Source organism: Balaenoptera acutorostrata, chromosome 2, assembly GCF_949987535.1.
Source record: "Balaenoptera acutorostrata chromosome 2, mBalAcu1.1, whole genome shotgun sequence".
NCBI lineage: Eukaryota > Metazoa > Chordata > Mammalia > Artiodactyla > Balaenopteridae > Balaenoptera > Balaenoptera acutorostrata.
This window is the reverse complement of record NC_080065.1, coordinates 35,711,412-35,772,359: the sequence shown is the minus strand read 5'-3', so window position 1 is coordinate 35,772,359 and position 60,948 is coordinate 35,711,412. Positions and strand designations below refer to the sequence as shown.

At 39.1% G+C, this 60,948-nt stretch overlaps 1 protein-coding gene across 1 annotated transcript; it reads left to right on the top strand.

Moving 5' to 3' along the window:
* Positions 1-225: 225 nt before the first annotated feature.
* Positions 226-55,218, top strand: C9 (complement C9). Its single transcript, XM_028169033.2, is given in 12 exon segments — positions 226-357; positions 13,972-14,077; positions 14,467-14,611; positions 14,871-15,018; positions 22,325-22,463; positions 33,297-33,566; positions 37,725-37,965; positions 40,705-40,830; positions 42,969-43,147; positions 51,229-51,331; positions 51,334-51,457; positions 54,886-55,218. Coding segments are annotated over 11 exon segments (1,632 nt in total). The 5' UTR covers positions 226-280; the 3' UTR covers positions 51,432-51,457; positions 54,886-55,218.
* Positions 55,219-60,948: the final 5,730 nt, after the last annotated feature.

Sequence of the window (60,948 nt, the reverse complement as noted above, 5' to 3'; positions counted from 1 at the left end):
TTGTGTTTTTTTTTTTCAACACAGCACTGCTGCTAATCTCAGCCGTTTAGCATTCACAGGCCCCTTGCCTGCATATACAATTGTTAAGTATATTCTTGGCCAAAACAGTAAGCCCAAATTATGAAATGACTCTCCTCTGATTGGACTTTGGCACCCAGGAAGCCCAATCTGATAAAAGTCCTAAGCAAAAACAAACAATAATTGTTCCCCAGTCCTTTGCAAATAAATGTCTTCTAGGAACCATCTGGCCATTCCACTCGGAGCTGCCTAGCTAGAGCAGATGTCTACCAGCCGGAGGTTCGCCTTTGCAATCTGCATTTTAGAAATAAGTCTCCTGAGAGCAGGGCCCACTTCCAGGTGAGTCGCTTTTCCCTTCGTCTCTGGAATTTCCCTGTAGGCTTCGATATTTCAGAGTCTGCTTTAGTAGCAGAGCAGCAAAGCAGGTAAAACATTTTCACGCACATCGAGACATAGAGCCCCAGAATTTAAACTTTGAAAAAGGGTGAGAAAAAGCCTGAGGGTGTCTTTCAGAGTCTTCTGAGGATACCTGCTGCTGTTTCCAGGGATTTCTTTTAAACAAGGTATTCAAGTGTGAAGGCTGAGATAGTCTTCAAATACTGGACTTAGGAAACAAAGTTGGTTTTTACTAGAGTATAATAAACCTGGGTATATCAGTATCTAAGGTCTGAGAAGTTTAAATTTAAGGCAATAAATCTTTCCCTCACTCTGCCTCAGTGTCTAACACTCTTAACTATTGGCTACATCCTCCTTTTGCCCCACATCAGGCAAAGGTTAAGCATTTTGCTTCTCCTCCGTGACATCCCAAGTTGTATCCAGAGGCACACATTTTGTCCTTAGGTTTAGGGCGGTATTTTCTTCCGTTCGAGAAGAATCACCATGGTGCAGACCTGTCGGCCAGGCTTCCAGGAAAGACGCTTTCTCTTCTTATGCTTTGATCCTAATCGGGAACATGAAGCCCACACCAAGCCCATCCAGGAAATAAACCAACCAGACAAGATGTGCTCACTGACTGTCTACACTGTACCCAGAGTGGCTGGAGAACACACAGTCCTGTGTCATCTGATACAGCATGATCTCATCTGGTGATGGCATTAAAATATTCCGGGCTTTGACAATATAGCTGGGGGAAATTATCTACCCAAACACTGTCCCTCTGCCTGATGTGACTGTGACCTGTATCCAGTTTCCCTTTGGTTATTTGACTCTCGGTTTCACCAAATTCTGTTTTGGACGATAACGTCCATCTCAAGCACATTTTTGCCAGCCTCCCGGCTGCAGTGGAGGCTGCCATTCCGCCTGGACCCCACCAGGCACGTGGTTTGCTCACAGGGTTGCATCTTCTAGGAGGGGGCACACAGAGGCGCTCTACGGACCAGCCCGGGCTTGGGTGAAGTGCTCCGCCGGGCTTTCCTTCATCCCATCACTTCCTCTTCCCACGTTATTTAAGAAGCATTGTTCTATTCAGAAAATATTTGCATTTACTGGGCATCGGGTACAAAGGGGATTTGGGAAGGCAGTTACTGAAAGTCGCTTCAGCCCTCTTGTACTTACCCTGACCCTTTCTTAAGTTAAAAAAGTAATTTAAACAACCCACATTCCTGGATTGTGACTCCTGCTGACCAAAAAATGAGAGGCCATGAGGAAGGCTTCCGCTGCTTTGAAGTTTGGACCCCCTGGGTCCTGGCCACACTCATCTGTTTCAGGGAGGACCAGAGAGCCCCCTTGGCTGCCCCCCAGCTCTGAGCAGCTGCACCTCTGGCTGGGATTTGGTTGCAATCACTCTCACTGCCATGCCCTCAGGAGTTTGGTAGGGTTGCCCCGCTCCAAACACTCTGTGCTCTGCCCTTTGATACAGGGTTGAGGTCAAACAGAGTGTTTCGACCAGCCATGAAGCGAGACACACAGTTCAGCCAAAGAACTGAGGTTTGCAAATGATTTTAAGATACAGATTTGATCAGAATGAAGCATTCCTCTGGAACCAGCCTTCCCAAGCTCAGGTTGAGGTGCCAATACTTACTTACCAACCGTATAAATCTGGGCAACCTCTACGAACTGTTACTCAACATCTCTGTACCTTGGTTCCTTCATCTGTAAGATGGTGATTGTATTCATTTCCTAGTACCACAAACTGGGTATCTTCAAAGAACGGAAATTTATTGTCTCACAGTTCTGGAGGCTACAAGTCTGAAATCAAGGAGTCAGCAGGGCTATGCGCGCTCTGAAATTCTGGGGGGGATCCTTCCTAGTTTCCGGTGGTGGCCAGCAATCTTTCACATTCCTAGGCTTGCAGCTACATCATTCTGATCTCTGCCTCTGTTATCACATGGCCATCCTCACATCCTCTTCTGTCTGTGCCTGTCTGGCTCCAGATTTCCCCTTTTCAGAAGGACACCAGTCATACTGGATTAGGGTCCATCGTAATGAGCTCATTTTAACTTGATGACCTCTGTAAAGACCCTCTTTCCAAATAAAGTCACATACTGAGGTACAGGGTATAGAACTTCAACATATCTTTTTGAGAGAACACAATTCAGCCCATAACAGTGACAACGATAGTCCCTACCTAATAAGGTTCTACGTGAACATTAAATCTTTATACATGTTATATACTTACAACATCTGTGCCTGGCATGCTGTAAGAACTCAATAAATGTGAAGTATTCCTTAAAATAATAACCTTGCTATTCCTTTTACTTTGATATGCTTTCTGGTTTAGGAGAGGAGGGGATGGAATTACAGCTAGCCTTTAGGGGAGAGCACATGGCCGCAGACATTGTATCTTAAACCATTGCTACAGTGAGCTATTGCAACTGCTGAACAATTGGGGATTTCCAACAATCACTTGTTTGCAAACACAAGCATGCCCATGAGACTAGGTCATGCGGGGACATCATCTCTTATGTCTCTCAAGGTAGAATAGAAATGTGAAAAAACAAAAACAAAAACAAACCCTGTACAAGTAGAACAACAGCTCATAATATAGGTTCCAGAGCCAGGCAGCTGGGTTTGAGTTTGAGGTCCACAATTTACTAGCTGTGTGACCCTAAGCAAATTCCTTAACTTCTCTAAACCTGTTCCTAGCACCTGCACAATAGGAATAAAAATGTGACCTGCTGTGAAATCCCCGAGATAATAAATGCAATGTGCTTAGCACAGTGACAGGCAAGCTGTGAGTGTGCTGTGAGTATAGCTATCGTTAGTTTCTTCCTTTTCATTTGTAAATAACAAAATATTTACCTGGTTCAAGGGTCAAAAAATATAACAAGTATACATTGAGAAGTCTTGATTTCCCTACTCCTAGCTTTTCATGAGTTTTGTGTTATATGTAAAGTACTTAGATCACTCCCCGTCTCCCACCTCACCCTTTCCCCACAGGGAATCATTTTTATTAATTTCCTGTGTCTTTCCAGTATGTCTTTATGTGGATTAAAGCATGGAGCTAACTATAATCTTACTCTTCCCCTTTCTTTCATAAAAGGTATCATATCATATGTACTATCTTGTACTTTGCTTTTCCTCTTTTTACTTTGCAATATATCCTTGAGACCTTTCTGTATCAGTAGAAAAGGAACTTCCTCCTTCTCCTCACAAATGATTAATTTTCCATTGTCTGGATATACAGTTCAGATAACCTCTTTTATTAACGAACATTTGGGTTGTTTCCAGTTTTGTATTATAAGCCATGTTGCAATGAATATCCTTATTCACATATCATTTTGCAAATGGATAATTTTACCTGAGGATTAATTCCGAGAAGTGATATAACTGGATCAAAAGGTATCGGTTTCAAGCTTTTGCGGAAATTGCCCCACAGTCCCGTGGGTGGGTATTATTTTACACTTTCGCCAGCAGAGTGTAAAAGTGCTTGTTTCTCCAAAGCTTTGCCAGTGGGAGCTCTAGGCCAACAGCTTGATATTTGCCAATCTCATAGGTGAAAAATGGTATCTTTGAATAGTTTTAGTTTGCCTTTCTCTTAATTAGGTTACACATCTTGTCATATGTTTAAAGGCTATATGTATTTGGGGGGGGGTGAACTATCCATATTCTTTGCCCATTTTCCTATTGAGTCTCTTGTCTTTCACTTAGAGATTTCTATGATGACTTAGTATATTAGTCCTTTTTCTCTGGTATGAATTACAAATGTCTTTCCCAGTTTGTCATTCATCTTTTGGCTACATATGTGGGTGTTTATAGTTGTCATATTTATTTTATTCTTCATCTTTCTAATAGTTAAGGAATTCTAGACTGGGAGTTAGAAATCCAGAGAGTAGCTGAGTAGGTCACCTCTGGAGAGAGAATGCCTGGGTTTGAATCCCAGCTCTGCCACCAAGTAGCTGCTGTGTAACCCGAGAAAAATTACTCACCATTTCTGTGGCTTAGTTTCTCATCTTTCAAGAATGATAATACTAGTAGAAGACATCTCATAGCGCTGATGTAAAAAGTTAAATGAGATAATGAATATAAAAGTTTAGAAGAGATCCTGACATAAACTAAGCACTCAGAAATGCTAGAAATTATCATTCAATTTATTTTAATCAAACTTAACAATCAGGAAAAATACCCAAACACTCATTAAAGTTGGGAAAAACTATTAAATTGAAAATGTCCAGGGAATTCCCTGGCAGTCCAATGGTTAGGACTCCATGCTTTCACTGCAGAGGGCATGGGGTTTGATCCCTGGTTGGGAAACTATAAGATCCCACAAGCCACACGGTGTGGCCAAAAAAAAAACAAAAAAAAACAAAACCAGAATTGAAAATATCCAAAATGTCAGCTTTTTTTCTCCTTCTTTGGTTGTATCCATCTGTGTTTTTAACTTATATTTAACTTATATTTAATATAAGTTAACAGATATTTGTTTATGAATTATTATTGGCCAAGTATGGTCTTTTTTTATTCACCCATTTAATACAGGAAATATTTCTTGTTTGCAACGTGGGCTGGACATTGCTTCGGGAGCTGTTACAGAGCATGTTATTACCAAAGGTCTCTGCCCTCAGTGAGCTTGCAGACTAGTGGGGAACTTCAACAAGTAAATGGCAATTGCAATTCAACCAAGTTCTCTGAGTGAGGCCTGTGATGCTAAGGGCACCACGCTCCCCTGAGCCTGGCCACTCACTTGTGCACTGGCTTCATCGACTCCAGCCTCATCAAGGACTTTGCTCTTTTAATTCTGCCCCCTCCCCCACATCATCAGTATCTCCCTTTGTACCAAATCATTCCCATCAGCTTGCAAACATGTTGTAACATTTCCTTTAAATGTTGGCTCAGTCCTCAGACTTACTCAACACACCCACTCACTTCCAGCCTCATGGGGTGAAATATCGCTTATATTCGGACATCTCTCAAATTTATATCTATGACGCTGATCTCTTTCCTGAGCCCAGTGTCCAATTACTTAGTCAACATCTTTTCTTGAAAATGCAACAAGCATCCCGAACTTAACATGTCCAGAACATACCTATTGATTTCTCTGCCCATCCTCATGCAACCTGCACTACTACCCATCAAGTTACTCACGTAAAAACCTGGGAACGATACTTGATTCCTCTATTCGTGTCATTGCCACATGCAATGTAATTGCAGGTCCTGTTGGCCTTACCTCGAAAATATGTCCCAAATCTACCCACTTCTCCCTGTCTCCATTGTGACCATTTTAGCCCAAATCACTATCCTTTCTGCCCTGCATCCACTCTTGTCCATTCCCCAATAGTCAATTCTCCACCCAAAAACCAGGGAAAGCTTTGGAAAATGTAAATCTGAGCGTTACTGTTGCTCTCATGTTCCTCTAAGGAGTCCCGTCAAGCTCCGAATCAAATCCAACTTCCTCACCGCAGCCCACAAGGCATGAGCTGCTCCTGCCTGTTCCTCCAGATGCACCTCACTCTCCTTTGTGGTCACTCTGCTCTGTTTGCTGTGCCTCCAACACGCCACCTCAGGGCCTTTGCACGTACTGTTCCCTAGCTTACAACACTCTTCTCCCAGACCCTCGCATGGCTTCTCTCTGATTTCATTCCGGTACCTAATCAAACAGCACCTCCCTGTTCTGGTCATTTTCTACTGTGTAACAAATCATTACAAAACAGTAGCTTAAAATAAGACCAATTATTTCTTTGGTTCTTGAAGCCGGGGGTTGGCTGGGCTCAGTTGGGCGGTTGTCATGGGTCTCTCACATGGATGCAGGCAGACGGTGGCTGTGGCTGAGGTCATCATGACAACTTCTTCACTCATGTCTGTCACCTGGGCTGGGAAGACCCAAACAGCTGGGGAACTAGAGCAATTGAGTCTCCCTAGGAATCTCTCTCGTGTGTGTGTGTGTGTGTGTGTGTGTGGTGTGTGTGGGGTGTGTGTGTGTGTGTGTGTGTGTGTGTGGTGTGTGTGTGTGTGTGGTGTGTGGTGTGTGTGGTGTGTGGTGTGTGTGTGTGTGTGGTGTGTGTGTGTGGTGTGTGTGTGTGTGGTGTGTGTGGTGTGTGTGGTGTGTGTGTGTGGTGTGTGTGGTGTGTGTGTGGTGTGTGTGTGTGTGGTGTGTGTGTGGTGTGTGTGTGTGTGGTGTGGGTGTGTGTGTGTGTGGTGTGGGTGTGTGTGGTGTGTGGTGTGTGTGTGTGCATGTGTGCGTGTGCGTGTGGTGTGTGTGTGCATGTGTGCGTGTGCGTGTGGTGTGTGTGTGTGCACGTGTGCGTGCATGTGTGGTGTGTGTGCGCGTGTGCGCGCGTGCGCGTGTGTGTGGTGTGTGGTGTGTGTGTGGTGTGTGTGGTGTGTGTGTGTGTGGTGTGTGTGTGTGGTGTGTGTGTGTGTGTGGTGTGTGTGTGTGTGGTGTGTGTGGTGTGTGTGTGTGTGGTGTGTGTGTGTGTGCACGTGCGTGTGTGGTGTGTGTGTGTGTGTGGTGTGTGCGTGCGTGTGTGTGCGTGTGCGGTGTGTGTGTGTGTGTGTGTGTGTGTGTGTGTGCACGCTCTCCACACGGTGGACTCAGGGTAGCTAGCTTCATACGTAGTGCTGAAAGCTCCCAGAGCAAGTGTCTTTAGATAAACCAGCATGGGCTTCTCTAACCCAGCCTTAAAAGGCATGCAGGCTCTCTCCCACTGCATTCTACTCCTCAGAAGCATTAACAAAGACCCTACCAGCTTCAAAAGGGGGACGCATAGACCCCATCTTTGATGAGCCTAATTTCAAAGAATTTGTGAACACGTTTGCAAAGCACCACGCCTGCTCTGAGAGGGTCCTCTCACCACGCTATGTAAGAAACCCCCAGCCCTGTGGGGCTCCAGCACAGCCCTATGGCACTTTTTGTCCTCCTACCCTGGTTTATTTTCCTTCACAGCTCACATGGCTTAACTGCTACTGCATGTTGTATTCTCTAGTATACTCTTTTACTGTATCTCACCCACTGGAACGCAGGCTCCGTGACGGTCAGGATGTTGTCTTGTGGCCGCAGTTACCAGAACAATTTGTGACATAGAGCAGACCCTCCATAAGTGTTACTGAATGTTGGCTCATTGGAAGCACATGAGAGAAGCTCTTGACTAAGACTTGGGAAACCAGGAAAGTCCTGAAATTTTAGAGTGTTGGCCACTGCTGTTATATTATCTCTTCACCTTGATGAATTGCAGGAACTAAACAAACTGGCAGATCCATGGGTTAAGGATGCAGTCCTAATTAGCTTACATTTCTCCACTCAAAGGAGTCACATTGTCTTATTTATTGACAAAAAGATTCCTTCCTACAGCAGGTGTTTTCCTGCCTGGGCCCACCACAAAGTGTCCTGGGGTGTGAACTGCTCCTGAGGTTTTCTTTTTCTAAAGTTGGAAACCTCTCTTCATGGCAGGGAGATGGGACCAGGTGTACATCAATGGCTCTTCATTCAGCGCATTTCTGGCCTGGAGTTAGACCTCCTGCCATGTTGATGTACATCACTTTGATCTAGGAAATGACTTTCAAGCTGAGATTGAAACACTTGGAAATAGGCTTTACTTGATAAACACATTTCATCTACGAATCCAGAAAGTGCTTTACAAATACTTCTCCGCTCAGCCTAATAGCTCAGCAGGGTGAAAGGCAGGTGGTAAGCATTGTACATGCACAGTCTTTGAGCTACAAAAGATTGTCTGTCTAGTGAGTCAAAGGGCCTGGGGAGGGGGTACTGGGCTCAGAAGGAGCCATCCAAGATCACTCATCCTCTTTCTTAATATTTATGGAATGCATTCATTTCAATAACATATTCCCCTTGCATAATCTATTATTTCCTCTTAATAATTCCCTCAAGTCCTGCCTTTATTTTGTCTCTAAATATCCAGGTACCTGGTGCAGTGAAGGCAAAACATCCAGGTGTTCCTACAATTTTCAATTTATTTTTGCTTAATTTGACAACATTTAGGTGTAAGCTTCAAAAATATATCCAGGCAAGAGCCAGGTTGTCCAATTGCTGTGCTTTACCTGGAGCTGCTATATTTTAAAAATGTATTCTTAAATAAAAATAGAAATACATTCTTTAAAAATATATTCTGCTACATTTTAAATATATTCTTATTAACTTAATGTGTCTCCAAATGTCTACAAATCATCAGACTATTACATCCAGCAATTATTGAATAAGCCATGACCCTTTAGATTATTTCAAAGAGGATTTGAGTTGGTTGCGGGGGGAAAGGCAGCACAGGAGAGAGAGCAAAATTGCAGTGAACTAGGAGTGGAGAGACATAGATTCTAAATCCAGTTTTGCTACTAACTGTCTAACTTTGAATAATTAGCATAATTCTCTGTTTTTAGTTTCCTACCTATAAAGTATAACACCTACAAAATTTACCCTCAGTGGTAGAATAAAGGTTTAATGAGAAAACAAGCTTTGCAAATTATCTAGTAAAACTAGTAGAAAACATAGGTATTGCTTAATAGAAAAACTTTGATGAGTGTTATGGGCTGAATTGTGTCCCTCCAAAATTTAAATGTTGAAATTCCAACCCCCAGACTTCAGAATGTGACTGTATTGGGGGTCAATAGGGCAGGCCCTAATCCAATACAACTGGTGTCTTTGAAAGAAGAGTACCTTTGAACATAGACATGTACTGAGGAAAGACCAAATGAAGACACAGGAAGAAGATTGTCATCTGCAAGTCAAGAAGAGAGGCCTCAGAAGGGACCAACCCCACAGACACCTTGATCTCAGACTTCTAGCCTTCAGAATTGTGAGAAAATAAATTTCTGTTGTTTAAGCCTGTGATACCTTGTTATGGCAGTCCTAGCAAATGAAAAAATACATTGAGCCTGATATCTAGTGGGGTGTAAGTCCCGCTCTGAGGGCAAGGGTGGGATCTGTGCAGACCTTCCCACAGGGCCAGGTTGGATCATTCAGGAAATGAATCTAAATCACAGTCTAGGAGGGCAATAAAAGATCAAAGGCGAAGTTCTGGTGCTCTATTCTACGTCCAAGGTGTGAGTCAAATATGTAAAAAAAAAAAGGAGTCCTGAAGTTAGAAGGAAGGGAATTCGTGTGCACATTGTTAATATGGGGCTATTATTAATGTGACGGATGTTAGAGAAGCATCTACAGGCAATGCCAGTATCATTGGAGCAGGGTCTTGGTCACTGATGTGTGAGACAGATGAACAGCCTTTCTGATCGGCCCCCTTCACTGGCTGGGCTCTAGGCTTGCCCACCAAAGGACTGCAACTCACTCTGCAGTATTTGCAGTGAGTTTTCCCTTCCATACATGATCCCCCCGTCTGTACTGTACTCTCTGAACTAGTTAGTCATTGAAGCTGGTCTCAATGGCAGGTGAGAAAGATTAAGGTGTCATACCACAGGTCTATTTAGGGTGTGGTTTCTAGAACCAATCTCTTTGGGGGAGATGCTGAAACAAAATGCTAACATGATCTTCTAAGTAAGTGATAAATACAAAAAGGATAGACAGGAACAGATAATCCAGTTGACGGCAGCAGGCCTAACTAATACTGGAAAAACTAGATCCACAGATTGCAAAGATCCATAGGGACACTAATAGGCAAAGCCTAGAGTAATTCCTAAAACCAATGATAAAGCAGCTCAGTGACTCAGGTCAGTGGCGACCTCAAGCTTGGGTTATGTGATGAAATGGGCACCCCCATACTTGAATTCCACCCCTTCAGATGTCATGGATACCCACCAGATGGTGCCAAGAAGTTTCCCTCAACATTGTGTGAACACGAGAATCGCTTTTTAAAAACGTTGATGCCTGAAGCCCATCCTCAGAAAGCTTGATTTAACTAGTGTGGAATGGGGAATCACAATTTTACAGTTCCTATTTTTACTCTTTGAGGATTATGATATGCAATCAGTAGTGAGACCTGCTGCTATAGGTCATAAAAGTGCATCTGCCATTGCCTCTTTTTTTTTTTTTTTTTTAATTTATTTATTATTTATTTATGGCTGTGTTGGGTCTTCGTTTCTGTGCGAGGGCTTTCTCCAGTTGCGGCAAGTGGGGGCCACTCTTCATCGCGGTGCACGGGCCTCTCACCATCGCGGCCTCTCTTGTTGCGGAGCACAGGCTCCAGACGCGCAGGCTCAGTAGTTGTGGCTCACGGGCCCAGCCGCTCCGCGGCATGTGGGATCCTCCCAGACCAGGGCTCGAACCCGTGTCCCCTGCATTAGCAGGCAGATTCTCAACCACTGCGCCACCAGGGAAGCCCTCTAATACGTTTTTAATAGAAATGGTATCTCCAGTCATTAGGGTTGCCTAATGACAAGCAAGTCTTGCAAAAATATGATATGAGTGGTCCACCAGGAGATGATAACCTAGAGAAATACAGACCTAGGTCTGTCCTAGACCACACGATCAAGAACTTTCTTCCTCTTCATACACTTAGTTTTTCATTTATTCATTCATAAAGCATTTACTGAGCACCTACTATGTTCCAGACACTTGATATGTAAGCTGAGCAAGATTGAAAATTTCCTTAACTCACTGATATTTTTATCTAGAACATAAGCTCTGTTAGTTTGGGGATCACGGTTTCTGTCTTATTTTGTTTTGTTGTTTTGCATACCATTGTATCCTCAAAGCCTAGCAAATAATAGACAATAAATATTTGATGAGTGAATAAATGAGTGAATACATAAATTAAATTAAACATGTCATTGCAAAGGCACTTATGATATAGGGAGGAACAAGACGTTATAAGAATATATACATAGAAAAGTAAATTACATGAGGGGTTAGGGAAGGTTTTCTGGAAAAAAAATATATGTTGAAGATGAGATCAGTGTGGTGAATAGGAAACAGTAGGTTTAAAGGTCTGAGGCTGTGAGAAAATGTAGCTTATCTTGGGCATTTCAAGTTCAGCGTGGCTGGGGGAAAAGTGAAGGTGAAGAATTAGGAAGAAGATGGGCCATGTAGAGCGCTCTAGACCATGTGTGTTAGTTTCCTGTAACAACTATAATGAATTACCACATGTTAGTGGCTTAAACAACACAGATTTATTATCTTACAGTTGTAAAGGTCAGGCATCTGAAATGGGTCTCATTGGTCTAAAATCAAGGCTCCGACAGGGCTACAGTCCTTTCTGGAGGCTCTAGGGGAGAATCTATTTCCCTGCCTCTTCCAGCTTCTAGAGGCTGCTTGCATTCCTTGGTGAAACTCCTTCTATCTTCATAGCCAGCGACAGTGGATGGAGCCCCTTTCCATGCTTTGAATTTCTCCTGCCACTTCTGTCTGCACATCTCTCTGAACCACTCTTCTGCTTTTAAGAGCTCGCATAATTGGAATGGGCTTATCCAGGTAAAATACAGAATAATTTCCTCTTAATCACATGCTCAGAGTCTCTTTTGCCATGTAAAGTAACATATCCACAGATTCTGGGGATTAACACACAGATGTTTTGGAGGGTCATTACTCTGCTTACCATATCATGTTAGAAAATTTGGGCTTTATCCTCAGAACAGAGAGAAGCTACTAAAGAGTTTCAGTAGGGGAATGAATGATAAGCTTTGCATTTTTAAAAGATCGCTCTGGGTGATTTAGGGAAACAGGATTAGAAAAAAATGACTGTCATCTAGGAGAGATGAAATGTTAGTGTAGACCAGAGACATGTCTGGAAGAGATGAAGGGTGGAAGGATTTGAGAGTCATTTATGACTGTAAAGAATAGGTTTTAGTGGTTGATTTGATATGGGGGATGAACTTCGATAAGACAAGTACCACCCTAGTCTGGTTAGAGTGACTGCATAAATGGAGACACTGTTTACCAAGACAATAAATACAGGAGGAGAAGCCTTGAGAGAAGAGGAAAAAGAATGGATTTGTCTGGGGATACATTAAATTCATTAGCCATGAAGACATTTAAGTGCAGATGTCCAATTGGGAGTTATATCCAAGGGTTTAAAATTCAGAAGAGATGTCTGGACTGCAGACTTATCTCTGGGTGTCATTAACATATACATGGAAACCAAAGCCCTGGGAAAAGTGTAGAAAGAAAAAGAAAAGAGATCCAAGGACAGGAGCTTGAGGAAAAACAGCATTTCTGAGACTGTCAAAGGAGAAGGAGCCTGAACAGGAGAGTAGGAGAACAGGATGGAGGGGAAAGAAGCAATAAAAGGGGTCTAATATCATTCAGTCCAAGAGAAGAGATTATTTTAAAGAGCAAGAGTGGTCAACCGTATTGACAGCTGTGAAGCAGTTGGTAAGATAAGAACTGAGGGGAACCACGGAGCAGGCCACTTGAAGTCATTGTTGACTTTGGCAATAGCGATGACCTTGGGTCAGGAGGATTGAGCTGTAATTGGAAGGTAAGGAACAAGAAACCAGGGTGCAAACTACTTTTTCCAGAAAGTTGGCCTAAAAAAGATGAGAGAATTTTGGCGGTAGCTAAAAGGAGGAGATGAGACTTGTTTTTATTTTGGAAGACAGAGAAACAGAAATATGTTTATAGCAATTCCTTTGAGTGTCATTGTGAAGGGTGGGAGGGAGGCGGGATAGCTTGAAGGAAATGCAAAGTCCAGGAAGAGTATTCTATTTGTTCATTCCTTTGTTTATGTTTAATGTCAAAGACTTGAACACATTGTATCACAAATGGAAAGGAGCTGGTTGTAAGGGAGAGGTTTAAGTGGAGGAGAATCTCGGTTATCGAGAGCTCAAAGAGATGCTGGGATCTAGAGCTTTAGGGGAGGGATTGGCCTTACCATCCCTCTGAAATAAGAGGCTACACTATAAAAAGGATAGGTGCCAGGTCGGGAAAGTGGGGCAGGAAGTTGATAAGATTCTTGTTTCATGGCTTCTGTTTTTGGATTTCTTTCTGTCGCTGAATAAAATAGTAATCCAAGGTGGTGCTGCAACCAGAAGAGATCCAAATGGTGAACCAAGAGAGATAGAACAGTTCAAAGCCAGAAAAGCACAGCTGGGGGTGGGAGGGAAGGTTAGAAGTGCCAAAAAATATACACTGAAATTCAGAAAGATGAGGAATAAGTCCAGACACAGAGTGTGAAGCGGGAAGTTCAGCACATACAGAAAGTAGGGACAGGAGAGCTTGATTTATGAGGCGCTTACCACAGGAATGGCTGGGTGCACTGGCTTAAATTTGCAAGAAAACCCAGCAACTTGAGGCTTTGCCAGACTCTCTGGGGGGTACAAAGCGAAACAAGGCTTCTAGCTTCAATGAATCTGTACACTAGTTGGAAATATAAGACTAATCAGTAGTCTTATATTTAGCCGGATGACTTGCTAGTTTTCTTCATCACCATCATTATTATTGTTGTTGTTGTTAGGGCGAAGGTTAAATTACAATGCAGTACAAGAATTAAACAAAAAGTTGAGTTGAAAATACAAAACAGCATGTGATCAAGTGTCAAATGCGAGGTGGAATAAAAGGATAAGTACTGTGGTTCAGAAGGGGGAAAGGAGTAAATAAAATTAAACGGGTTTGTGAAGACTTTTTAGAAAGAAGCCCACATGATGGTCATTATAAGCTGATGTGTTTTATTGTCTTAGTTATGACTCGGAGCCCGTGAAAAGCTGTGGCACACCATTGCCCACAGACTGCAGGATGAGTTCCTGGAGCAGCTGGTCCAAATGTGACCCTTGCCTCAAACAAATGGTAAGTATTTGTTGCCATTCCCCACTGATGTCCCCAAGTGGAAACTGTACTGCCAGCATCTCCAGGAAAATGCCTATGAGGCAGGAAGGGCCCCAGCTGAGTTCCAAACCCGGAAGGAAAGGGAAATCCCTAAATGGATGAGGCTAACTAACCTTTCTGGGAAATCTGGGGGTTGCACAGTGACTAAATGAGTATCGGGAGGAACCATATTCTATAGACGAGCCCGCCAACCCCACCATGTGAGTTGTTCCTTCAAGTGACATCGGGCTTCCATCTTAAAACCTTTGACTCAGCAGGGTTTGGAGGGCTGCAGTGGTGTGGATGCAGTTTTAGGTCAGAATCCCTCTTTGGCCTTAGAAACGCTAACATTTCCAGCTGTTCCTGGGCAGTTTCGCTCAAGGAGCATTGAGCTCTTTGGACAATTTAACGGGCAAAAGTGCGTGGACGCCGTAGGAGATAGACGTCAATGCGTGCCCACGGAGATCTGCGAAGACCCTGAGGATGACTGTAAAAATGACTTTCGATGCCACACAGGTAATTCTCCCGTTGCCTAGTGTGGGTTTCGATGTGCCCTCATGAGCGAAAAGAAAAGAAATGTGCTTCCAGACGCTAATGCTTCCAAGCATGAAAGGGGCTGAAAAAAGGGCCATCTATATAGTCTATACCAATAATTCAAATATAGGTGTGGTCCCTCCCCTCTATCATTAAAGTATGTTTGATAACTTAAGAAAAGAAGAGAGAATTTGGCCTGAGAGACACAGTGTCTTTCTGTCTTTTCTGATTTTGATTGCAGGCATGTGCATAAAGAGGCGACTTCTGTGTAATGGTGACAATGACTGCGGAGACTTTTCAGATGAAGATGACTGTGAAAATGATCCTCGTCTTCCCTGCCGCAACAAAGTGGTGGAAGAGTCGGAGCTGGCACGGACAGCAGGCTACGGGTCTGTACCCCACGTGGTAGAGGGTTTGAGCTGGTACAAAGAGTAGCCTATGAGTCTGTATTCTGTTTGAATTACATTTGAGCTTGAAAGAAGGTAAATGCTGAATCAGTATCTCAAAATAATTTGGACAAACTGCCTGGCCTCAGTAGGCATCTGTAGAATAGACTAGACCATCAGGATGATAGGTGATTACTTCCGAGTCCAGTAAGAGATGAGAAACCTTGTTTATCAACCTCTGGAAGACCATAGCAATATTGAAATGACATGTTAACATTTGAAATTGAATTGCCAGTCGTAGGTCTGGCAATTCAATTCAAATATTTGAATAGCCAGGAAGCCTGTCTTCTGTTGGAATTTCTCTTGGATATATACCTGGGTATAAATTCTCTCTCAGGAGGTGACAGCGTTCTGGAGTTTACCCAAGAGGAAAAGGACAGAGGAAGCAGTTCTGATGCCAGATGGGGCTGGTGTTGAGACTCTGGTTCTCATCAAAGAACTGAAGTTTCACTTGTTTCCCATACAAACTATAGGCATTCCAGCAGGGTCAGCTAGGATGAGACGTCTTAGACAGTTTAGAACTTAGAGTTACACAGACTAGAGACCATTTGCAGAGATCTGTGCTCTCAGAGTTGGAAAATAACATAGGCCTGAGGTTCTGTACTGTTCTATTTCATTTAGTTAGAGAACATTCCAGGAATGTCCACAGCAAAGTTTCCATTAGTTCTGATCTGTTTTCAGTAAAGGTACTTTGGGTGGATTTGTTGGCAAATTGTCCCCAACAGAGACACAGGTGTTCCCCCATCCAGTGGTATATTGACAGCGATGGTACATGGCTGTGTTTCATGGGCTGTAATGCAATGGGCCTCTTCATCCTCATAACCCCAGTGCCTTGTTCATAATAGACACTCAATTAATACTGGTGGGTTGATAAATTGGTGAGTTAATTGATTAATTAATTAAAATAAATGCTTCTAAAATACTGTCAATTGCATCAGGTAAGATTGAAACTGGGTCCCTGGAAAGAAATTCAGGCTCAGGACTTGAGTCCTGGGAATGGGAATGAGGAGAGGAAAGAAGATGGGGGTGATGGTAAGATCAAGGTCTGATAGAGGGACTGAGGCAGTGGTTCTCAACCAGAGAGGATTTTCCTCTTGGGGGACATTTGGTCATGTCTAGGAGTTGTCAGTGGCCACGACTGGGATATGGAAGTGGGGAGCTTTCTGGGGGGTGAGGAAAAACTACTGACATCCAGTGGGCAGAGACCCTGGATGATACCACAGTGCACAGGACAGCAATATGTCAGGAATGCTGAGGTTGAGAAGAACCCTACACTGAGGAACTGGGCAGTTCCTAAGACAGGACCTGTGTATCAGGTTTGGCTGAAAACAGAGATGTCTCCTCTCTCTATGGCAGATGAAACATACACTTGTTTAATCACTGTAGCAATAAAATTTCAGGATACCAAGAGTCAGACCCCAGATAAAACATTTCACATGTCCTTTATCCCTTCATAAAATCTTATCCTAGCAGAGTCCAGATATAACCCACAGTGCCTTTGCCCAGAGCCTAAAAATAGGAATCTCAAATCAGATGGGATGGTCTTGAGCCCTGCACTCAGCAGGGCCTCTTCACAGTTGGCAGAAATGGAATGGGGGTTGTCCGAAACTTTATAACCACAGCGTACTCCAATAAGTCCTGACTCTTCTTGCAGCTTTCCTCTGGGAGAGACTGTGAGTCTATGGTAAAAGCCCATTACTACTTTACTTGCTTTATTTGGGATCGAAGAAACGGTTTTCTCTCTAATCTAAACAAACAGACTTGAAGCAGGGCATTACCTGTGTTACGTATGTCTCCTTCTATGCAAATTTACATCTGATTTTATAGGAAAAGGATACAGAAACCGTAGCCCTCTTGGCTGAAAAACAATCATTTGTAATCTATAGGTTTCCTTCGTTCGGGGAAAAGAAAATTTGTTCTATCGCATTTGCCAGGGAGTTTCATAATGAGTCACACCCGAGAGTGGCCAGGACTCCTTAAATACCTGCCTTAGCACGGTCAGGGCTGGTGATGACGGACGTCACAGGGCTGAGCCTTCAGGACTAAGTGAGAAGGTGGGGACCCAGCTACGTGGAAAGGTTGGCTGAGAGGTGGAAAGTGAGGTAGGCTCTGAAAGAATCAGCCCACCAATGGTTTTGATTAAGTTCCCCATTACCATGAGCAGTCATCTATAGCTAACTTAGTCTTTTTTTTTTTTTTTAAAGGATTTTCTTATTTATTTATTTATTTATTTATTTATTTTTGGCTGTGTTGGGTCTTCGGTTCGTGCGAGGGCTTTCTCCAGTTGCGGCAAGCGGGGGCCACTCTTCATCGCGGTGCGGGGACCGCTCTTCATCGCGGTGCGCGGGCCTTTCTCTATCGCGGCCCCTCCCGTCGCGGGGCACAGGCTCCAGACGCGCAGGCTCAGCAATTGTGGCTCACGGGCCCAGCTGCTCCGTGGCATGTGGGACCTTCCCAGACCAGGGCTCGAACCCGTGTCCCCTGCATTAGCAGGCAGATTCTCAACCACTGCGCCACCAGGGAAGCCCGCTAACTTAGTCTTTATAACCTATTGTTCTCTGACAGCTTTCATGTGCATAATACTTTGAATTTTTCAAAATCTTTTTTGCACATTCCCTCTCTTGGCTTTTCATAAAAATCCTGTGGAGCTGGTTAGTGGGGGTATTACAGTCACCTTATAGATCAGAACTGAGTGAAATAAATAAGGCTATTTGACACATTAGTTGCTAGCAGAACTAAAATCCAAGCTTCCCTGACTGATAGAAACTACGTTTTTTTTTACCCTGCCACCTAACCCTCTCTTTCTCCCCACATGCCCATCAGCACCGATGTCATTCCCCCTACATCACTACAAAGCCCACAGGTCAACTCCCTGACTTCAAAGCAAAACTAACCTTAGAAGATGAAACTCCTTAAGTAGCTATTTATTACCCAAATATTTGAATTAAGAGCATAGAAGAGTAGTATAAATCAGTAATTAAGATTTAAGAAGAGGTTTCAAAATAACATGCTTTGTTATAGTTATGATATTCTTCAATACCATTGATATTACATATTTATTTACTATACATCTTCATTACGCTTATATGGGGCTATGGGACTACACTGAAATAGAAGTAATAACAGTAAACATCTTAATCACAGCAACATGCTTCTAAACTGTCCAGTCTGGAACACCTCAACAAGTTTTATCAGAAGTAATATACAGTCAGATTCTTTTACACATGAAAGTCACAAGTACTCATAGTAATACATTTATACTTGTTTTCATTTGAAGGACTCTCATTTAAATTCTCATGCCAGGAGAATTCACCTGTATCACACGTATTTCAGCCTCTTGTCTTGTAGGAATCTGAGATTCTCCACAGGTGTTCTGGGAAATCCCCAACCCATCTTGCATTCATTGAAAAAAAATATAAATCCAAACCAGCTGTAAATGATGTGCTCTATACAAGGAATTACTTTTGTGTGGGATCTAAGCATAACACCACTTCTGCGGAGGGATCCTGCTCTTCAGTTCACCTGGTAAATTGGAACTGCCTACGGTTCTAGGTGAAGGTGTGAAAACAGGCATCTCTAAGTGCTGTCAAAGAACACAGGCTTTTTATTTCCCAGGCGATGACATTCCATCCATGAGAAGTTTTCATGTTTCTTGGCAGAAAATAATATCGGCTCATTCTAGACTCGACTGGCTGTCTCTGTAGTAGTGGAACCAAGTCAGAAGTTCTGAAACATTTCTTCCTTAGTTGTACTTTAGACTCTGGATCAGCTTCACTGTAACTTTCCAGATGGATCTAGCCTACTGGGCAATTTGCTGTTCTGTGAAACAAAAACCTTCAAGCTGGAGTATGTATAGCATGGGGTACAAAATGACTTTCCACAGGGGACATAGGTGAGTTTTATGATAATAGTTTCCTCAAGTTAGTCAAGCCTTGTAAGTCAAGTGGTCTCCAATTCTTTTTACCAACAGCATTGAATGATGTCCTAATCAATTGTCAGGTAATGGACTATAAAAATAACTTTTAATGACAGACTAGTATGTGTTCTTTTTCGGGGGGGAGCATAAAACTCAGAAGATCAAAGAATTGAGTGACATTGCTGTGGCAAAATTCTTTCTATTCTTATCTACTTATTCATGTGAGTAAAATTTCTCAGCATTTACCTCTATAAAAATGGGAAGTAGAAATACAATTGGTACTCAGCCCTATCTTTTTCTAGCAAGAAGTAATATTCATCCATGGGTACAGTAGCTAATCAATTAATTAAAAAGGAAGCCCCATTCATTTCATTGAGAGAGAACTATCCAATAAAATTTTACTTAGGTTTATTAACTATTTTTAAATTTTAATATACTTAAATATACTACTAATAATGGTAATTCAAATCCAGAAGAATTTTTTAAATACTTAGACCTTATGGTCAAAGGATATTTAATGTTTTAAAATTTTCAATTAATACCTTTTTCATACAGAAAAGTGTGAAAAAGTGATCAATTAAAACTTCCAAGCATAAAACTACATTACATTAGGTTAAAATTCTGGATCAGAAATGGAATAGAAATATGTATTCAAGCATAAAAGGGGGATAAGGGCATATGGGATATCTCCCTATCGTCCACTCATCTTGCCATGAATCTAAAACTGCTCTAAGAAATAAGGTCTATTTTTAAAAGAAGAAAGAATCAAAAGGAATACCATAAAACATCCAACTGTTAAAGAAATATAAACATTGTAGTCACTTGATACCCATCATCACTATAGAATTTATATTCCATTGGATTTATTTTTAAAAGAGGCAAAATAATTATATTTTAAAGCATAAATATTTACAGCTTGCTGAGAAGTTATATCCTTTGCAACTACTTAAACTTAAGAGGGAACATTTTAGCTGTCCAACTAAAACTGTTCAAGGAGGCATAGTTTATCAACATTTTTTATAGATTAGACAAGCAGAAAAATCTGAAGACTACTACCCAAAAACATGCCATATACATTTCCACCTGCGGAATTTTGCACCCTTGTTCCTCCTGCCCTTCAGGCCCCATCCTTCAAAACGCAAATTAAATCCTACTCCTTCTAAAACCCTTTTTATGACCCTGCCATGGGGACCTCTTCTTGGGAACTTTTTTTTTTTTTTTTTTTTTTTTAAGATTTATTTGTTTATTTATGGCTGTGCTGGGTCTTCGTTTCTGTGCGAGGGCTTTCTCTCGTTGCGGCGAGCGGGGGCCACTCTTCATCGCAGTGCGCGGGCCTCTCACTATCGCGGCCTCTGTTGTTGCGGAGCACAGGCTCCAGACGCGCAGGCTCAGTAGTTGTGGCTCACGGGCCCAGTTGCTCCGCGGCATGTGGGATCCTCCCAGACCAGGGCTCGAACCCGTCTCCCCTGCATTGTCAGGTAGATTCTCAACCACTGCGCCACCAGGGAAGCCCCCTCTTGGGAACTTTGTACATCACTTACCTGTACTACTCATTTGGCACATGCATATTCGTCCTTGGACTATTGTTTGAAATTGGTAATTATATCCAACCCCTTACCTTGAATATAATTTTAATGAGATCAAGGACTGTATTAACTGTCTTAATATTACCCACTCTTTATTACAAACACTACACTACCCGTAGATATAGTACTCTTAAGAATTCATCACCATTATAAGCAAAGATTAATGTCCTTATTCACTGAACACAAAGAGGTGCAGCGTCTCCGTTAATGAGATATATGGAAGACAAGTTCACTACAAAATAAAGAAAATGTACTGGAGGTCTTGTTTAAGAAACCAACACAGATCATTTGTTTCCAGTATTCTATGTCTTTGTATTGAAACCTTAGTAATATTTTTTAAACTATTTATTGCTCACATGTCTGTAGATGCAGGGATGGGTGAAAAATTGAAGCCAAAATTTTAATCTCCCATCCAGGATAAGATATTTAAGAAAGTAAACTAGATATATAGTGTTTCTTTTTTCCTCTCTTTTTTATTCGAGTGACTAGGTCTAATTTTTGGCCCTTTATTAGAAATTAGGGCCATAGCATTTTTCATGAAAAGTATTTTTAGGGGAGCAAAAAAGTGAGGAGTTAATTCTAACTATACAGTCAGCCTTGAGAAAGGTATTCCTGAATCAGTTCCTTAACTTGCCTTTCATTCAAGTTGAGCTATAATGTTCATTCTACGTGTAGATTCAAAGTTTATTAAGAATGTGCTGTTTATACAAAGATGTTTTTTAACTAACCAACTGGCTAGGATACTCGTCCACTTATTTTTCTTGCATTAGCAATGGGTCTGCAGTAAGCCATCCACACCCTTTGACAAATTGCTCTTGAAACCACCAACCGGCTTTGTAATCCAGCTCACTGGAGTTAGGGATGTGGTCCAGAACAATGGAAGACTTTATGCTTTTGTGCCAAGCTAAGTTATAGATGTGAGGAGCGAACCTCCATTTGGCCTCCCTGCCCTGGGGTCATTTATTCCAGATACAGTCTAGACAGCAATGACTATTTCGCCAATTAGTACTTCACAAAGAATGAACTGCTTCTTTTTCATACATTGGCTTTTGGCTTACAAATCAAAGTAAATACTTTTTAGGCTAAACAAGATTCCTATTTCTGAATTAAAGCTTGCCAAATAAAAATATTTTGCTGGGAGAAAAAAGTAGAACTTTTGAGAATGCCTTGCTGGATGATGACATTTTAGTGTTCCTCTTGTAAGTATAATAAGAGTAAAATAAGCCTGGAGGGAACAAGGTTCTTGACAATCAATGAGACAGCTGGAGGGAAAGGTTTAAGTTTAAAGAGAATGGAGAGAGAAAGAGCGCCAACGTTGATTCACAGATTAAAAATTACATGCATAAGTTATACTGCCCCCCTGAGATGCTCTGTTCTCAAATAATTTAAAGCAGTGGTATTACAGCATTGGCTTTTAGTTCACCAAGGGAGGCTAGCTAAGGGTTACATCAGTGGAGTTCCACTCTTGAAGCCAGATGGACCCTTGCTTCCTACTTACTGCATTTCTTTCATTGTGCTCAACGGTGCCCTAGTTGCCTAGAAGAGTTTATAAGACCTTCTTAATATGTACTTCCCGCCCAGGACACAGAGCAGAGGTGACCAGGCTCTTGCTTCTATTCCTGATTATATCCCATCATCACATGGGTGGTGGGGACATGAGTTGAAGCTCTCTTTCCCCAGTGACCGAGGGCTGCCTTGCATTAGCTCCTGGTGTCTCCACGCCTGATGTTACTCTGTTCACTCTCAGGATCAACGTCCTAGGGATGGATCCCCTCAGCACCCCTTTCAACAACGAGTACTACAACGGACTCTGTGATCGAGTTTGGGATGGCAACACCTTGACGTACTACCGCAGACCCTGGAACGTGGCTTCCCTGGTCTATGAAGTAAGTATCCTCAGAAGAAAACACATTGTTCAGCTTTAGCTGAAAAATTGTTTCCATAAGTTTCCTACTAAATAATATGAAAAATTCAGTAGAATGAAAATTTAATGTGAACGTAAGATTGACTTAAAGAAGAGGAGATGTAGCTTGGGTCTCTTTAGAAAATATGCAATAGTCTACAATCTTCAGTAATATGCACCCAGTGGTAGAGTTTTGGCAAATACTTAAACTCTGTAAAAAGAATCATCTAAGGTTCTGATGAAACTAAAAATTAAATTAGTGCTGATTTAAGGACTGTGTACACTGCTTCCATGCTGTCGAGGCTCGGTTTTCGCTAACCTACCAATGAACCACCATCTTTACATTTGTTTTCCTTCACTAGTCCCCCTTGTAAAACCTGCTTGACTAATGTGAGTGGCTGTAGTCACTCACCTCAAACCCCTCCAGTTCTAGTGAAACTATTTCTTAAAGTGATTTTTACTCTACAAAATGCTACCTCAAACCTACCACCTTTCTACAGGTCACCTAAATTCTCTAGAGCCATCCACAAACTATACCCCCTTATTCAAAGGATTAATATTTATCACCTTTAGAGATATTTTGGGGGCTCTAAACAAGATATAATAAAGAATAATAATTAGCTTATTTTGAACCAGTAGTTACAATAATCTGTTTCTTTAATTGGTCCCATTGGTGACCCATAAAATTCACTTTATTCAGTCATTACAATGTCCTTCATTATCATTGTCACTCCCACCAGTTTGAAAAACATATATATTTTCAATAATTGTAGTTAATATTCCTTTTATCTCTAACAATGTTGTAAATCAAACCCTACCCATTGCAGCCTGAAGTGATCATGCTCTCTCACGAATGCTAAAGATTTAATGTCCCTACTTATTTGACTGGCATCTTTTTTCACATGTGACCACATTGTCATATTTTTGGTGCCTATAAGTCCAGAATAAAATCAGTTTCTCACAAATCGCAGGGAACATTTTGGATTATTGATCTTTCCCATCATGCCAGGTTAACTTTCTTTAAGTACGTGTTTCGAGGGGAAGATTATCATCTTTCTAAGAAGAATTATACATGTTCTACTTTCTTCGAAAGAGTATGCCAAAGATAAGGGAACCTCTGTCATTGCTGATGCAAGAAGGGTTATTGTTGTGTTGTTTTATTTTTTTAGTTCTCAGGTCTGTGCTGTACAGTCTTCCTGTCTTTGTCACTGTCACCAGCCTCCTAGCTTCTCTGTAGGGTTAGTAACTGATGTGAACCAAGAAGTGAGGGCTGGGGGCTTGCCTGGGACTGATCTTGAAGCTACATTTGGAGAGTAAGCATGTTGTTTTCCCTTATCTACAACCCTGGAAACAGATGTACTTCCACACTCAGAAGGGTTTGGATCTTACAAAGGTGATGTGGTGCTTACCCTGTATATTACTTACACCCCAGGTGGAGTTGGGAGCAGCACCTTAGAATCAAACACATTAATATATCTATGGCAAAATTAACCAATGTTCACACAAAGTGGAAGAAATGAAGACAATAACTTTTTATCAGTTCAGATCAGATTAAGGCCTTCAAATGAGTTTTGGCATCAAGCTTAGAAAAAAACCAACAGGGATTATGGACCTGAGTATTAATTTGGTGCCACCTGAGAAGGAGTGCTGATGGAGTTGACTGGGGGCTTGTTAAAGTCCCCAGATCACACCCTTGGTGCTAGTAATGCTGATTTTCCCCTTATTCTAATCTGTTATGGTCTTGGAAAATGAATAGCTGAACATAAAAGAATGTGCGTGAGCTTGTTGAGTGGAAATCTCAATTTTGACTTCTTAGAGAGGGCTACTTTCTGCACTTTCTAATATTCAATGACATATTTTACCTACTTTTTCGTGTATGTTATTATTATAGTGCCTGAAGGCAAAGAATGCATATTTTTCTTCCTTATAGCTATTACCAATACTCAACTCAATATATGTATAGGGTAGGTGCTCAACAACATTTTACTGGATGAATTAATTTTTTAAATCTTGTTTTAGTTACTTATTGGCAATCATTTACTGTCTTTCATTTTTTGAAAGAATTCTACGGACCTATCATTCCATGGGGAATATCCCTTGATAATGATACCTTACTCTGATACATTCACACTCCCTCAGTGCCGCTTGTTTCAAATGCGGCTCTGGCTCTAGAACACACTGCATAGGTTAGAATCCCATCTCTGCCCCAAACAGCAGTGAGATCTGGGCAAACTATTTATCCTCATCATGCCTCAGTTTCCTCATCTGTAAAACAGAAATAATAATGCCTACCTTGTAAAGATAAATGAGTCTATGTATGTGAAACATTCACAAAGTTTTTGGCACTAGCAAACACTCAATAAATATTTGCTATTCTTCACAGGGAACTCTCCTTAATGCTCTGTGGTGACCTAAATGGGAAGGAAATCCAAAAAAGAGGGGATATATGTATACATATAGCTGATTCACTTTGCTGCGCAGCAGAAACCAACACAACATTGTAAAGCAACTGTACTCCAATAAAAAAAAATTTTTCTATTCTTTTTTAAAATATAAGAACACTGAGCTATGGTAAAAGACTTAGCTATGGTTAAATGCATAATTAGTGGTTACACTCTAGGTGAAGTTTACTGGCTGCTTTGTAAGTACTTTGTAAGTAATGATCAAGAACAACTGAAGCTTGCAATTATGGGGGGAAAAAGTGGTGATTACATCTAGGAATTAGTTCCTTTTCACTTGTTTTTCTTTAGTCTTCTCTGCTTTTGTTGTTGAAAGTAACAACTTGTAAATCAGGTTTCAGGTTTTCATTATAATTCTCTTTAAATCTGGATCTCCATGAGAATGTAAGATTTTGTAGGTCAACAAAGGTTTGTAAAATGCACCTGGATTATAATCATCCTTTCCACCCCAAATCCTAACAAAATCCTGAATAACTTTTATATCATGTGGATTGCCAATAATTTCTTGCTATCTCTTAACTTCCTATATCTGTCCCACTCGAGTCACTCACATCTCCAGCTACATCCTTAACCTTGTGTTCACCAGAACTACGCTGCCTCTGAAATCTGAAACATGTAACCCTTTGCCTCATCATAACTATCCAGCGTCTCAGCTCTTATCCTCATTTATGACCACTAACATACCTTTGGACCCCATCTAGACCCAGGTCTTCAGGTGCATCTATTTTTCTTCTAATCTATCTTGCTCCTCTTATGTTCAGTTCTTTCCTCTAATCAATCCATATCCATTTTTGACCACCAGATAATATTATCAATGTCCTGCTTTCTATTCCTTCTATAATCTAGAAAAACTCCTACTTTGGATGAACCCTATTACTTTTCTGCCTAAACTTATCCTGCTGGGCACTGTAGAGAAAATCATACTAATAATACAGGAACGGGTAGCTTTATAACCTCCACGCAGCTCAGTAGGTCCACACGCCTCCCCGTAGTCTGTGTTCCTCCCCACCCTCCGTGGGGGCAGTTTAAAACTTTCAGCAACCTCCTCAAGTTCTTTACCTCACCATTCTGAGCGCAGTAGATGGCAGGAGCTCCAACTGGACAGAGAATACCCAAGCCACAGGCAAGAATTTTCTTATTTTCTTTCAAAGTTGTACATTCTTATTTTTTTCAATGTTGTACTTGTGTACAAACTTATTTGACACAAAGTCTATTCTTACATCCTTCTGATCTGTCTCAGTAGAAAATATATCTTTCTACCCCATACTCTGGATCTCATGCCAAGTACCTTGCTTATTATTCTAAGCCTTAGGTCTACCTCTTTCTCTCTCATTTTCCACCCCACCCTTAATATATAAATATCTTCAAGGTTCTCATTTAAAAACAAAAAACAAAACCACGAAAAGGACACCCTCATCTCTGCATACTCTTCTCATCTACACTTGCTCTCTCCATTTTTGTACTTCCCATGAATTCCCCAGCTGTATTAGTTTTCTAGGGCTGCCATAACAAAGTACCACAGGCTGGTTGGTTTAAACAACAGAAATTGATTTTTTTCACAACTCTGAAGGCTGGAAGTCTGAGATCAAGATGGTGGCAGGGTTGGTTTCCTCTAAGGCCTCTATCCTTGATTGTAGGTGGCTATCTCCCTTATCTCCACGTGGTCTTCCCTCCATGCCAGTCTGATCCTAATCTCTCCTTCTTATAAGGACACCAGTCACACTGGATTAGAGCTCACTCTAATGACCTCATTTTAACTCAGTCACCTTTTTAAAGATTCTATCTCTAAATGCCATCACATTTTGAGGTAATTGGGCTTAGGAACTTCAACACATGGATTTGGGGGGAACACAGTTCAGCCCGTAATACCAAACCTCTGTTATCTTGTTACTCAAACTGTTTTCGTCAAAGTCGGTCTTAGGTTTCTTTTGAGCTCCCTTTACTGAGGACAGCCCTTAAATATTTCTGTTACCAGAGTTCCTACCTTGTTTCACTAATCTCTCTCTACATAGCCTCCTCGGGTGATTTCATCCCCCCCTGTGGCTTCAATTTTCACTTTCATCCTGATGATTTACAAATACTGCATTTCCAACCCAGGTCTCTCTCTGAACTGGATACCTGTGTAGTTTGTTGTCTGCAGACATCACACAGTTCACATATCCAAAGCTTATATCCCATCTTATTCCCAATTCTCTGTTCTTTGCTCTTGAATTCTCCACTTGGTAAATGAAACAATATCTTCCTAATCATCAAACTCAAAATATGGAAATCTTCCTAAAGATCTCCTCTACAGGTACATCTCCCTCAAAGCCCACAACATCCAATCAATCTCCAAGTTTCATTATTTTGTAAAGACTCTTAAATCTGTCTCTTCTTCACCACTCCCACTGCCATGCCCACTGCCTTAGGCTCCCATTATTTTCCATCTGGGCTACGATGTTTGTCCTCCTATCAGTTTGAGACCTCTGGTTTTGCTCAGTTTCAATTCATTCCACACACTTCAGTATGAAGATAAATGATAAATCTGATCTTATCACTCTGTTGCTTAAATTTGGTGATGTCTCCCTACAGCCTGCAGGATAATAATCAATCCCCTTGGCAGGGGGAAAAAGGTCATTCCTGATCTGGCTTTTGATTGCCACGTTACCCTCAGTTTTCTCCCCTGAATCCTCCATTACATGCCTTTCCTGCAAATTAATGCAATAGCCTTTGCTTTCCTTTCTGTTCTGGTCTTTATTTTGCTGTATCATATATACCCTTAGTTGAATTTCTAGTCATTTTATTTACCATGGAATCCTGAGAAACTAACATCATAAAGCAGGCTAAATAAATGATTGCTGAATTAATAAATAAATGCATGCAGTATATTGACACTCTTCTTTCAAAAAGCAAATGCTTTTTTTCTTTTGTAATGAAGGGAAGAACCCATATTCAAGAAAACATATAATTGGAATCACCATTAAAGTTGACAGCAACTGAAAACAGAGGCTTAATAAACATTTCAACCACTCTTTCTGCTGTCAGCTTGAGCCCATTTAGAAAACCTGGCGGTGTACAGATAAAATTTATTATATACACAGTGATTTATTTATTACATATTGTTGTTCCCAAGGAATAAATAATACTGTGCCTATAGAAACTGCTATCTTGAAAGGAACTACAGCCTACACTGAACTTATATGAGTTCAAATTTGGAGTCATAGGCAGGGGTCAATTATGAAGGTGCTCATATGCCATACTAAGTAACTTGGACATAATCCTGAGCATGGTAATGGAGCCATTGAGGAGAGCAATGTGGTCATAGTTTCATTTTAAATCTTTGTGTTTTGTGGAGATGAATTTTAAGGAGACAATACCAGAAATAATAGCAGAAAGAAGCTATTTTATGGTCCAAGAAGGAGATGATGAAAAATTGAACTGTGTCTATAATAGTAGAGGCTGAGAGGAAGAGACGAAATCCAGCTCAGTTTTGAGAACTAAGAGTTCAGTACAGAACTGGAGATAGTGGAGCATATGGTCAAGTGCCCAGTTCCGAATTAAATTCCCTGGATTTGAATTCTGATAAGTTCCTTCTCTTACCATCCATGTGACTCCAGGCAACTTATTTATCTTTCCTGAATCTCAGTTTCTTATCATAAAGTGGTATAATAACAATACATACTTCGTAGGAATTTGGAAAGGTTAAATGCATTAATAAGTGCAAAGTGCTTAGAAGAGTGTCTAACACAAAATAAACTCACAATAGATGAAAAATATGGAGACCCCCCAGTGGATGATAGGCCATCAAAGAAGACCTGAGAAGTGTGTGTGTGTGTGTGTGTTGGAAGGGGGAGTGGGGGATCTACCAAAAGAAGAGTTAAATCCAAGAAGAAGATAATGATTGACATCTGGATGGAGTTATCTTGCCAAGAGTAGATTATATGAATGTGAGGGTGGAGCCTGAATTGGAGGCAGAGATTTAAGTACCATCAGCATAGAGAGGATCATTGAAGTCTTGATAGTGCTTGAGATCATCCAGAAGGTGCACAATGAGAGAGAAAAGAACATAGAGAATGGAGTCCTAGAACCCACCAATATTGAAGATCTAGGCAGAGAAGATGATCTCTTGAAGATAGTTGTATTCATTATCTATTGCTAAATTTCAAATTACCCCAAAATTTAACGGCTAAAAGTTTAGGAATGTAGGTGTGGCTTGGCTAGGTACTTTAGCTGAGGATGACTCACAAGGTTGCAGGCAATCTGCTCTTTCCTGGTTCCTTCTCTCAATTAGTGAGAGATGGCTTTAATAATAATAGTAAATAGTATATGGTTTTATCCTTTATTTGTACATACAAAATCTTAGTGGCATCCTTAACAGTTTTCTCTTTACCTTTTATTCCCACTTGCTCTCCAAGCTTCCTCAATTTGAACTTTGGAATGTGTGTTGAGGTGTTCTATCTCCTCCGCTCCCAGTGTCAGAGTAATGTTTATTTCTTTTCAAGAAGCATTAGCTGATAAATCCTTAAACAGGATAGATTTCACTAACCCCTATAATATGCCTGGCCTGCTGGAAGATGTAAGCACCCTCGCCTTTCTCTCTGATTTCTGCTTCTCCAACATCTGTTTATTTGGTTCTCATAAAGAAACTTGTTTCCATCTGTGTGTCTTCCTACTTTCTATAATCCTGCCTCTGACCTCTCTTCAAAGACTTTTGCTCTTCTCTTCAAAACGATTCTACATATTGGTCCACGTCTGAATGCCTATCGTTGAGCTCAGACTTCTTTTTGATGGATGGATTTTGGCTTTTCAATCCAGCTCTTGTCTTTAGGTTTTCTGGGGTGACCCCACCCTCACTGTTTCAGACTCTACTCACTACTACCATCCTAGCATTAGTGAAAGAGGACCATTCAACAACATTCTAATTGACACCCTGACCAACGTTCCCTTATACCTGCAAGCAATCCTTCACACTGCTAAGTTGATCCCTGCCTAGAGCCAGTTCCTTTCTAACCAGTTCAGGTATAAGTGCAAGAGCCTACAAATTACACCACTCCTATCCCGCAGCCAATTAGAAGCCAGTGAGCTAAGAAGACCTTAGCCTTCTAGAAGAGTGAGGGAGAGGTGGTTTCCTGGTGCCATTTTGCTCAGCTTTGGCACTTCTCATCATGGAAGACTGAGTGGAATTGTCTTCATTTGCTTCTACTAGCCTTAGATTTCAAGGCAATAGAAATCTTATTCATTTTTCTTTCTTTTTCTTTTAATTGAAGTATAGTTGATTTACAATGTTGTGTTAGTTTCTGGTGTACAGCAAACTGAATCACCTTTATATATAGATATATATAGATTTTTTTTTTTTTTCAAGGCCATGTTCAGGGCAACATTTTCCATGAATCCGTTCTTCATTTTACCACTCAGAACCTGTCAAGCCCTCTTTGGCAGTGTAGCATAAGAATGAATAGCTCCACCCTGGAATCAGACTTCCTGGGTTTCATTGCTGGCTGGGCCACTTCCTAGCTGTATGATTATATGATCTTGGACAAATTTTTTAACCTATCTTTTCTTATCTGTAAAATGGGGATAATTATAGAAATTACCTTAAAGGTAGGAAGTTAAATATTTATTCTACATAAAACACTTTGAACAGCTGCTGGCACAGAGTAAGCACTCAATACATATGAGTTACTATTGTTAGCTATATTGGATCTGCATATTAAATTTAATACATCTTGGGCTTCCCTGGTGGTGCAGTGGTTGAGAATCTGCCTGCCAATGCAGGGGACACGGGTTCGAGCCCTGGTCTGGGAAGATCCCACATGCCGCGGAGCAACTAGACCCGTGAGCCACAACTACTGAGCCTGCGCGACTGGAGCCTGTGCTCCGCTACAAGAGAGGCCGCGATAGTGAGAGGCCCGCGCACCGCGATGAAGAGTGGCCCCCGCTTGCCGCAACTAGAGAAAGTCCTCGCACAGAAACAAAGACCCAACACAGCCAAAAATAAATAAATTAATTAATTAATTAATTTTTTTAAAAAAAGAGTTCATGGTTAAAGCAGGAGATATTCAAAGAAATAATTAATTTAAAAAAATTTAATACATCTTTATTATAATCTACTTTTTGCCAGGCACTTCACTAAGTGGTGAGGCCATGGAGGCGTGTGGGTAAGATGGATGTGGTCCCTGACTTCTTGGGGTTTACCATCTGAAGGTCTATTAAATAAGCCATTATAAAAGGGAAGCGTTTTTCATTTTGTTTTATTTTAAAAGAAGAGCCATGAGAGCTTATAGGAAACAGATTTGTTAGTCTGTGGGATCAGGAAAGGTCTCCCTAAAGAAGTGATGGTTAAGCTGAGACTTGAAATAGAAGTAGGGATTCACCAGGCCAGGGGTATATAGTGTGTGTGTGTGTGTGAGTGTGTATAATGTCTGTGTTAAGGGAGGATGGGGGAGGCTGGGGGATTAAGGAACATTCCAGAAAGTAAACGCAGCATAAGAGAGCCCTGTGGTGGGAAGAAGCATAGGCTGTGGAAATAGAAAGGAGGCCAGAGGGCTGGAGTACAGTCAGGGAGAGATTAACTTGGAATAAGTCTAGTTTAGACTTTATCTTAAAGGCAGTGGGAAGGTGAAAAGATTATAAACAGGGAAGTGACATGGTTAGGCTACTCTTCCCTTTGCATTGAGCATTTTTCCCAGCATGCCTTTCTTTAACGAAAATTATATGCATTTTAGTCTTTCCCATTAGATGGTGACTTTAGGTTTCTTGTCTTAGTCTGTTTGGGTTGCTATAACGAAATACCAGAGACCAGGTAGCTTAGAGACAACGAAATGTATTGCTCACAGCTCTGGAGGCTGGGCGTCTCAGATCAGAGCACCAGCAGGGTCGGGTGAGGGCCCTCTTCTGGGTTACAGACTTCTTGTTGTATCCTCACATGCTTGGCAGGGACTAGGGAGCTCTGTGGGGTCACTTTTATAAAAGCACGAATCTCTTCAAGAAGTCTCCTCCCAAAGGCCCCATCTCCTAATACCATCCCATTGGGCATTAGGATTTTAACATATGGATTTAAGGGGAGACATAAACTTTCAGACCACAGCATTCTTCATGCAGAACAGTCACCCATTGCATGCTACGGAGTCCAGTCTGTGCCACTGACTGAAGAGATGAGGGTCTCTTTCCAGACAAGAGTTGCAGCCTGTTACAGAGGACTTCTGGAAAGAGAGTTTGTTGAGATTAACAGCCCTCCCGTTGATGCCTGACAATAACCAAGTTGGCAAAGAAAGTTTTTGTTTGTTTCTTTCTTTGTTTTATTGAAGTATAGCTGATTCACAATGTTGTGTTAGTTTCTGGTACACAGGAAGGTGATTCAGTTTTATTCTTTTTCAATTCTTTTCCATTATAGGTTATTACAAGATATTAAATATAGTTCCCTGTGCTGTACAGTAATACCTCATTGATTATCTATTTTACATATAGTACTGTGTATCTGTTAATTCCAAGCTCCTAATTTATCCCTCCACCCTCCTTTCCTCTTTGGTAACTATAAGTTTGTTTTCTATGTCTGTGAGTCTGTTTCTGTTTTGTAAATAAGTTCATTTGTGTTCATTGAAAGTTTTAATTTTTAACTAGGTTACTTAGTTTTCTTTATACAAAAATGAATGTGGTAAATAAATAAATAAATAAATAAAGTCCAAACCACATAAAAGATGATGCAAGAAAAAGCAAGCCTGCTGCCACACCAGATATCCATTTACTCACAGTTCCTCTTACCCAGGGCAATCACGCCATGATTTGTCTATTTTTCCAGTAATTTCCCATGCATGTAAAGGCTTTTTTTTTTTTTTAAGTAGGCAGTAGAGTGTAAATGTTAAGAGGCAGTTCAGGGCTCAAGTCCTGGCCTTTCTACTTATATTAATTAACATGTGTAAAATGCTCAAAACAGTGCCTGGTCCATAAGGCTTCAGGAAGGCGTAGCTTTATCATTTCTTTCCTTCTTTTTCTACACAGATGGGAGTATATTGTGCATCTGATCTATTATGCAACTTGCTTTTTAATTATTAATATATTAACTCTTGAAAACTGGCTATGTTCTAAGTCCTTCATATGCTTTATTTCATTGACTCCTTACAACAACCTTTGGGCCAGGTATGGTGAGTATCCCTATTTTACACACTAGGAATCAGACTGGGCACAGAGAGGTTATCGTGTAATGTTCTCAAAGTCATCAGATCTGTATTTGAACCTTAGCAGTCTCACTTTCTTGCCTTGGCTCAACTTCTTTGTTCTACTCCCTTTCAAATAAGTTGCCTGATGTTTGTCTTTTTCCGTTTATTTTCGGTGGTGTTTTTGTATGTTGTTTGCAAAAACACTTTGCTATTCTCTTTTAGACCAAAGCCGACAAAAATTTCAGAACTGAATATTATGATGAACAGATGCAAATATTCAGAAGTATCATCCAAGAGAAGAAATCAAATTTTAATGCAGATTTAACTATAAAATACACACCTTCTGAAGCAATTGGACGGCTTAAAAGTAAAGATTCAGAACCTTCTGACAAAAAAGACTTTTCAAATTATTTAAATGCCCAGGGTAGCTTTCGATTTACATATTCCAAAAATGAAACTTACAAACTGTTGTTGTCATATTCTTCGAAGAAGGTAAGACCAAACATTTAATATAGAGAATATAATGGAATATTTTTCAAACTAACCAAACCTCCTCTTTTAAGTTTAATCGTTTAGAGCAGATAGAGCGCATAAGAGAAAGAAAAATAATACTCAACAAATCCTCAAATGTGTAGGTAGTTTGAAGGTCCAGAAGAAGAATGTTAACTGGAGAAAAATCTCTTCAGTATAGCAGTAATAAGTGGGTGAGATGTTTGTGGCTGTCAACAGAACAAGCATATTAAGAGTTCAGAGCATACTTTTTAGGACTTCCCTGGTGGTCCAGTGGTTAAGACTCCGTGCTGCCACTGCAGAGGGCACGGGTTTGATCCCTGGCCAGGGAACTAAGATCCCACATGCCGCATGGCGCCAACAAAGAAAAAAGGGAATTCAGAGCATGCTTTTTGACTGAGATTGTGGTGATAGACTGTTAAATTTATATTCTCTTCAGAAGTACAATGAAAAATCATACTAAGGAATTTGGGTAATTCACTGTAATGTCTTAGAATGATGGCTATTTACTTACTGTAAAGTGTATTTCTAAAGTAACAATGCCATGAAATTGTACACATTGCATATGAAATTGGTCTGCTTACTTTGTAATCATACCTTTAATTTGAGACTTTGAAAATGTGTTTGTTTTTTAATATTTAAGCCAGATTTAGAAGTTTGTTTCATCGCCTTTGGAATAAATATAGAATATACTTTCTGTAGTCAGTATGATGCTGGTAAAATGCTCACTCTTTCTTTTCTGATATCACAGTCACCTATTTAGATACCCTTCTTCCACTTAAAAAATAATACTCATTCACTCTTAGTACTTATATTATGCCTAATTGTATAATGGGTCGGTCGATACATCGCCTCTATATCCGCATGCACACTCGCCCAAAGGATGCAGTTGGAAAATCTTTTAAGTCATTCAACAAATATTTAATTGTGGACTTACTATGTGGCCAGGCACTGTTCCAGGTGCTTAGAATACATTTGTGAACCAAACTCATAAAGAATCTTCTCATGGAGCTGAAAGTTTAGCAGGGGGAGATAGACAGAAACAAACATAACAGTAAAAAAGGAAGCTATATAGTATTTAGAAAATGATAGGTGCTATAGAATAAAATGAAATATAGAGTAGTATAATGGCAATCAGGACTCCTGGGCAGATGGCAGTATTAAAAAAGAAGCTTAGGGTAGGCTTCACTGAGGAGATGAACTCTGAATAAAGATTTGAAGGAGAGGAAATAGTCAAATAGTTATATTTGGGATGATATATCTGGCAGAAGAATCTATTAAAGACAAGTCCCTAAGATGGGAACATACCTGCCCATTGGGCCAAAGTGAACAGAAGGAGAAAAGGTCAGAGAGGTTACCTTGAATCAGATCATAAAGGGCCCCACAGCCTGTTCTAAGAGTTTGGTTTTTTCAGTGAGTGACATGAGGGACCACTGGAATGTTTTGAATAGAAGGGTGACATATTCTAATATATTTTCAGTGATTACTCTGGGTACTGTTGAGAAGAGATTATGAAAGTTAAGAGCAAAAGGAAGAAGGTTTGTTAAAACTATTGCAAGAATCCAGGTGAGAGATGATGACAGTTCAGGAAGGACAGTTGTAGAGTCAAACATGACTCTACAAACGCCAAAATTTTTGGCCTGAGCAACCGGAAGGATGGAGTTGCTATCAACTGAGATGGAGAAAATTTCAGGTAGAGCAGGTTTGGAGAAGAAGACCAGTAGTTAAGTTTTAGTTAGATTAAGTTTGAGATGTCTATTAGACATTCCACTGGAGATGTCAAATAGGAAGTTGATGTTATGAGTCTGGAATTTGGGAAAGAGGTCTGGAATTAAGCTCTAAGTTTCAGAGTTGTTAATATATAGATGGTGCTTAAAGTCATAGGCTTTGGTGAGACCACTAATGAAGTTAGTGTGGATAGAAAAGAGAAGATCAAAGACTGAACTCAGGGAACTTCAACAGAAAGAGGTCTGAAGAAAGAGGAGTGAAGGAAAGCAAGATGTGGCCAGTGTAATGCTGTAGAACCTTGCTACTCAAAGTGTGGTCCATGGACCAGCGGCAACAACATCACTGAGAAGTTAGGATCTCAGACCCTACCCAAGACCTACTGAATTAGAATTGTGTTTTAACAAGATGCTCTAGGTGATTTGTTCACACTGTACATTTTGAGAAGAACTACCCTAGATAACAAAAAATAAATTCTATAGAAGAGAAAAGAGTGATAAACTGTGTCAAATGTGCTAATATGTGAAAGATGAGGACTAAGAAGCACTGGCTTTAGCATTGTGAAGGTCACTGGTGCCCTTCAGAAGAGGTTTTGAACAAAAGAGAAGTTTTGTTGGAGTAGTGAGGGCGGCAGCATGACTGGGTTAGATTTAAGAGAAACTGGGAAGAGAGGAATTGGAAACAGCCAGTACAGAAAACTCTTTAAAGGAATTTTGCTTCTAATGAGGGTGAAGAAATGAGTGGCAAATGGCCAAACAAGTAAGGCCAAGAGATTATTTTTATTCCTTTAAGATGGAAGAAACAAGAGTATATCTGGATGGGAATAATCTAAGATCTACCTCTAAAATAAGTTGAGTCAAAGAACATAATGTCTTTCTGACAAGATACACCTAATTTTAGCAAAAACGAAAGGGAATCCAAATATGTTTTGTGCATCTTTGAGGTTGCATTAAGAATTATTATGCAAGTCATCAGGTGGAGAACACATATATATGGAGTAAGTTTCTTTAAGATTTTTGTTAGATACTGAATCACCCAATATCACCTGAAGTTAAGTCATGCAGTGTGAACAATTGTGCTTCTAAAACATAAAAAGTTTGGTGTGATGTTCGTATACACCAAGATGTACCTTTAAAAAAATAATAAAGCGTATTAAACTCCTAGGCAATCAACACGTGCTAACCACAATTACAGCAGGAGAACTTCAAAAGAACCTTCCACAAAATCATGGATGTCAGTTGTAGTTTAGTTTTGGCCAGGACAGTCTATAGCATTAAATCACATAGTTCTTTGTGACTGCCCCCATTTTCCTTTGGAAATTTAAGCCATCATCCCTGGGAACATTAACTGCTGAGGTGTTTAGATTGGCTTGAAAGCCACAGCTTAAAATATTATCTGTCCCTCCTGTTATCAAAAATTGAGAGGACTTAGTAGAAGGCACAGAGAGACCTGAGACCTAGGTTTTTGGGACAGATCTCTGCCACAGACTCTGTGTGATTTGGGGAAAATAATTTGATACCTTTGTATCAGAGTTTCCTCATGTGTAAAATAAAATTGGGCTTCATATATAACGTCTACATTTCCTTCCATTGTTAACATTTTTAAGTCAACTTAGGGAGGTATAATTTGCATACAATAAAATGAAAATATTTTGAGCATATAGCTCCATGATGAGTTTTGACTATTTTATCCACCTCCTTAAACAAGATGTAGAATATTTCCATCACCTCAAGAAAATTCCTTCATGCCCTTTGCATCAATCTCCTACTGCCTGAGAGGCAACTACTGACCAGATTTCTCTGACCACAGCTTAGTTTCACCTGTTCTAGAACTTCATATAAATAGAATCATACAGTATATACTCTTTGGTGCCTGACTTTTTCGATTAGTGTAATATTTTTGAGATTTATTTATATTGTTGCCTGTATCAGTAGTTTGTTCCCTTTTATTGCTAACTAGTATTCCTTTGTGTGAATAGACTACAATTTGTCTATTAATTCCCCTGTCAGTGGACATTTGTCATTTTCAATTTTAAGCTATTCTGACCAAAGCCTCTATAAAAGTCTCATACAGGTCTTTTTGTAAACTACTTTTTTACTGATCTTATGTAGAAGTGAAGTTGCTGGCCATTGGGGTAGATGTGTGTTGACTTTTACAAGAAACTGCCAAACAGTTCTCCAGAGTGGTTGTACCATTTTACCCTTCCACCTGCAATGTGAGAGAGTTCCAGTTTCTGCACATCTTCATCAACAGTTTTGATAGGATTTTAAGTTTGCCATTCCAAGTGGGTTAAAGCGATATCTTGCGGTCACTGCTAAAAACGTATTGACTATGGAAATTCTAAATTTTGTGATTTTTGAATTCAAAATAATGGTGATAAAACTCATATTTCTTTTCTTCTGCTCTACAACAAAGGGAAAAATATTTCTGCATGTAAAAGGAGTCATTCACCTGGGAAGATTTGTGATGAGAACTCGGGATGTCATGCTGGCAACAACTTTCTTGGATTCTATAAAAGCTCTACCAGCTACCTATGAAAAGGGGGAATATTTTGCATTTTTGGAAACCTATGGAACCCACTACAGTAGCTCTGGGTCTCTAGGAGGACTCTATGAACTAATATATGTTTTGGATAAAGCTTCCATGAACCAGAAAGGTATACCTAGAAATAGAGTTCTAACTTCCAACATTGTTGTAACCATCCACTATTTCTAGTGTTATCCTCTTCCAATGGTTAAAGGCTTTAGAGTAGAGTTTTGTAACCTGCTTCTTTGAGATAACTCTCTCCCTGCCCTTTGGCCTCTAAAATCCTATCAAACAGCAAATTGACTTCCACCTCAAACAAGATGACTTGGCCCTGAACTACTCAGCAGCACTACTGAGAAATGCACAAAATCGTATTGCAATATAATATTATTTGGTGGTGCTGCTTTTAGTGAAATACTATTTAAAAGGTGAAAAGTACAAAAGACGTCATTTACATAACCTCTTGCTTAATCCATAGACTGGTTCAATTATATGTATGCCAATTATCTTCCAAAGTATTCTTCAGAATTGGAAAGGAAATGTTCTAAATTTTCTCTCACAGAGGAAGGAAGAAGCAATGTTAACAGCATGTAAATCTAAAGCAAGAGTGGAAAATTAGTTTTACCTCATATGACGACAATTCTAACTATGGGGTGGTGGTTGAATTGGGTCCATAAATAGGTTTCTGACCACATTTGAATCATGGAAAAGAGTCTATGATTGATCATCAGTGTCTGCCATATGCACAGAATAGGCCTATGTGCTACATAATTACCATCCTGACCTAAAGACTTCCTCAAAGCCTTTTAAGAATAAACTAGATGCCAAGTTTCTATGTTAATAAGTTTTAATTATTTATTTTGGGAGTAATTAAGGCTTAGTTACAGCACTCTTTAAAGAGGTGAAAGATGCCAGCATATCTCCTCTCTCTGCCCTCAAAGTTTTGGGGTGTGTCTCTTAGGGAAGGAAGTGTTGCCAAAAGCACTTCCATGGCTCTTTCTCCTTAGCCTCTGGCTGTGTCAAGCAAAAAATGGGATTCAGCTCTGATCTTAAAGCCTGACACTGTCCCCACATATGAATGGCCAGAACCAGTTGCTCTTGATGCTTCAGTCTAGTCTTGGGCCAGTAGATGCATTTCCAGGGGGAGTGGAGTATGAGGTTTCTTGGTTTATACTGCCTCACAAGGCTATTCCAGTGAGATGACATAATGGGGTATCTAGGAGCCCTGCCCAGTAGGCTATATTGATAGATATCACATGGGGGAGGGGCACAAGAAGAATGTGTCTTGAGTAACTTGAAAATCAGAAGAGAAAGGCTCAGCAAGGGTGATCAAAACACAAAGAACTCTTCAGGCTAAGAGTTGCTTTGGTGAAACAACTCTATGGGCTGAAATCTTTCATCTTGGACAACTCAGAGCTCCCTACTTATATCTACTTACCTTCTGGTCTTAGTAGACAAAGATCATTAGGTGGACTCTGGGTCTTTGAAGAGGAAGTCATTCTTCTCACTTCTCTACTTTGCCACACCCAAGGTCCAAGCCACGTCCTCCACCTCATTTTGGGGTATCCAGACTCTGTTTGGTCATGGAGAGGTCCACAGCTGAGGTAGAGAATCTAAGCTTTAAGGAGTCATTTAGGTATTTTCATCCTCATCTTCGAATCAGAATTCTCATGCTTCTTAGGTTAAGGTTGGAAATCTAGTATTCTGAATTTCTAGCATTATCTTCCATTTTTATCCTCCCTCCTCCTTCACCATGGGAAATTCCACTGGATATTTCTTAAGTTCTCAGTAATTGTGGGTACACAAAAGATACTTGTTGAATGACTGATTGACTAAATGCCTCAGATCTCTACTTCTAAATCTCACCATGGGATCCTGGGATTAACTTAACTTCTCCCTTTCCTTCTTTGTAAAGCATTTTGGCTTCCAAGACAAACAACCACGTGTTTGTATATGTGTGTGTATATGTGTGTGTGATCTGAAATGATAAATAAGAGCAAAAACTGATATGGTCAATGAGCTCAGGCCTGGGAAGTTACTCTTAAAATGAAGAAATAATTTCCTCTTTTAAATCAGGAGAATAGACAATAAATTATATACTTGAGTAAATATTGGGATTTTTCTTCGTTATAACTGGAGCAACCACACACCACAATGAGTCAGCTCCCAAGACCAATGTCTACTAAACAGCATTCGTAGGACCAGAATAAAGTGTCATATATTTAAGCCATCTGCCCAAAGCAACAAACTAGCTACCTCAATGATGAATTGAGTCTTCCAAAGAGGATCAGGAGATGTTGATGCCTCCCATGACCATATTATGAAGTTGATACAGAGAAGTGCTTAATAACCAGACAGCTCTTGTTTCTAATACCTACTTGGCTAATTACTAATTGAATACGATCAGCAGGTTCCTTAACTGCTTTGTGATTCCTTATGCTCATCTGTAAAATGAGGATAATAATAAAACTTACCTCAGAAAGTCAATGAGAGGATTAAATTAGTTGATTTACACAAAATGCTTAGAATGATGCTGGGCATATAATCATTCAATACATGTTAGACATTGTCTCCCTTTTATGGTATTAGAGGTAAAGGATGGACTATAGCCACCCTTGTCTGACTCATGTCCCTTTTAACAAGGGGTAAATTTATAGGACCTTTACCATTAAGTTGACAAGCAAAGTCAAAGGAGACCACTAGATTCTAATATGAGGGCAAAGCAGGGCAGATATAACCTTGCATTTGAGTTCAGTAATAATGTCTAGGAATCCAAGTAAGTATGTTTCTCACATAATAGCAAAATTGGAATTTATTTATGATGTTGATAGACATAATCTAATAATTTCTAACTAAATATATTAAACAGGTGTTGAACTAAGGGATATACAGAGATGCCTCGGGTTTAATCTGGATTTATCTCTGAATGCTGGACTTGAAATCACAGGAAATATTAATTCAGACAATTGCTTAAAGAGAGGTGATGGTAAAATTGGTAAGTATGGCCTAACTTACTAGGGTAAAAAGAAGGAGGAAAGGTCAATGAGCACTGCCCTGTCACTATGAGCCTTCTTTATTGTCTCCCCTCTTTATAAAAAACAACAACAACAAGAACAAACTGAAAGTGCTTAAAAACTATTTTACCTTTTTTTTTTCTTTTTTCTTTTTTTGCCAAGCCACACCAGCTTGTGGGATCTTAGTTCACTGGCGAGGGACTGATCCCAGGCCCTTGGTGGTAAAAGCACGGAGTCCTAACCACTGGACTGCCAGGGAATTCCCAAAAGCTATTTTATCTTTACAGTGGTTCCCAAACCATTATAAACACAAGTAACCTGGGGACATGTATTCAATGGTATCATCATTGTGCAGGTCGTGAACTGCACAGCTCTGGGGAATACAGCCATTCACACTGTGGTCATTGTAGATTTGTATTTTTATCATGGCAATGGTAGAAGCCCGATGGTAGAAAAATATCTTGAGGAAAGTTTTCTTTTTTTCCCCTAATTTTAACAAAGCTTCCAAATGGCCTAGTGACAGTGCTGTCTGTGTCCATCAAGAAAAGAGAAGGCCAAAGCCATCTCCCTAACTCAATCTTCCACCTGACTCAAAATCCCTAATTCACCTTCACCCAATTGGTCAAAAGGTACAAGCTTCCAGTTATAAGATAAATAAGTACTGGGGATGTAATGTACAACCTGATGACTATAGTCAACAGTGCTGTGTGATGTATTTGAAAGCTGCTAAGAGAATAGATCCTAAATGTTCTCATCACAAGGAAAAAATAATTTCTGTAACTATACGAGGAAATGTATGGTAACTAAACTTATTGTGATAATCATTTTGCAATATATATGTATGTCAAGTCATTATGCTGTACACCTTAAACATACCATATTGTACGTGATTATATCTCAATAAAACTGGGTGAAAAAAAGAAAATACCTAATCCATCCTTAACATTAAATCAGTGCATAACATTTTTAAAAATATAATTTTTTTGGTATAAATATTACTTCTGTTGCTAATCATTAGCAGATTTATAAGCATGAAGTAGTGGAGTTCTCAATTTGTACTCTAATCAGAAATACTTGAGAGCATTCTCAGAAATACAAATGCTTGAGACTCACTTAAAGAGTGATTTAAAGAGTCAGCTGACGCAGAGCACAGGGAGATCAGCTCAGTGCTTTGTGTCCACCTAGAGGGGTGGGATAGGGAGGGTGGGAGGGAGACGCAAGAGGGAGGAGATATGGGGATATATGTATATGTATAGCTGATTCACTTTGTTATACAGCAGAAACTAACACACCATTGTAAAGCAATTATACTCCAATAAAGATGTAAAAAAAAAAAGTCAGCTGATAGTGGAGAAGTAGAAGAGAGGAAAACCTAATAATTTTAAAAGCATACCAGCCACTAACATGTGGCCATGCTTGGAAACTACTGATGAAGTGAGAAGAAAACTGACCTTGCCATCAAATGTCATAATTTCAAAATTTGGCCATTAAGCTTACTGTGTGATCTTGGGCTAGTCACTCCATCTCTCTGAGGCTCAGCCTTCTCATCTATAAAAATAAAGAAGGATGAACAAAAATCACCTTGAAATTACTTTTTAGTTCAAAAAATTCACAACTCTAAATGATTCACCAAAAGCTTTTTAAAAGTGGTTTAGTCTGGGAGAGACTGAGGGAGAAATAACGTAAAAATTGGGGTGGAAAGAAATTGTGCTTTTTACTTTATTCTTTTTTATACTCTGAAGTTTTTTATAATATTAAAATAGTTTAAAGCAAACTTACACAAAATATAATTATGAAGGTAAGTCTGCAACAAAAAATGTATCCAATCAAGAGTCATGTTCCCATGTGTGCATGTGCTTAGGTGATGAACTTTAAATTATTAATGTATCTCAAGCATCATACCATTTATATTTTCTTTAAAAAGATGATTGAAATCTATAATTGACTACTAATAAAAATTACCCTTGGAGATTTGGGATGAAAAAAATTACATAAGTAATATTTATAAGTAAAATTCAATAAATGTACTAGACTATACCTTATGAAAGGGGTTCAATAAATGTCTATCAGATGTCACAGAACTATACATGCTTCACTTATGTCTTCTTTCTCTTCTCAGAAAACTTCATGAGTGACGACCTCATCGATGATGTTATTTCATTCATAAGAGGAGGAACAAGAAAACATGCAACTGAACTGAAAGAGAAGCTTCTCAAAGGAGCCAGGATGATTAATGTGACTGACTTTGTAAATTGGGCCTCTTCCTTAAATGATGCTCCAGTGCTCATAAATCAAAAGGTAAGAAATATTTATTTTCACATAGAAGATTTTGTCATTTTCTTACTAAATGTAATTGCTGGTTCAGATGAACAGTTAACTTCATCTGAAAGAGATGTGAGCATCCAAATGCACTCCCATCCCATCCCTGAGAGAAGCATGGCATAGAAGAAAGGCACAGAGGGGGCATCAGACCAACTGGGCTGAGTCTGAGTCTCTGCTCCTCACTAGATGTGTAATCTTTTCTGACTTCTGCAACACTGAATTCTCCAGGGCTCCATGTTTATTTTGAGGATTTAATGTGATTGCTTGTATAGAGACTATAGCACAGATTGGTACAAAATAGTTGCACAGAAATTGTTAGTTCCCTTCCTGCTGCCCCAGTTGTCCCTTGCTTTCAGGTGACATCATACCACCACTTCCAACACAGGAGAATTGTATTTATCAAGGGCCTTTGTGAAAGGGAAGTTCATAAGTTCTCAGAAAATAAGACCAAGAGTGAACAATTCTCATGGTCAGGAAATCCTTTCCTTTTTGTATCTTGATTATAATAATCTTCCGTTTATAAACCTTTTGGGACTTTACAGTTTTGGTGCTTATTCCTAAGGGGAAAAAGCTACATTATAATTGTAAAGATATAAATGCCAATGTTATTTAGCCTCATCATTCTCTCCCCAAACTAATTATAAAGGCTATGTGTTTTCCTTTATTGCTATTTTGTTCCTGATATTATTAGAAAGTATTTTTCCTACTTTCTTCTATAGCTTTCAATTTTCCCTGTATGTTTCACAATTTTCTTCCCTCGGGTCAAATTTATCTTTGATTGCCCCCTACTTCCTTTTGATTAACTTGAGTTATAAACATGTTGACTTTTTTTTTTTTTTTTTTTTTTTTTTTGGCCACACTACACAGCATGTGGGATCTTAGTTCCCCGACCAGGGATCAAACCCATGCCCCTGGCAATGGGAGTGTGGAGTCTTAACCACTGGACTGCCAGGGAAGTCCAACATGTTGACATTTTTGATAGGACTAGTTATTAGAGAATTGTGTTCCTTCATTCTTCATTACTGTCTTTAAAGAATGAGTGAAACTACCAAAACTACTTCATTTATGTGAGAGAGAAACTCAGAAACTGGAAAATTGTAATGTACTCTCCCTTTAGGTTGTGGAAATCTACCCAGTTGTAAATGTGCAAGCACATCTGTGAGAGTCTTCACATATTTTGTCCCAAAACTAGGACAAAGAGAGGAAAAAAGTTGTCCAAATTAGCATGCCCGTATATAAAATTAAAATCAGAAGAGACCCCTTTTATTTTGTCATATTTAAATAATATTTAAATTCATTATCTTGAACTCAGTGAAATAAATCTGTTTCAGAAGATCTTAAATAAAAAAAGAATTGATTCAGAATTCCCTGGCGGTCCAGTTGGTTAGGACTCCACACTTTCATTGTCAAGGGCCTGGGTTCAATCTCTGGTCAGGGAACTAAGATCCCACAAGCTGCGTGACCAAAACAAACAAACAAACAAACAAGAAAAAAATTGATTTAGGTGGATGTTTACATTCAGATGGACACCTAAAGTGTCTTGTCTTCTCATTTCTACAAAGGAAGTTCAACTGTCCTTGTATGGATCCAAGACTGTTCTCTGAGGAGGTCTTAATAATAGTCCATCATATTCCAGAGCTGATTTTTAAAATCTCAAGTCAAAAAAGTATCTGCTGAAGATTTACTACTGGATTTACTAGAACTATTCAAAAACCTTCACAACTCTGTTGGCACAGTCCTACTGGCTGGATGCAAAATATAGTTTTATCTTATTTTTAAGGGCAACTATTGACCCCCAGATTTTTAGATTGGTGGGCCTTCTGTCTAAAATAGCTGTATGTTTCTTTCTTCATGAATTGGAAACCTGGACTTTTCATATCAATGTTCTGCCTAAGAAGAAGGCAACCATAGTTAGTCCACCATGAAACACTTTTTAAATTTATCTTCTTGGAGGAGAAGTTCAAAAGATAGTAAAATATTATGGTTTTTATTGACTTCGTATGGCTTTTAAATCTCTAAAGAGACCTGAGATGTAGCTTAATTTGACCTTGAAATAGACTCCAAGTTATTTTGCTCTCATAAATGCAAGTGGTCCTTTGGTTAACTGGCATTTCCATGAGGTAATTAAACAATCTAGAATCACTAATTCATTCTTTGGTAATTTGAAGCATTCCATTGTCTGCATATGACATGTCCAAGCACTGGGGATGACCTTAATATTAAAATAATTGGCTCTCCTATTTAATTATGTAAAGAATTGATAAAACCTCTCCCCACTCACACTAAACTGGTTTATATTTAATTCTCTGTAGCAATTTGTCAATTACCTAGGTATTTATGTTGCAAAGAGTTTCTCTTGGAGGAAACAGGAAGAAGTTATATCACTCTAAATTAAAGGCTGTTTAAATATATTACTGAGATTTTCTAAGTAAAGCACTTGGTTTTATTTATATTTATTTTCCACACTAAAGTAACTATGACCATGCTGTATTAAGTAGAGTCTTGTGGCTTTGATTATCCTTTTCTTTGTGCATCAACAGACCCCAGATCGCTTCTTGAGGAATGTCTTGGCCCAGTCCAAGAATTTTCCTTCAGCCCTTTTCCCTGCAGAGGAGATAGGCTGGGTCTCTCTTTCAATATTGACTTTGTCATAGTCTTCAACTTTCATGAAAGTGTATTAATTCCATTCCAGCTTACCTGAATATTAACACAAATGGCTCTACATTTTACCTCAATAGAATAGCTGAACTTTGTTTTCTTAAGCTTACTGCTACAAACTAGTTATAAAGATGTCAGGTGAGAGAAGTTACATTTAGTAAGGATTGCCTGAGAGAGAAAAAGTTCAGGATTTCCTCCAGAGCAGTAGCAGTAAAAATCTGCAGAGCTAGCATACAGCATATTGGCTTCCTGAAAAGTTTTGGTTTTGCATGCTAAAGAACAAAGTTATTCTTGCTTTATTTACTGAAACGATGTTACAAAATACAATGTCCCCTTTATGAGAACTCATGGGAGATACAGCTCTTAATTCTCAGTTTCAAGGATCATTTTGTTTCTCTTGGGAATCAGGTGAGCTTTTCTTACATGCAAATAATCATTAAAATTCAGTTGTCTTTTTCAATGTGCTGGAAATATAACCAAATTTATGACTCACCTTGTGCAAATGGATGGGTCCTCCTGCATGAATTTTGTGTATTTGTGTTTCTTTTGCCTTTATCTTGCCTTTTCCGTTCTTTCTCAATTCTCCTTTCCTCATTTCCCTCAACCACTCTTATCCACACACGTCAAGTTAGATTAAGCTCTTTCTGGAGCAACTTTGAATAATAATGAATTAATTTATCTACCATTTTTGTTATATTATACAACTCTTAGAGTGATGCACCAGATGTTAAAGAACATCAGAATTTTAAAGAGCTGTGGTACCAGTGTTCTACGTTATAGTCATTACAGTTATAATTATATAGTAAAAATCATTCCTAACTCTCTTGTATAGCAATTAAAAAAAAAACACTCATTCTTTCAACAAACTACATTTGGTACATATAGTTTCATCAGTTTGGAAGCCTGAAAGAAACCTAAATGTACTTAATATCAAACAGTATTGTCAATTTATTTGTATTTTAGCATGTTGTGTGATAGATTACATCCACGGAAAATGGTAGAAATAGAAGGGAGTTAGCTAGTATAGGAGAAAAATGAAAACTGTTTTCTTAGTTAACCGCAGGCCAAAGTTCATTAGAAAAACATGCTATTCTTCAAGCAAACTTCAAGAAGTATATTTTAATCGTTCTTTGTCTTCTTGTGGGATTCTCGACTCCTGGGTTTGAGGCTCCTCTGAAACTATTTGCCATTGCACATCCTTCCTCTTTATCTGTTTAAACACTGTTTATGCATTTCATCCAAACTGTATTTTCTCCAAGACCCGCTATTCTTGTATCTTCAGTTATCTGGCCTTGACTTTCCTTTGAAAGGTCAGACAAAATGAACTTCTTTTCTTGAAAATCAAGATAACTCCACCACAGGCTTATGTTGTTTGTGCCAGTGAGGCAACATTGGTAAGAGATTTCTTTCTTCCAAATAAACACGTCATAGTTGAAATCTGAATCCTACGTGCTAATTCATAAAAGACTATGCTAGGGGATTGTTGTGGTGACTTTGTAGAAATTCTTGATATATTCTGGATATGAGCCTATTCTCACATAAAATTGTTACAAATGTCTTCTTTCATTGGAGAACTTTCACCCTTCAATAGTATTCTTGATAACAGATATCCTCTTTTTTACTTTTTAGTTTGAAATAATTTTAGACTTTTAATTGCGCAAATAGTACAGACAGTAAAATTTCGAAAACAGCACAGACTTCACACGTACCCTACACCCAGCAGCCCCAACATGTTAACAGCTTACAGAACCATAGTACAGTTATCAAAATCAGAAAAATTACCATTGACTAAATCACAGAGCTTATTTAAATTTCACTGGTTTTTCCCCTGATGTCCTTTTTTCTGTTCCAGGATCCAAGCAGGATCCCGTGCTGCATTTAATTGTCATGTCTCCTTAGTCCCCAGTCTGTGACAGTTCCTTAGACTTTCCTTGTCATTCATGACCTTGGCACTTTTGATGAACATTGATCAGTTATTGTGTCAACTGTCTCTCAGTTTAGGCCTAGAGTAGATTGAGGTTCTGCATTTTTGGCAAGAATACCAAAGAAGTGATGTTGTGTCCTTCTTAGTGCCTCGTATCAGGAATTATGATGTTGATTTCTTTAATGTAGTCAAATGTATATTTCTTTTCACTATAGTTAGTGCTTTTGTGTCCTATTTGAAGTCTTTCCCAACCTCAAGGTCTTGAAGATACTCTCCTATATATTATCTTCCAGAACCTTTATTGTATTGCTTTTACATTTCAATCTACAATCAACCTAGAGTTGTTTTTTATGTGTGCTATAAGTTTGAAGGTCACTTTTTTAAAAATTTCACTAGGAATATCTCATTGTCCTAGAACAATTTATATTGTGTTATTTATTGTATCTATTCGAATCAAGCATTGGTCTACTTTCAAAGTAGACTGTTTTGAAGATCTTCTCCATTATCTTTGTTTTTTAGCAATTTTACTCTAATGTGCCTAGGTGTGAAAAGAACAGTTTTTAACCTTGCTTTTCATTAATGGAGTATCTTGATGCCTTGCACCAGGTTTGTAATATTCTCCACCATTAGTTCTTCAAATACTGCTTCTTATACGTCTCCTTCGGGGACTCAAATTACCTAGATCTTTTACCTTCTCACTCTATCTTTTATGTTTCCTATTGTCTTTCTGTATTTCCTGACTTTGTATCTCTTCATGCTTCATTGTCAATATCTTCTTCTAACCTATATTTCAATTCATTAACTTTACTTCAGTTGTGTCACATCTGCTATTTAACCAGTCCATTAATTTGTATATTATATAGCAAGTTCTAATTCTCTTTATTTTTTTCAAATCTTCTATTTTTAAAAATAATTTGCAGTTCTCTGCTAAAATTTTTAATCTTGTCTCTTACACTTATGTAAACATAGTTGTTTTAAAGTCTACGTCTGATAACTCAAATCTTGGCATTGCCAAGCTCTGTTTCTCGTTTCTATTATTTCTACTGATTCTCATTCACGTTGGCTCATTTCCTTGTGTACCTAGTTACTTTTATTGTGGGCTGGATATTATACTTTAAAAATTGCTATCAGAGTAGCTTGAGGCCTGAGATGCTTTTATTGTCTTCAAAAGAAATATATATTTGTATCTGAAAAGCCTCTGGGGTACTAATGACTCAGGATTATTTTAAAACCAGCTGCAGTCTTTGCCAGGGCTACCTCAATTCCAATTCCCTTTTACTTCTAGGGCTGCAGTCCTTTGGGGCCCAACCCAAAGAACAACTTGTTTACCTTTGCTGTCCTGAATTCCAAACTTTTTTCCCCAGCCCAGTAACGTGCTGCTCTACCTCTTAGCTCCTCGACTGCCTCTTCCTGATTTAGGAAATGTGTCAAGGGGACTGGTGACCCGGAAGTACTGGGCTCACCTCACTGAACTTCCACCTCCTCCCAGATCTTAGCCTAGTAATGTTTTGTTACCTTGTTAGTTCTCCAGGGCTTTCAAGCAAATTTTTTAATTTTACTTTTATCTTGTTCAGCTTTTCTCATTGTCCTCAGAAAAAGGATTAGTTGACTTTATTTAATCCATCATTACTCTTCGGCAGGAATTTGTGGTGTGTGTGTGTGTGTGTGTGTATATATATATATATATATATATATATATATATAACTATTTTTTTTAATAAATTTATTTATTTATTTATGGCTACATTGTGTCTTCGTTGCTGTGCGCCGGCTTTCTCTAGTTGTGGCAAGCGGGGGCTACTCTTCGTTGTGGTGTGTGGACTTATTGAGGTGGTTTCTCTTGTTGTGGAGCACGGGCTCTAGGTGCGCGGGCTTCAGTAGTTGTGACATGCGGGCTCAGTAGTTGTGCCTCGCAGGCTCCAGAGTGCAGGCTCAGTAGTTGTGGCACACGGGCTTAGTTGCTCAGCAGCATGTGGGATCTTCCTGGACCAGGGCTCAAACCCATGTCCCCTGCATTGGCAGGTGGATTCTTAACCACTGTGCCACCAGGGAAGTCCTGTGGTATATTTTTTAATCTTGTCTTTTGATTCCAATTGCTTCTAAATTTTGTGGTCTCTTATTTCAAAGTACTGTGCCACCAAAGTGTCTCAATTTCTTACGGTTTATCTACTCAAACACCTTTATAGTCACACAATTGAATTTGCTTACATTAAATAGGCATATGATACAAGTTTTCTATATGTGTTTTACATATGTACATAAAACATAGCCCTGTATACTCTATATGTGTTATATATGTAACATAACTAAGAATTTTTTGAATTCTGCCCTATATTACTAGAGTAATCTTCTTTCTGTCTTAACACCCTCAAATCTCAACTTCATAGTCATTTTCTCAGGAAAGCCTTTCCAAACTTCCCTGATTCAATGGTAGCAACTATATATCTTACTCCAGGAATTTAAGTGTACAAAATAAATCATTTTACTTCATTTATTTTAGTATAGTTAAATTTGACATTGACATCCCATCCTTCCATGCTGCTGGAAAATTCATCCTTCATTCATTTGTTGGATGGGGTTCAGGGTAGCTCTTGCTTGTCCTGATGCTTCTGTCTGGGAAATGAAGATACGATATATATAAGTATTTAGTCCACGGTGGTCATCCTGATAACCTCATTGTTCAAGTTTACAAGTTCACTTGAAGTCAGGTGGTTGCAAACTTTCCATGCCAACATTGGGCATGGGAGTCATTGACGAAGCTGTAGCCTCTTCCTTGATAGCCACCTTCCCTAGGGGCACTCCAAAGATTTTGCTACTTCCCAAAATAGCTGCTAGAGATCTAGCTATGGTTTCCTGCTACTTGAGGTACATGCTAACTCTACCCTCTTCCTGGACTGGAGGAATGCCCCCACCTTGGTGGCATTCTTCCCACACTCCTTCTCCCAACAAAAATTTATCAATGAGTTCAGGCTTTTAGAGAAAAAAATATCAATAAAGAGTTTGCCTTTAGGGGCATTCTGGACTTGGCATCACACACAAACCACCTCTTAGACAAGAGATCACAAGCACTTTCCTACCTTCTGGAAAAGGGGAGGCAGAAAAAAGGCAGCAAAAAGGATTCACAATATGTCAGTAAATTAGCCTGCTAAAACTTTAAATCCCTGACTGTTCATTGTTAAAATACATATACCTGTCCTTTATAGCACCTAGTCACAGTTTCCATTTAAAATTTGTCTGTATGATTATTTTAATATCAGTCCCCTTACCTCCATAATGGGATCTCCATGATTACAGAGATCATGACTAGTTTTGATCACTGGTAGTCTTAAAAGCTAACATCCTATCTGGCAATAATAATCATTCAATAAGCCTTTGTTGAATTAATGAAGCAATGAATAAATAATTTAGTGAAAAATATTGCACAAGGTCTGTCTATAGAAAAAGACCTAAAATTAAATGTTTTGCTCTCTTGCAGCTGTCTCCGATATATGATCTGATTCCAGTGAAAATAAAAGATGCACACCTAAAGAAACAAAATTTGGAAAGAGCCATTGCAGACTACATCAATGAATTCAGTGTAAGAAAATGCCAACCGTGCGAAAATGGAGGGAATGTGATTCTGCTGGACGGACAATGTTTGTGTTCCTGCCCAAACAAGTTCAAGGGAGTTGCCTGTGAAATCAGAAAATAGAAAATCTATGAAGGTGAGAACAACTCCTTTGATATTATTAAGGACAAAAACATACATTTGGGGGTTATTTAATTTGAAAACTAGCTCTTGAATTAATTTGCGCTAGACTTCTAGATTATCCATATAGACAGAAGATAAAGATTGAATGAATAGTGGAAATAGACAAATCAGCCTTTATGTGTCATTTAGCACTCAAATTAAAAATCTACCTCTACATCTAAACAGAACTATAAACAAATAATAAATTGTAATGATTGTATTACTTTTTAATTATAAAAAATGTTCATATAAAGAGAAAAGCTTACAGAAATATAACAAACATCCAGGTGGACATATACTCATCATGTGCATATATGTGTGTGCATATAGGTAAATACTTCAGAACCCTTTTATAAGAAGAACAATCACAGATACAATAGAGTACTTTGTACCACATCACCTCCCCTGCAAAAAAAGCCCAGGTCCATTCTTCTCTCCCACACTACTCAGATACAGTCACTTTCTTTTTTTTTCTTTTTCCAGTTTTATTGAGATATAATTGACATAGAGCATTGTATAAATTTAAGGTGTACAGCATAATGATTTGACTTACATGGATCATGAAATGATTATCACAATGTTTAGTGAACATCCCTCATCTCATCTATAAATAACAAAATTAAAGAAATAGAAAAAAATATATGTTTTCCTTGTGATAAGAACTCAGGATTTATTCTCTTAACGACTTTCATATATAACATACAGCAGTGTTAATTATATTTACCATGTTGTACATTACATCCCTAGTAGTTATTTATCTTATAATTGGAAGTTTTACCTTTTTGACTGCCTTCATCCGCTTCCCCCTCCTGCCAACGCCGCCTCGGGTCACCACAAATCTGATCTCTTCTTCTATGAGTTTGTTTGTTTATTTGGTTGGTTTTGAAGTATAATCGACCTAAAACACTATGTTAGTTCCTGTTACACAGCATAGTGATTCGATATTTCTATACGTTTCAAAATGATCACCATGGTAAGTCTAGTTACCATCTGTCACCATATAAGATATTATGTAGTTATTGACTACATTCCTTACACTGTACATTCCATACTCCTGACTCATATTTTGTACCTCTTAATCTCTCTCACCTATTTCTTTCTTTCCTTCACCCTCCTTCTCTTATAGTCACTTTCATTAAGTTAGAGTGTATCCTTCCAGTCCATATTTTTTACTTGTACTAAATACATCTGTACCAATAAGAAAATACTCAATGTTGTTTTGGATTTTTAAAATTTACATAAATGGTATTTACTGAATTTTAATTTTGCAATTTTAACTTTACTAGTGTTTAAGAAAACTGAGTTTCTGCACTTTTTACAGCTAATCATCTGAAATCATATTATTTTACTTTTTTCAAGGAAGAATGACTTTAGCTCTGTTTCTAATACTAAGAGGATCTCCTTGGTCTTTCATTCTGGTAGAATTAATTAGAATCCTAATAGATAAGTAAGATTTAGCTCAACTGTTAATTATCACAAGATTAGCTAATTAGATTAACTTCCTATGGAAAGCATAGCTTACATTTTTGATTGAATAAGCAGTTTCCTACAACAAAATGTCTGAAACAATTATGCAGTTTCCTCAAACAAAGATTCACAGTCTCAAGTTTATCATTCAAACATACTTTCAACTACTGCTACAAAAATTTTTTTACAAAATTTTTAATATTACAGGAATGTCTTTTGCCCTTCTTAGCAAACACAGAAACTCAACAACATGGTGACAATATACATGTTTAGATTTCTCTGAAATTTTAGGATAATTGATTTTTCCTATATACTATCTCTGTCTCTCATCTATCTAAAATGTCAACCCAATGTTCTGTATTCCAAAAAGCATTAGTAGTCTCCAAAAATCCATACTCAAGACCACTGTTTTCTACCTATTTCTCTCTATGTGGACTATTCTGCAACTTTCTGTGATTTCTTCAGCTCTGCCTTCTAATTTTTCAGTTCTTCTTTTCAGCTATGTATAGGCTATACCGTTTAACCAATCTATAGAGGATTTTAAAAAATTATTTTAATTATAAAATAATTTTAATTAAATTGTAAATAAATTTAATTTCTGTATGTTTTGTTTTGTTTTAAGTCTATTTTTTTTCTTTCCTGGCCTACTGGATTTTTCCTATTTTTATTTCTTTGAACATGTTAAATATGTTTATATAGAAGTCTCTCTCAGATTGATCCAGAATATATAGTTTCTGCATGTACTCATTCTCATAGCATTTTTTTCTTCCTTGAGTACTTAAGAATTTTTCATCGCAGGCCTCGTCTTCAGTGGAATTTGTTTCCTGTGGGAACTTTGTCTACTCTGGGTAGTGAAGGTAATCCTAAGGTTGTTTGCTTCTGGGGAAGCCCCATTGTTTTCATCCCTTTGCACCAGTTTTTCATGTAGATGTCTTGGTTTGAGTTCTACATTTTGGATTTATAGATAATGAAAATCAAGGTCCCTCCTCCTATATGTGTATCACATTTTTGTAAACACTGGTATCTTCTGGTTGACTTTTCATGCCTGATCAATGATGGTCCACGAGTTCCTTGCTGAGACACTAGACCACAGTGAAACCTTTCTTGCGAGTCTTTCCATTGAGGGAGCTCTTCCAGGTATCCAGTTTTCTGCAGAATGTTCAGTTCCAGCTTTCCACACAAACTGGGCTGACCCCCTTCATGAAGTTGAAAACCTTAAGACGTCATTTTTCTTTTTGCATACTATTTACCTAGGGTGAAAGGCTCTGCAACTTTCTCCTCCATCAACCAATCCAACCTCCCTCTCCTTATGTGTTTCTACTTCTTCCAGACTAGTGGTTCTCAATCAAGTTACTCATTGTATTTACCTGGTTAATTTTTTTAAAAAGGGCAAAAAGAGAAACACAACAAAACAGATATCCATCCCAAGTTAATTAAACCAGAACCTTTGTGGTGGATATTGCCTGGCCATGGTTCTCTTTTTCTTCTTTTCTCTCTTTCTTTCTCTCTTTCTTTCTTTCTTTTTTTCTTTCTTTCTTTCTTTCTTTTTCTTCCTTTCTTCTTTTAAATCCTCTGGTTATTCTAATCTATAGCCAGGGTTAAAAACCTCTATTCTGGACCCAGGCCAATTAACACCTCCAATGAAATCTCCTCCAGCATCTTCAGGCATCAGTTCTCTGTCTACGCTCCCTGAGCACTTTCCCCCCTGCTCTTCCAGCACTAATCACACTTACTCTCCCGACACAAGATGAACAGCACCTCTAGTTTGGAAATGTGTCTTATATCTTAAATCTCACTCTTCTCCCAGCACCTAGACAGTATCTCACACATTATGGTACAACAAGATAAAAGGATGAATAAATGGGTGGGTGGATTGACCCAAAGTTGAAGTTCTATTAATCATTAAGATTTGATAATCTTTTGTTTTTTTCCTAGGATTGCCAGCCAAAAAAAAAAAAAAAGAGAGAGCTGCTGTTTGTTTCCCTGGGATCGTATGGAAAGAAAAACATCAGGACCTTCCAGAGATCAGGACCTGCCAAATGAAAAGCAACGTGCTTCATGAAAATCCTGCCAACCTCTGAAGTCTCCTCTCTCTTAGATCCGCAATGCTTCTTTTCCTCCTTAAACTCCTATGATGTTTCCATTTTTTATTCCCTAATGAGGAGAGTCAGCAGTGAAATATGCCAGGACTGCTTTCTCCCACAGCCAATGCCAATCCCTTGCTAACAAAATAAAATTGAATCAAAAAGAGAGTGTTGGTTAAAAAGATTTAAAGTAATTGCGAAAGTTCTTTGTATGATGAATACGTTCTGCCAGTTCCATTACCACAAGTCTGTATCATGCCGTTGTGCTCTTGTTTACGTTCTTGCATCTTGTTCTGTCATTCTTGGATACATGCATGCATTCATTCTGCAAATACTTGCCGAACACCTACCGCAAGCACAGAACTCTGCTTTTTTAAGTCTTAGCTCTCCGATTTAACTCTATGTCTCCAAGGAGAAAAGTGTATTGGATTTGCAACCAAAAACCATTAGGTTAAATCAGGTGAAATTGTCTCTATTTAGTCATATTTTACCAAAAACAAAACAAAACCCCAAATTCAGTGATTTCATATGATCCAACTTAATACCTAGCCTTGTGAGTTGCATAAGGTTAAGTCTACCCACATAAGGAGCTAATTAAAGGAGCTGGCTATACAATTTTATTCATTAGATAGCATGGCACTTAAGACCTGAGAGCTTTGAAAAGGTCCGAGAACCCTAAAAGAAGAAGAAGGAGAAGGAAGGAGAAAAGAAGGGCTCAAGGTACAAGGGGAAAAAGACAAAATCAGAATTAATACATTTTTAATTAAATGTCAACAACATTATCATGTCAATTCGCTCATTGTTTTTTATTAATAAAATTTTCACACCTTTATAAATAAATTTAAGTTAGTTTTCCTCACTTCACAGAAATTCTTAAGAATGTACATGATTGCTGAGAAATCACAATACAAATAATTTCAAAAGCAAAATTTAAAAACTAATTTTCAAGGGTTTTTTTTTTCCAGCAAAGAAAAATGTTGTTGGATATGAGATGTATTTTAATGTAAGGTAGGACACAGAGATAGTTCTCTAAAAATAAAAGTGTCAGGCCCTTTAGGGTATAAAATAGCATTGGTGCTCAAGAAAATACCTATTTCCTGCCCCCCAGAAACCTGAGTGAATCAGAAAGAATTAGGATGTTAAATACATACAAATACTGAACTCTGGTGTGTTCTTAGACAATCCAGTGTTGAGAGAGTTTCTGATGTAGAGCATCTGGATTAAGGTAGAGTTACCATAGTAACTACTGAGAATTCCTTGCATCCTTGTGAATTACAAATTGTCAAACTAGAAAAGAGCTGAGCCTCGACCAGACTCCTGAGGGTCAGCTTAATGATTTATCAGAGTCCCTTTCCTGGAAATGGGGGAAAGATTGTAGGTTCACTGTTGACAGTGAGACTCTCCAACTTCCTCCAAAGGTGGCAAATCTGGTAGAGCATTTCCAGCAGGGTGCACCACTGAGACACCAGAAACTGCCCGGCAGGAATCAGCATAGAGGAAGAATCACCAGAAACTGGGGGAGATGAGGACCTCCCGGAGGCTAAGGCTTACATGGCTCATCCTGGATTGAGGTTTCCTGAGAAGGGAAGTCCTAGCTTGGTCTGGCCAGACTGACTGCAGTATAACCCACACATGCTCTCTGAGATGGCACACCACAGATGCAAAGAGCAAGGGATGTGTGAGGGAAACAGTCCTCTAATGCTCAGGCCGTACATTCAGATCATTATACTGAGCTCCAGCCATTATCAAAGGACCTGGGAAAGCAGGATGGGCATTCGTGTTTCCTTGGTCCTAATAAGAAAAAAAGCTTCAGAGGACTGCTACATTTTTACGCTTTTCCCTTTTTATACATAAAACTCAGGTTGCTTATTCATTCTACTGATGACATTGGTAGACATATGCCTGCTCCCTGCCAACACATACCAGCTTTACACCATGGTCTCCCCAAGGCCTTTAGAGTGTGTATTTGATTGTAAACACGGCAGAACACTGCATCCAAAAACCCCACAAGAGCAGCTCCTGAGTTAGTGTCCCAATATTTATGAAAAACAACCCAAAATGGTGAATAAAGACTAGGCTCAGCTTACATTTATTTTCAAAGAAGATAAAACTTCTCTCTCTCTCTCTCTCTTCCACACACTCTCACACACACACACACACACATATAAATAATTTGTAGGACAACCATCTATCTTTCTGCCCACCAACCCTCTCCCAGCCCCTCCACCACCACCTCATGTTCATTACCCCCTACTATACTAAGAACAGTGAAATGGTTCAAGAGAATGGAATGGTGTGGCTTTTTAACAGTAGACAGATTACTAAACTCCTAAACCTCAAGATATGCCCGGGGTTAGTAATATATCCTTCATAGAATTGTTAGGTTGATTCATTGAGATAAAGCATATAATAACCTTGGCGCCTAATAGCAATAAATTGTAGCTGTTGCTATGGTATCATGCAAGGCTACTGATATAAATCTTTTCAAATTTCACTCTAATGTTTGTGACATTAGACAGCCAAGAGGATTAAACCTGAAAATGGAGGATAACTGTATATGGCAGAGTGGCTTAGTACCCTCCTCTAAATAATTAGTGGGTTCACTGACTTATTTTAAGAGGAGGTGTTTTTGGAGATTGGTTCAAGGTGGCTGAGTAGAAGGACATGCTCTCACTCCCTCTTGTGAGAGCCCAGAGTCACAACTAACTGCTGAACAATCATCAACAGGAAGACACTGGAACACACCAAAAAAGATACCCCACATCCAAAGACAAAGGAGAAGCAGCAATGAGATGGTAGGAGGGGCACAATCACAATAAAATAAAATCCCATAACCGCTGGGTGGGTGACACAAACTGGAGAACAATTATGCCATAGAAGTCACCTGGAGTGAAGGTTCTGAGCTCCACGTCAGGCTACCCAACCTGCGGGTCTGGCAACGGGAGGAGGAATTCCCAGAGAATCAGACTTTGAAGGCTAGTGGGATTTGATGGCAGGATTTTGACAAGACTTGGGGAAACAGAGACTCCGCTCTTGGAGGGTACACACAAAGTAATGTGCACATCAGGATTGATGGGGAAGGAGCAGTGACACCACAGGAGAATGAACCAGACCTACCTGCTAGTGTTGGAGGGTCTCCTGCAGAGGCAGGGGGTGGCTGTGGCTCACCACAGGGACAAGGACACTGGCAGCAGAAGTTCTGGGAAGTACACCTTGGTGTGAGCCCTCCCAGAGTCCACCATTAGCCCCACCAAAGACCCTCTAGGCTCCAGTGCTGGGTCGACTCAGGCCAAACAACCAACAGGGAGGGAACTCAGCCCTACCCATCAGCAGACAAGGAGATTAAAGTTTTACTCAGCTCTGCCCACCAGAGTAACACTCAGCTCTACCCACCACCAGTCCCTCCCATAAGGAAGCTTGCACAAGCCTCTTACATAGCCTCATCCACCAGAGAGCAGATAGCAGAAGCAAGAAGAACTACAATCCTGAAGCCTGTGGAAAGAAAACCATATCCACAGGAAGACAGACAAAATAAAAAAGCAGAGGACTATGTACCAGATGAAGGAACAAGATAAAACCTCAGAAAAACAACTAAATGAAGTGGAGGTAGGCAACCTTCCAGAAAAAGAATTCAGAATAATGATAGTGAAGATGATCCAGGACCTTGGAAAAAGAATGGGGGTAAAGATCAAGAAAATGCAAGAAATGTTTAACAAAGACCTAGAATTAAAGAACAAACACCTAGAAGAATTAAAGAACAAACAGAGATGAACAATACAATAACTGAAATGAAAACTACACTAGAAGGAATCAGAATAGCAGAATAACTGAGGCAGAAGAACGGATAAGTGACCTGGAAGACAGAATGGTGGAATTCACTGCCGCAGACCAGAATAAAGAAGAAAGAATGAAAAGAAATGAAGACAGCCTAAGAGACCTCTGGGACAACATTCAATGCACCAACATGCACATTATAGTGGTCCCAGAAGAAGAAAAAGAGAGAGAAAGGACCAAGAAAATATTTGAAGAGATTATAGTCAAAAACTTCCCTAACACGGGAAAGGAAATAGCAACCCAAGTCCAAGAAGCACAGAGAGTCCCAGACAGGATAAACCCAAGGAGAAACACACTGAGATGCATAGTAATCAAATTGACAAAAATTAAAGAGAAAGAAAAATTATTGAAAGCAACAAGGGAAAAACGACAAATAACATAAAAGGGAGCTCCCATAAGGTTAACAGCTGATTTCTCAGCAGAAACTCTATAAGCCAGACGGGTGTGGCATGACATATTTAAAGTGATGAAAGGGAAGAAACTACAACCAAGATTACTCTACCTGGCAAGGATCTCATTCAGATTTGATGGAGAAATCAAAAGCTTTTCAGACAAGCAAAAGCTAAGAGAATTCAGCACCTCCAAACCAGCTCTACAACAAATGTTAAAGGAACTTCTCTAAGTGGGAAACACAAAAGAAAAGGACCTACAAAAACAAACCCATAACAATTAAGAAAATGGTAATAGGAACATACATATCAATAATTACCTTAAATGTGAATGGATTAAATGCTCCAACCAAAAGACACAGGCTCATTGAATGGATACAAAAACAAAACCTGTATACATGCTGTCTACAAGAGACCCACTTCAGACCTAGGGACACATACAGACTGAAAGTGAGGAGATGAAAAAAGATATTTCATGCAAATGGAAATCAAAAGAAAACTGGAGTATCAATACTCATATCAGATAAAATAGACTTTAAAATAAGGAATGTTACAAGAGACAAGGAAGGACATTACATAATGATCAAGGGATCAACCCAAGAAGAAGATATAACAATTATAAATATATATGCACCCAACATAGGATCACCTCAATACATAAGGCAAATGCTAACAGCTATAAAAGAGGAAATTGACAGTAACACAATAATAGTGGGGGACTTTAACACCTCACTTACACCAATGGACAGATCATCCAGACAGAAAATTAATAAGGAAACAAAAACTTTAAATGACACAATAGACCAGATAGATTTAATTGATATTTATAGGACATTCCATCCGAAAACAGCAAATTACACTTTCTTCTCAAGTGCGCACGGAACATTCTCCAGGATAGATCACATCTTAGGTCACAAATCAAACCTTGGTAAATTTAAGAAAATTGAAATCATATCAAGCATCTTTTCCAACCACAATGCTATGAGATTAGAAATAAATTATAAGGAAAAAAACGTAAAAAACACAAACACATGGAGGCTAAACAATACTTTACTAAATAACCAAGAGATCACTGAAGAAATCAAAGAGGAAATCAAAAAATACCTAGAGACAATGACAATGAAAACACAATGATCCAAAACCCATGGGATGAAGCAAAAGCAGTTCTAATAGAGAAGTTTATAGCAATACAATCCTACCTCAAGAAACAAGAAAAATCTTGAATAAACAATCTAAACTTACACCTAAAGGAACTAGAGAAAGAAGAACAAACAAAACCCAAAGTTAGTAGAAGGAAAGAAATCATAAAGATCAGAGCAGAAATAAATGAAATAGAAACAAAGAAAACAATAGCAAAGATCAATAAACTAAAAGCTGGTTCTTTGAGAAGATAAACAAAATTGATGAACCATTAGCCAGACTCACCAAGAAAAAGAGGGAGAGGACTCAAATCAATAAAATTAGAAATGAAAAAGGAGAAGTTACAATGGACACCACAGAAATACAAAGCATTATGAGAGACTACTACAAGCAACTCTATGCCAATAAAATGGACAACCGGGAAGAAATAGACAAATTCTTAGAAAGGTATAACCTTCCAAGACTGAAACAGAAAGAAATAGAAAATATGAATAGACCAATCACAAGTAATGAAATTGAAACTGTGATTAAAAATCTTCCAACAAACAGAA